Source organism: Watersipora subatra, chromosome 8 (assembly GCF_963576615.1).
Source record: "Watersipora subatra chromosome 8, tzWatSuba1.1, whole genome shotgun sequence".
Lineage (NCBI taxonomy): Eukaryota > Metazoa > Bryozoa > Gymnolaemata > Cheilostomatida > Watersiporidae > Watersipora > Watersipora subatra.
The window spans coordinates 56,156,096-56,228,184 of NC_088715.1; the positions used below are offsets into that span (position 1 = coordinate 56,156,096).

Here is a 72,089-nt window from a genome sequence, read left to right on the forward strand (position 1 = left end):
TGCCTGGATCGTATTGGCTGAGTAGGTAAATACCTACTCAGCCAATACGATCATATATATATCATATATATCATATATCTTGGAGTGTCTGCATGTATTGTTTATTTCGTTTCTTTTGTTTAAAATGGCTGTTTCTGGCCTGCAAATGATGTAATACTTTTCACTAAGGCACAGATGGCATTTCTTTGTTTGGTTTGAATAAGGTCTAGCTTTCTGCATAATTTTCCATTTAATCCTGTAGCTTGCATTGTCATTCTTAAGTTTCCAGATGTGTTTACTAAGTTCTGTGCTGTTTTGCTTGTCACTGTGTGTGAAAGAGGCTGTGTGGTTTCTAAATCTGGATTTGAAGTCGGTTGTGCATAGTCCTATGTAGGTGCTCTCGGTGCCCGTATCTTCTTTAGTCACTATGGCCTGGTATATTATGTTTGTGGTTAAGCAGTTTCCATCTAGTGGGCAGTTGTTCCTTACTCTACGATTGCAGGCCCTGTTTGTAGTTGTGCTCTGCTGGCTGCTCAACAGGCGTCTGTTGTGTGAATCTATGTGCTGTTTCATGTTCGGCATGCAAGAGTAGCTGAGTTTTAGTGTGTGTCTGTTAAATACTTTGTGCAGTGAATGAGTAGGCGGGAAGCATGTATCTATAATGTTTATAAATTTTCTGCCTATATTAGTCTGTACGTCGGCGTTAAAAGGGGGGTTGTACCATGTTACGGGTCGCTTACGCTGTCTCTTGTTAGTCGCTGGCTGGGTCGGGATGTGTTTATATTCAAGTGTGTGGTTATAACCACTGTCATTGAGTGCTTTTTGGTAAGGAGGTGCTGCTTTGCTATATTCATGCTCATTACCGGACAGTGTAGTTAGTCGCAAATTAATGTTGTGTGGTAGATTTTTTATTACAGCAGGTGGGTGGTTACTGTTTTTGTAGACATAGAGTGTTGTATTGCTAGGTTTGGCCTAGGGTGAGTATGTGTTTGCATTAAAGTTAAAGGTTACGTCAAGGAAATTTACAGAATTTACAGAAACAGCCACCTTAAACAAAAGAAACGAAATAAACAATACATGCAGACACTCCAAGAAATACCTACTCAGCCAATACGATCCAAGCAGAGGCGGAGCTACAGACACCACCAACAACATCAGGAGAGGCAATTCCACCCGCCATTCAACACAAGTCACCTGAAGAGTGCACCAGCACGAAACAGACCTGTCGTGACCCCAGAATAAAACATCAATCTGGAATAAAGATAAGTAAAATTAACCTATTCCACACTCTAGTTAGTTATATATATATATATATATACATATATACAACATATATATACAACATATATATATACAACATATATATATACAACATATATATATATATACAACATATATATATATATATACAACATATATAGATATATATATATATATATATATATATATATATATATATACTCAAAATATATAGGATGGGAGGCCCCCTAATAAGAGGCCTTTGTATATATAAAAATTATCTAAAATGTGTATAGCAAATTGATAATAGGAGGCAGAACATTTTTGCCTCCTATCGTGGATATATTTTTAAATTCGTTAGAGGTAGTTTTGAGCTTGGAGTTGTCTTCTCAATGATATGTGTCCAAAATCAATGAATTCATAGGTAAAATTTGTACACACTTTAAAAGTTAAGTCTCCTTACACCAAATTTTGCAATAAAATGCACAACTTATGGCTGCCAGCTGAGCTTTTATAGGCAGGTTTTTATCAGGCATGAAATCAAAGTGTTATGTGATGTGAATGAAAAAGAAACCAATTTTGAATTGAATTAGCAGGAAGTTCTTTTTTGTATATAAACCTTCAAAACTGATGGTTTGAATTCGATGATTGTAGTCTATCTTTTGAACTTATGTGTAAATTGGCTACTTTTCCTCAAATTACAAAAATTCATAGCATTTTGTTTAATGTACAACAAATATTGTTTGCAAATGTGGATGCTGGCTGACTGGTTATGGTGATGGCAAGAAGGGACTGAATGGTAGGTACTAGAACAGCTGGTTTACCTAACATTTTTATCCAAAAAGTTGTAAATGCATTAAACTAATTAAAATAGTTTGTCTTTTATTACCTCCCAACAGTGCCAAAAATAAATAGCAAACATTAACAAATTTATGCGAACTTAGTATGATCATGCAGAACTACGCTAAAAAATTCATCTTTTGATATTAATGTTAAAAAATCAACAACATATTGATACATAATTACAAAAATGATACAATACCAAATAAATTTAAAAGATAATTTCTACAAAGTAGAGATATCATTATTCAAACACATACAAAATGTTCACAATGTGTTTTTATTATTTTCTATGATTCATCAGTGTCAGTTTATAAAACATAATTATAATGTTTTTATTTCGTATTGTAAAACAAAGCCATTAAACTATACGGTTATATACCCATGTACATATACATGTACATATATAATACATGTATATAGTTTACAAGTGCGTGTAACAATCGTAGGATATGGAATGTTCAATAATTGATAGAAGATAAATTTTGACTTCTCCCCTGATATTCTAAATTACTGCAAAATAATTTTTATAAAAAGTAGCAAATCTGATGCTGCTATGGAAGAAATCGTATTTACAGGGGAGATAAATCCTAAAATGTCATTTTTGTCAGATCTCTTATAGAAGTGAAAATGGCAGCTACGGCAATTCTTCAGTTTTGAATTATCCTTACAATAATTAGTCTAAATCACTGCAGAAATTTCCACTGAAAAACAGTGCCAATGGAAACGCAAGATAAACTGCCTTGGCCCACAGCCGATACGGCATCAAAGTGTTAATTGACTTCATAACAAGTGTTTGGAAAACCATTAACAAGCCATTAGGCGTGCCACTAATTAAAAAAGCTTACACTGTTCCGGCTAAATTATAGCAAACATACTGTGAGAATCGCATGCAGCTAGATTTGCGATGAAGGCAGCAAAACTTGAGTTATTTTATCTTAGTTCGTTGGCTATTACTACAACAATGCATCAATAGTTACAAAGAAAATATTTTCTTGCTTCTACTAGCATTTTATATTTATATAATTGTATTGAATAAAACATTGCTTTTTGCCAATAAAATGCTACCTCACCAAGTGGAGGGTGTTTAAGCGAATTACTTCATCTAATGAAGAACAAGTTCAGGCATTCATTTTTTACCTGTTTTAATAGGCGAACATTAAGCAGAGAAAACAGTAGTCATTAATTTCTATAGTAAGCAACATTTTTGTCTGTGCCTCTGAAGATAGAGTAAGAGGTTAAAAAAACTATTTTTATTGGTTTCCAACTGGTGGTATACAGCTTAACAGTCGACTACCTTAACACATGTAATAATGAGCTGTCTTCTTTAAGGGTAGAATAATTGTGGATATAATTATTCTCTGCACTTTACCGACACACATGACCATCCCTCAAGGTACAGCGGACTGCCATGGGTACTAGTAATAATAATAACAATGATAACTGTAAAGTAAGAAAGCCGCAGTCTGAAGAAATACACAATGACCAGAGTGAAGAAATAATACATATTTTAAATGAACTGATAACTAACAATGAATAAGACATGTCAAGATAGAATTACGAAAAAAAAGGTGCTATGCTAGATAATGAACACCAAGACTGATGAATGACCTATAACAAATGAAAACAAGTAACCAGACAGTACAGGGACACAAAAGTGGATGACAAGAAGAAGCCTTAAGAAAGAGGCAGAGTGTCTAATAACAGCAGCGCAAGACTAAGCACTGCAAACCAATTCCAGGAATGGTAACTAAATGTTGTTTGTGTAAGATGAAGGATAAAACAGCCATATTGTAAACAAGTGCTCAAAGATTGCACAAACTTAATACAACCTTTGACTTGATCAAGTGGCCTCAGCAGTTTACTGGAGTATCTGTAAGAAGCATAACATACCACACACAGCATTATGGTATAACCATAGGGTAGAGCCAGTGTCTGAGAATGACAAAGTGAAAGGTTTAGTACTGATCAAAAAAGAAACAACAGATTGTCAGATCAGTTGTATAATCATCCTATATGATGCCAGAGTGAAAAGAAGAAGGAAATATATAAAGGAGATGAACAAAGTGCAAGATTTGAGCATCGAAGGCTGTAGAATTTTTAACCGAAAGTAATATATGTAGTGATTGGAGTGATTGAGACAATATTCAGCCAGTTTGTGTCATATCTCACTAAGGTCAGTGCTCAACAGCCCTTCAACCAACTCAGAAAACAGTGCTGCCAGGAGCTGGTCAGATTTTAAGGAAAACTCTTCAGTAGAATGACTCGTTAAAGTCAAAATCATCAGGCTAAGGCCTTGGCTCACCTCCTACCAGCCACCCGGTTGGGTTGCGAAGACAGTTTTTAGAATGACACTAGTAATATAAATAATAGCAGTGTCTGTCCATCTGTCTAAAGCTAAATATAGAGGTTAGGAAAAACATTGCATGGGAAATTGAACTCAAATCTTTGGCTGAGCAGCTGTACACACTTACAACTAACACTAAAAACGGCTCAGCTTAACCACCTTGCAGCTATGTTGGGCAGTAGGCCAAGGCAGTTTATTCTTGCATCTCCGTTGGCACCCCCTTTCAGTGGCAATTTTTGCAGTGATTCAGACTAATTTTGGTATGGAGAATTCAAAACTGAACAGTTGCCACAGCTGTCATTCCCAATTCTAAAAGAAATTTGATAAAAATGTTATTTTAGGATTTATCACCCCTGTAAATAAGATTATTTCCATAGAAGCATCAGGTTGGCAACTTTTTATAATATTTGTTTTGCTGCGATTTAGGATGTCATTGGTGAAGTCAAAATTTATCTTTTATCTACTTTCGAACTTTCTATATCTTACGATTGTTACAACCACATTTAAACTATATACATGTATATACGTATATGTAAATGTAAATGTGTGTATAGTTGTATGGTTTAGAAGCTTTATTTTACAAAAAAAATTCAAAACCCCTTTAATTATGTTTTATAACCTGACACTGATGAATCATAGAATATAATAATTGGTGATTATTATTAGCATTATTATTAGTGGTATTATTAACAGCTAATATCAGCAGTATCACAAAACGAGCTGGGATATTTCAAAATATCGCATATAATAACTATTTGTTCAATATGTTTAGTTCTTAACCATTTTCCTCACTATCGGCATCTTCTGCTACTCCTGCTACAGTTTTGTTTTAGTGCATGCATGTGTAAAGCTCTGTGTAAGGCAGCTCTGCCTTGATACTGGCACATCAGTTCCCTCGGCACCTGGATTTTTGACACTCCCATAGAACTGCTTGTAGAATTTCAGGTGAGGCGATAATTCTGGTGTGACACTTTACTGCATACTCATCATTTTCCTTACCCAGTATCCACCGATGTAAAGCAGGAAATTGTGCTTTGGCAAGTTGTGTTGTTGATCCTTTCCATATACTTGTATGTATAACTGCTACATAATTGACACAATGCACATGTTTTTTTAGCGATTGAAGGGAGGGACTGACTGGTCTAGACCTAGACACAAACAGCCGGTCCGTTAGTCAGTTGAAGTCTGTACCATTTTCCTGGGTGCTATCTCATTGGCCATAGAGTCTGCATGTGTAAGTCTCACAAAGAGAATAAAGTCGCTTTAAAACTTAAATGATTCCCAGAGTCCTTTCATTACCTGCTGAAGGTCGGCTTCTGAAATACTCACTCACCTCACTGTGTTTTCTCACAACAAGCTCAATTTTGCTGTTATTTGTCTCTGATGGCATATGTTCTGTGAATCTAGTAGCGATTGCAGACAACTTGAAGGCATACACTATTTGAAACAGACCATTCAGGCTCTTTAAAAGTGTTTTCCAGCTTTCTAGACAGTGACTAGTCAATGTTTATTAAATTAATTTTTTGAGAGTCATGTATGTGAGCTACACAAGTCATGTCAAAGCTCAAACAATGAATGCACTTATCTTGTATCTTATTATTTTCTATTATTCATCTGTGTCAGGTTATAAAACATAACTCATCTGTGTCAGGTTATAAAACATAATTATAGTGTTTTGAATAGTTTTGTAAAATAAAGCTATTAAACCATACAATTATTTACATACATGTATGTACATATTCATATATACATGTATATAGTTTACATGTGGGTGTAACAATAGTACGATATGGAATGTTCGAAAATAGATGGAAGATAAATTTCGACTTCACCAATGACATCCTAAATTACAGCAAAATAATTATGATAAAAAGTTGCAACTCTGACGCTTCTATGGAAATAATCTAATTTACAGGGGAGATAAATCCTAATATATTATTTTTATCAAATTTTTCATAGAAGTGGGAATGGCAGCTGCGGCAACTCTTCAGTTTTTAATTCTCCATACAAAAATTAGTCTTAATCACTGCAGAAAATGCTACTGAAATGGGGTGCCAAAGGAACATCATTTCTAGAACTATTTTGCCTGCTCGGCCCATAGCCTATGTGTAATAATTTTACAAATTCAGCGTGCCAGACTGATAGGGTACCAGTTTTTCTGTAATAAGAACTCCGGGCCTCCTTCTGCTCTAAGCCATGGTTGGAGGTTTGGAAAAAACGTTGCGTAATAGGTAAGGTTTCATACTGGGTAAAGATTGAAAAGTTGCAACGAAAAAATTATTTTTCACAAATAAATTGCTGCTTTGATAATTTCCCGAGGTAAAGTTTTTAGAATTCAGCCCGTTCATGAAACATCACTGCCAGAGACAGCTAGAGGAAAAGCACAAGGATAGTGACAGCTGAGAAAATTAGGTTTTCACACTGATCAAGAACAGTCCCAGCAATCTTGTACTATGGGTAGAAAATCAGCAAGGAGATCCAAACAAACATTTGTAAAAAATATTTAAAAGAACTGATCAGTTTACACTCTCATACATTTACAAGTAGAACTACTTGGAGTTTGTATTTGATGGAGAAAAGGCTAATGAAAAGGCTGTACTAATGAACTACCAATACAATCATCCAGGCACCTTGCTTGTAGCTGTGCATATATGCAGGATAAGACAACTTGTGCTTAGAAGCCACTGATGATGGATAGTCAAAGCTGCCATGATTTTTCACAAGCTTTTTAAAAACGTGTGGTTCTCCTTGCTGTCTGTTACACTTTAATATAACGCTTGCTGTGCTTCGGGAAATGTCAGCAATTATTATACGGTTTAAACAGTAATTAAGATGATTGTGACATTTTAGTCTCAATGTTAATACATAGTTCATTTGCTTTGATGTCTTAACGGCCTCTTTTCCTGTCAAATTCAAAAAGAGTTGGTCAAAAAGTATTGAAGTTTTTCCATCATTTGAAATTTTGTTGGTTGTTTTTGGTGTTCTGACAGACAGGATGTTTTAAGATTAAAATTAGCAAAACTCAATTCCAGTTACAATGCTCACACAAAAAAAAGTGCTCAGACCTCTCCAAAAATTACATCCATAGTCATGCTAGTTGTTTATAAAAATAGACATACTGTCACGTTATCAATGGATACTCACGTGTTCATACAGTATTTAAAGGAAAACAGTGGGACTAATTCTAATCAAACTATCTTTATAATATTTGAAACTGGCTATAGCGGTGTATCTAAGGATAGGCTTACATTCTAATTTGCATCTAAACACTCATAAGCAAACACAAATAATATGTACATCAATAAATATGCATAACACCGCAACTTGGCTGCAATAGCCGATGACATCACTGGAGGAAGAACAGGAAGTGCAACGATTGACATCTTTTTGGAGTAAACATTTTCTTCTGAACTTATCAATGCAATCAAAAATTCTCAATTTTAATCTTGAAACATCCCTGCAGCCAAATCACATAAAACAACATGCAGAAAGTCAAAAGAAGGAAAATATAACGATTATATAATGATTTTTAAAACTTTACGCAATGGACAATTTCAAAATATTGGTTTTAAAAGGTTTATAGGAAGTATTTGCCAAATAATGACATCAATATTAGTTGTACGTCCTACTCAATAAATAGTAAGTAAGAGTTGCAACATTTTCGATGATATCAACATTTTAATCTTTTTATGAAAACGCTTTGATAAATATAATTAGCTCGTGTAATACATTAAACTTTGAAACAGAGAGCTACATTGTAAATCTCACAAAAAGTGATGGTTTTAGACGTCTGTGAATTTTTTGGTTAACTATATCATAACTGTTGTGTCACACATGCAAGAGTACACCACATTTCATCCAACATATATTATAAGAATTTTAATCTAATTTTTAATTTAAGAGCTTTTAATCAAAAGCTTTAAAGGTTGACTTGCACAAAAAAAATTCACATTACAGGTGTATAGTATCAAAAGATTGACCATGTCTTACTCTGCTGTGTTGTTGGTGCAAAATATGTGTAAATGTAATTGCAATCTTTTAAAAGCTCTAAATCGAACAGTTAATCGCCGCCGGTTGGAATCAATTTATTTTACTGACGTAGGCTAGTCAAGCAATTTTGGTTATTGTTTTGACAACTGATGTTCTCACGTGAAATTGAAGGTCAATACAAGGCTCAATATAAAAGTTCTCAAGCATTAGTTTATGACAAACACTTCAGGTTTTATCGAGAAACCCATATCAAATATAGATGCTCGCTACTTTACAGTTTTGTTTCGGCTTGGTCTAATCATCTAGTCGTTATCTGATCATGAAACTTGAGGAACTTGAACCATTTTTTGCCCGAGTTTGAGGGCATAGCATATTTAGCTGACTTTAGACTCTTATAAATTCAAGAGTATACCAGTGAGAGGTATAGATTATTTTGTGTTTACACACAATTTGTAAATTTACACAAGCAAACGAATGAAAATTTTCAGAAGAATAATGTGGGAGATAACTCCGACCGAAAATGACCAAAAATGCTTTTTTAGCGACTATTCAAAAACAATTATTGCTCTTAACATATAAGTTGCCTTTTTTTCTGTTATTATTTCTGAATTTCCCCAAGCCTCAGCTATCCAACACTAGTCTCGTCTTCTCTGTAGATGCATCGGGTCAGCGTATAGAAGCCATAAGCCTGCAAGATTAACGTCTTAGTCGAAATACTGCAAAAGTAGAGGTCCAGGTCAACTTGTGGTTTCAACAAAGTCACACATTTTTCTCATGTTTACACCAATTCACATATGCAGATTTTATTAAAACCTTCTAAAGTTTGTGTTTCATACTGTAAACCGCTTAAAATTGAGTTTCAAATGGCCTCCAAACACCTTTTTAAATCGCCTTAATTAAATGAGATGATCCCGCTTGTCAAGCTTTAACTTGGCTGATTATTATCCTTTCATTATCAAATTTTCTGTGTTCTTTTGGTTTGTGATTGTGATAGTAATGAAGCTTGAATTATTTTATTAACATATATTCCTAAATGTTATCAATTGTTGTAGCTTCAAATGCATATGTTTTGCCTAAGTTGGTCATAGGTGGTGGCACCACTGCTAATAAAAAACCGCTCTTGTGGTACCCAGCAGATGTCTTCTCGCTTTGATCATGTGAAATTGTTTGTTGAGCCTTTGCGCATGAATCTCACATTAACATCATTGTTCTCTTGATCATAGCCAATTGCCATTCCCATATACTACCGACCATCATATATACAGGCCAGATATTGTCCAGGTTGAGGTGTTAAGGTATTGCTGGTAACATGTGAGTCATCAGCCTTCTCAACTTTGTATCTTTGTAGCATACATTTTTTTCAACAAGTGGTGAAAGTTTTCAAACTTCAATGTCTTTCCTACTGAGTGGCTTGAACCAGTGCTGGTCCCGACAACCAATGACTCGTTGTGTTGCTTTGAACCTTGGTTCCAAAATCGCTGCTTGATCTGCGGCTTCCTCAGTGGGTACATAAAACACCTCCACCCCAGCAATGTCTTCCCTAGCATACTTGTACAGTTGCTCAGTACTGAGCAGTCTTTCTTTTCCTGACTTAAAGGTTGACCTGCAACAAAATTCACATTACAGTTATTTGGTATCAAAAGATTCACCATGTCTTATTCTGTTGTGGTGTAAGTGCCAAATGTGTAGAACTGTGATTACAAGCTCTTAAAAGCTCAAAAACGAAAAGCTGCCGTAGATTGGATTCTCTTTATTTCTTGGTCGTAGACATGATATTTGGTTATTGTCTTGTCACATGATGTTTTCATGTGAATTGAAAGGTCAATAAAAAGCTCAATATAAAACTTATTGTAGAACCGGTTTATGACAAACACTTCGGGTTTTACCGAAGACACCGTATCAAATATAGATGCTTGCTACTTTACAGTTTTCTTTTGGTTTGGTCTAATCGGCAAGTCGTAACTTGATTATGTGACCCAATACTTCGCAAACAATTTCTGCAGCACTTTTCGGTTACAATCCAAAGTGTACAATCCAGATAACGCATTTTAGATTGTATACATACATTCCAGAGACCGCTAATCAGATTCATTAAAAAAACCTACCTCAAGTGGCTCGTGTGAATCATTTCAGTGATGGATCTGGCGCCCAATACAAGAATTACAAGAACTTTGCCAACTTATGTTACCATGAGCTTGATTTCAATCTTACAGCATCTTGGAGCTTCTTTGCCATCTCACATGAAAAAGGTCCGTGAGATGAGATTCGCGGGGTGGTCAAGAGACTGGCCACCCGTCACTCTAAGCAGTTAGTTAAGCCAGGAAAAGAAAGACTACTCAGTGCTAAACTACTGTGCAAGTATGCTAGAGAAAACATTGCTGGGGTGGAGGTGTTTTATGTACTCACTGAAGAAGTCGCAGAACTAGCAGCGAATTAAAAACCAAGGTTCAAGGCAGCACAACGAGTCATTGGTTTTCAGAACCAGCACTGTTTCAAGCCGCTCAGTAGAACAGCCATTGAAGTTTGCAAACTTTTACCACTGGTTGATGAAAAATGTATGCTACAAGAATACAAAGTTGGGAAGACTGATGACTCACATGTTACTAGCAATACCTTAACACCTCAACCTGGACAATATCTGGCCTGTATATATGATGGTCGGTGGTATATGGGGATGGCAATTGGCTATGATCAAGAGAACGTTTGTGTTAATGTGAGATTCATGTGCAAAGGCTCAACAAACAGTTTCACATGGCCACAGCAAGATGACATCTGCTGGGTACCACAAGAGCATGTTCTATTAGCTGTGGCGCCGCCATCTACCACCAACTCAGGCAAAGCATATGCATTTGAAGCTACAACAATTGATAACATAGAAGAATGTAAGTTAAGAAAATATTTTTGGCTCATTACTATCGCAATCACAAACCACAATTACACGGCATATTTGAACTTGATAGGATAATATTCTAATAATCAGCCAAGTTAAAGCTTGACAAGGGAGATAACCTCATTTGATTGAGGCAAGTTTTAAAGGAGTTTGGAGGGCATTTGAAACTCAATTTTCAGCATTTTACAGGCCGAAACACAAACTTTTGATGGTTTTAATAAAATCTGCATCTGTTAATTGGTGTAAAACATGAGAAAAATGTGCGACTGTTGAAACCGCAGGTTGACCTTGACCTCTCCTTTTGCAGTAATTCGACAAAGACGTTATTCTTGTATGGCTTCTAGACGCTGACCTGATACATCTACAGAGAAGATGGCACTAGTTTTGAATAGCTGAGGCATGGAGAAATTCAGAAATAATAACAGAAACAAAGGCAAATTATATGATAGGAGAGATAATTGTTTTTGAATAGTCACTAAAATAGCATTTTCGTTCATTTTTGGTTGAAGTTATCTCCCCCATTATTTATCCAAAAAATTTCAAACCTATTTGTTTGTGTAAATATAGAAACTTTGTGTAGACACAAAAATCTAGATATTTAACATGTATATTCTTCAGATCATATGAGTCTAAAGTCAGCTACATGTAGATGTGCTATGCCCTCAAACTCGGGCTACAAATGGTCAATGTTCAAATTTTCTTAGCACCTGAACCAATGAGCCTAGAATATCAAAATTTGGGATATAAGCGCTTTTCAACATGGGCAACAACATATTAAAAAAAATCATCAAAATCTGAGACTATGAGGTTTTTTTCAGTTAAACTTGGTAAATTATATGCCAAATATATTTTTGCAAAACTCCAATTTTTAAAATAAAGCCAAAACATGTGTGCTTAACTGAAATGGTTGATTTTTACAGTCTCATTTTTATTTAATGAGTTTCCAACATACTTTTAATTTGTCCATGAATGACAGTTGAACGAAGATAGCAACAGGAATTCACACAAACATCTATTAACAAGGGGACAAAAAGATTCTCACTTTTACCATATATCTGAAAAATATTAGGAAAACTTGGAAATGTTTATAATACAATAAATTCTTTATACTTCAAAGTTTAGTATGTCTTAATTCAAATTATTTTAGAGTGTTTTTTATCATGACCATGTCTAATAGTTGTTGAGATGAATTGTTGAAAAAACGCAACTAGATGCGAAAATTCAATTATTATCACAATTTTCTTATTACACATGCTGTCTGTTGGCATGCAGCAGCCACAAGTAAAAAGGCTTGACCTCAATATTAATTAACATCTATGGAGCCAGGTGCCCTTTTTGAGAACCCGCAAGGTTGGCCTTGGTGTCATGAAAGCAACCAGCATGAAGTTTTGACCTTCAGTTACCACAGTTCTTTGATGGGTTATTTAAGAGACAGGAGTGGTTGTGAAGTATTTGACGGTGCGATTTATAAGATTTTGAAGCAATGTTGAGGCCTTCACCGTTGGTTTGCACCTTCTTTAAAAACTCCATGTATCAGGAGGGGAGGAGTCTACAAATGCTATAATATAGTTATTTTGATTATACTTCAACATTAGTCATATTGGATGATGTAGCAATAAAAATATGAGTGAAGCCAAGATTAATTAGTATCATCAGCTTGCATTCAGCTCTGTATTTGGCCAGATCATCAAGCCAGACCGTAAAACAATGTTACCTAATCAACCTCAGAGCTAACCTTTAGAGCTAATCGTGGTGTACCAATTCATTGCCTATAGTTGCTGGGACAGGCACGAATTTCTGTCTGTTACTCCCTTTATTCTTAGCCCTGCCTAATTTAGGTGCAGGTGACCAATGGACTGAGAAATATGGGTCGGAGTGGTCAAGTTTCAGCTGATTGCCGGGTTTATCCTGTGGGCCTATAAATACAGCTATTTATGAAGCAAGACTAACATTAATCACAGTATTGTCACAGTATTGTTAGATGTGACAGAGATGTTATTTACGGCTGCTGCAGTCAAACCAAGGCCAATGTTATTACAGTTGCTTATCTAGTATTTTGCCATATTATCACATACTCGTTATATACGCATTATGTGGCTCTCAGACTGAAGGGCCAGGCTTGTAAGGCAGAGCTAGCTAAAGAGTGGTAGAACACACATGTGAATAATAAAGCCTGCTCTGAAACACTTACTACAACCAACATGTACATTCAAACATAAAACATTAAAAATACCTATTTTTGTTACGGTATATGCTTGCATGCTATATGCTGACCTTAGAGCAAATCAGATGATGCAGTTTACAGAAAGCTGTTTGGAAAATAGAACTGTCTGGGCCCTAGCTTGTATATTTTTTATGTTAGCCGTTTGACCTTGCTGCTAGAATTTTTAAGATAACACAATAGCAGTTTGAACAAGCTAGAATAAATAAATGCAGGGTTAAATCCAGATATATATATACACGAATCTCAATGTTTGTCTGTCTGTCATTCATTCACCAAATTATAGCGATAAAGCTTTAGCAATGAGAAAATCGCCTTGCAGTATATTGGACTCACGACATTCAGACCGCAAGTCTACTAACAAGAGTGACTAACCACAAGGCTAAACCATTCTTATCACTCCCATCACTCTTACCATATACAGTAAACGCTCCTATAAGGTAGGCCTATACCTCTCAGAACTAAAGTTTAGACGACATACATTTCTGTAAAGTTTTTGCTTCCGACTACCAAAAAAATTCCATATAACATGCTAAGTCGAGTAAGTTCTCAACTTTGATTTAAACGTTAGTTTATATTGATTGCTTCATATGCAAGAGAGAAGACTATGTGCATATAGCATTATACATATTATGTATATAATTTTTGTAGCAATCTAGTTGGTTGTGACAGATTGCCAGATGTACCGACAAAACAGAGAATAGGGTAATTGTGCAATGTTCATAAATATAAAGGCGATTGATTGGCGCAGGTGTTACAGCGTTAGTCCACCAATGTGAATGTAACGAGTGGGAGTATCATCACTAGTTCTATTTTTTCGTAACCTTGACCTTTGAATACAGATAGGTGATGAACAGGCAGAACAGCTTTTGTAAAATATTTTGTTGTTTTGTTTCCTTGTAGACATAAAATATTTGTTATTAGTTTTCCTTTGCAGATTATACATTGCTGTTTAGAAAAATTAGTAAATCGTTGTAAATGAACGTCAAAGATGTGCGCTCTCCAAGATATTGTAGAAGTACTGAAAAATGGTAAAAAACAAATGATATTGATCAAAAACAGAGAAAAGTTGTCAATGCACCCTAATATTACTGCAGTTACAGTACACCCCACATATTTAAAAAAAAAATTACGTCAAGTTTTTCCTCTTTGTATGCCCGAAAGGTCAGTTTGGAAAGGTCTTTGAATGGGTTGTGCAATTCACATGTATTTTACTGTTCTTATATTGTACAATCAATATATTGTAAACTTGACTGGAAAAAATTATTTATGCTGCAGGAGCTCGTAATGTAGGCCTACTGCATATTCTTTCAACGATTGGAAAAGCCAAAGTTGCACTTCCTATAGGTAGCTAATTGATATTACCTTTGGTGTTTTTTTTAAATCTAATTTTTACTATGATACATTTTTAGTTGGTAGTTTTCAATGGATTTCAATTTTCAACTTCAATTTCAAAAGTCCTGGTACACTCACGTTTCTGGTTTTCCTAAGATTCGATCACTAAATATACATATGACTAACAATATACAGTGTCGTATACGCTTTCACTGCCTTATGCTCATTTATGTGAAATATATGGTCGACTGCGCATTTTCGCGAACTTCCCAGTAATTGCGTAGTAGCCTAAGTTTATTATCCGTTGACAACATAACCAATGATATTTAGGACTTTTATGGTATTGACAATGTTGTCCAAAATTTGTTGTATAAAATTAGCATTGAATCACAAGGTAATTTTAAATTTTTGTTTGGAAATTTCCAACCGAAAAAACCAACATTATTGTGTAAGTTTTATGTAAGAACCTTCCGAGATACATGTGAATTGGATTACCTATCATAAGCAGAGTAGGATTAAGTCTGTCATTAAATATGTCATTAATATTAGTTTTAGCGCTGGCTCACATTCAATCATCTGTTAAAGTATTCATGATGTTTTTCGTCATTAGTTAGTCTTGCCTAAGGTACGTTATGGTATGCTATTATAAAGCAATTATGCTGTGGTTTTTGTATCTGTTTTTGTCGTTGATGAGTTATGCTAGTAGCATTGTTTTGCTGGAGTCAGTGAGCTACGAATGCTTGAACAGTAAAGGAGAGTATCACAACAGAGCTGAAGATGAGAGGCATTTAGTGAATTTTAGTAGGCCAAGATACATAACTTACATTAGACAACAGATAATTACTTATGTTGAAGACATTATAGCTAATTCAGATTTAGATTTTTTTTCATTAAATCGACAAAAAATAGCAGCACTGACTCTGATGGTAGTGAAAGTAATATTTTTGTTAGAGTAAGAAATATTGAGGAGGATTGTTTTAGCTTTGAAGTGATTGTACTTTACATCGCTTTATCAATGCACAAAAAAGTTATAAAAACAAACTGAAATATTGTTTCCAAGTCTATTTATAAAAGCCTTTTATGAAATTTTTTTCATATCAAATTTTCCAGATTTATAGGTTCATACAATTATTGTTATGAAAATGAAATACAGATCAACAACAAACTATAGGGCTCAGAAAACGTTCAGAGTATGACATAGCAGAACTGTAGAACCTCAGCACATTTGCTATTACGCAATCTAGACAGAAACCGGTAGCCACTCCCAAATTGATTCATTATACCAACTACCTAACTGTATATGTAGAAGTGCAAGCATTAGCTCTTGCTACTATGCTTTTGAAATGCACAAAATGCCATTTATTTGCGTTGCAATTAAGTAGCTTGGCTATCGATCACAAACAACTCAAGAAAACATGTTTTTCAACTCTTAATGAAATTGTTGCCATAAAATTTGGCCAATATCTTATAATTAAGTTATATAACATCTATTATAGATGTTATATAACCCAATAATAAGATATTGGCCAAATTTTCTGGTACAATAAAAATAATACATTAGTTACTTATTTGGCTTCAGCTGTTAGCCAAACCTAAAAAAACAGCAACCTATATGGGCCAGGGGCGCTTATCGGATCCAATCATTAGTATTTACAAGTTTGGATTAAACCAAACAATGTTCTTCTGTTTTTTAGGTGGGAGCTGTCATCACAAACTTGGAGAATGATTAAGCTAGGCTCCTTTTTAACTTCCCAACCTTTCATAAGTTTCATTATCTTTTTAGACAGCCGTTGCCTGTTCAATTAGAACTCCTGGCATTCAAACTGTGGTTCATTGTTCAATTCTCAAATAGGCTCCTATGGATGGCCAGATCTACATCAACCCCTAAAATGTTCTCTTAGCCAATGTTCTCCGCTAATAACTGTTACTTGTTATTGCTATAATAGTTCAAACAGATTGTGTTGGCAGAAGATTGTTCCATCATACAATAGTTTTCGATTATTATCATGTATGTTTTATTAGGAGTTGCATAATTTCCAATTAGGGATTTTAAATGTTTTTCAATTTTATGAATCCAAACATCTATGTTTAGAATGATTGTGATTAGAAATAATCACTGCCAGAGCAACGAGCTATGGGGATCAGTGAATGTCCAATTTGGCGCAGCAGACCCTCAATGCGAGAGCAATTACGTAATACCTATGGAGTGTCTCCAGCTCGACAAAGGATGAGAGAAATTAACAGCAAATGACACAGCGAAAGTGTAGCAGTGCCCGGCTTTGATAGAGACACACTAATTAAGGCAATGCCATTTCACTGTCACTCTGACCTTTGACACTCTTAAGCCGTGGTCACACGGGCACCGAACCGAACTAAATGACGCAAAACGACGTCGTTTTCAGCTCTAAAAAGTTCTGCTGAGGACATTTCTGGCCGAAACGAACTATTTCGGTACTGCTCGAAATTTCGTGCCGAACCCTTGCTCTTATTGGCTGGTTAAAATTCTAGAATTCTAGCGAGCACGCGTCACATTTCTTCTTACATGCGTGTGAGTAAAGTTAAAAAAGAAATGGAACGATACTTTTGTTTCGTTAAATAAACAACATGAAGCAATTTACGACAAGGTTCACCCGGACTTGTGATTGGGTTGCATAAATGTAAGATGTTGCACTTAAGTTTTGCATAAATGTAGGGGAATGGTTGTGATTTTCTTTCGTGTAGAATATAAGTAATGTGTCATATTCATCCTGATGAACTATCGTTGACTGATTTATTTATGTAAAACCACAGTACTATGATAAAGACTGTTTTTGTTTGTTATGTACTCAGCATAGAAAAACATTCATATGTTAATAAAAAAATATAATTATGTTGATGGGAAGGGTTAGCAAAATATTTGTATCGAGTGATTTACTTTGAGCAGCCGAACGATCTTCTGATAAATCTGCTGTGTAATTATAATTTATAATTGTTCCTCAAAGTTTTTTTGTTTACAATAGAAATATTTAACTCAAATACATAACAACTACTAATGAAACCGTGTCCTGTCTCTATACCTATGGTATCTAGGAAGCGAATTTACTTCGGTGGCCGTGTGACATGTGCCACGAACCGAACCAGCCTCCGAACCGAACCAATCCTACGTCGGTTCGGTGCTCGTGTGACCACGCCATTACTTACTCCAATGCTTTTAGTAAAAGGCTTTCAATAAATTTTAAAGATGTTGTATTTACTCAGATATCATATATATTAAACTGCAAAAGAAAAGATTTAACAAAAGTTTTTACTGCCACTTAATGTAGCAGTGTTTTTAAACTACTGTCATTGACAATCAGTTAGCCATGATGGATTAAGCATGCCGATAGCTTGTGAACTGTATACTGTTTTAAAGCATTGCAGAAACCCCTGCAGTCTTAAAATAAATTTCATAGACATACCAGATAGGTGGGCCTTCCAGAAAGCATTTAAAAAGCATTAAAAGGCACCTATATGCTTCAAATATATTTTTTTCTAAAGCATTTTATGCACTATGCAAATATTGTTTTTAAATTTGTGCTCAAATTCATCCCCACTTTCATCATTGTCTTTTGAACTAATGATTTGGCAAGTCTCTTGCAGTTATTGTTTTAAAAATATAATGATATATTGTATATATATATATATATATATATATATTATTGTGCATGTGGTAGCGTATAAATTAAAACCATCAAAAACTTACAAATCCTGTAGTGAAGTTTATTTTATCTTGAAATTATCAAAGTGTGGCACTCCTTTGTCTGCGCATGCTAAGGTGAGGCCGGGTTCAGACCTGGGGACAGCTGCGTAATCTCGACTCATTATGTACCCAACAGCTGGAAAGCAAACAAATTGTGTAGCTGCGTATGGGCATCAAATTAATTTAATTGCGCAAATGACGACATTTCTTTCTGTAGGAGATAATAGTCGCGCACTCTGAGCTTGTAGTCCATGAGCGATCGCTTGCATAACAGGTACTCTGTCTCACGTGTCTTAGATGCCATATTGGTTCGAACCAGGCCTAAGTAAGGCTGTAAATCTATCTCATTCCATCTCGTTTCAGTCAGGCTTTTAGCTTTTAGTTTCTGATTTAGACTAACAAGGATAGGCTAAAACTCTATTTAAGAAATAGGACAGATAGTGAAGGTAGCAGGTATGTGCGCTTATGCTTTAGCTCTGGCTTACCGTGTACTTTGGAGACTACATTGAACTAAAGAATTTATGGTTGTCACTCATCCAAAGTAACAAAAAATTAGGACTTTTATTAGAAGCCTGAATGATTGTAGCCTAACATTTATTTCATATTCATGTTTTTAACGCAGTCACTCTGACTTTATATATGTGTTAGTCGTATAACAACTGAAAAGCAGAAAATCAAAGAAGAGAAAGGCTGTTATGAATGCTTAGATATAAAGTTATAGGGAGCAAAAAATATGCAGGTACAAAAACCCACCTGACCGCGCAGGCCAAGACGACATATGTAGTTTTAAAAGCTGAAGATAACTGTAGAAATGTCAAGTGATTTGCAGGAATTGAGAGTCGCTATCCTTGGTAATGTTTCCGTAGATATGGATTACAGAAAAATGTTGTCTTGCTAACTGGATGCTAGATGCATGCTTTACATTAAAGCTTCAAGGTCGCGAATGATAAGTTTTTCAACTTTTTAAAGATTTCAAGGGATTCAAAAATGTACAGCAACTGTTTCAAAATATGGTTTACAGAAGGATATTTAAGAATTGAATAGTGAAATGGTATATAATTTATATTGTAATATTCATACAAAAATTATTTTCGTACCATATGCTTATCAAAGCTTCCATTGCAAGGCAAAAGTTAGCAGTAGTTCATTTTTCAGTATAGAAATTTAGGACAAAAAATGGATGTAAAATGAGCAACATTGTATAATGCTAGAACTACATGTAGCATCAGCTTTGCTAGCAAGGCTTTGTGAAGGATATTAGATACGCATGAAATGAGAAAAATCTTTTACCATGAATGTTTATATTATTGAATGATATTATTAATATTCCCAGTCGCAGATATTACTTAAGAGAAAATGACTATTTTGCCATAAGCTTAGCTTTTGAACATTTTTTTGATTGGCTAATCAACCATGATACAGATACATGCAAAATAATTAAGCTCTCTGTATACACATTAATATGCTAGTTAGCAACAAATTTGTGTGTAGCATTAGGAAAATCAATGACTAAATTTGGTTGATAGTTCTCCAATGTGCTGCGGGACACCTTTTGTATCTTGCGAGCTTTAGCTTTTAGAGCCAGACATTACCCAGTTCAAGAACTGAAGGCCATAATTTAGTAGCTAGCATTATTTAAACATTCCTTTGTATATAGCTGAGGGTATGGCATTATGTAATAGCATGGCTGGTGGTTGTTTAGTTCAGGCTAATCCCATCGGCCACTGTCAACACCTCGCTGGCACTTGGCCACTGACAACACCTCGCTGGCACTTGTTACATGCATTACTCGTGCGTCTTTGTCTATTGGTGCGTTTACACTGGCTGATTTTGTCACCCATTTTGTCGAGCACAGACCAATTTGATGAGTCGGTGTCGGCATCGGTAGGTGTGAGCAGAGAGATCGGTGTTGGTACTGATTTGAAAGTCAGTGTCGGTGAATCCCAGCAGCTCATCAGCCAATCAGAAGCTAAGAGCCTCTGATTAAATGAGCCTAAGCTTTAAAGATGTAGTTGCGTCAAAAATGAAATTAGGACCCATAAAAGGCTAAAACATCAGCTACAATTTGATGCCATTTTTGTCTTTGTAGACCAACCCTGTCCAGAGATATATGCGTTTGAATGAGGCCCTCTGTTAAAAAGCTCACGTTCCAGCGGGTGCCAATTTCGTGACGTAACAAGCTTGTTATCTGAAACGAAACCACGAGCGATAAAAATGAGGTCGATTCGTTAGCCAATCATGCGTGCGAAATTTTTATATAGGCCGTAATAAAGGTTATCACTCGTAAAACGCGTTGTCTGTGGTCTCGAAGATTCTCATCGTTGTTTCTGATTCAACGCGTTTCAACAATTACTAAGTTATACATAGTTTTAAAATGGCTTCAAGTTCGAGCGACCGCTACTCAGAGTTTTCTGAGCAACTTCAAGTAAAATATTAGAGTAGATAGCCTATGGCCAAAGCTGACAGGCGTCAGCAGCGTTTTGCTGCAGAAGAAGACAGAATGGAGGTAAATTAACTTAGAGTCTTCTATACTTTAGTAAATGTAATATTTTTTATAGTCATAAATACATGTACTAATTAATAAAATGATAATTCTTTGCTATCTCCAATCATCGTTTCATAGCTTATCTGCCGTTTTACCTAGCTATAATATTTTTTTTCGAATTTTCTTTGGTAAATTAGAGTCATGATTACAAATTATTTTCACTCGTAGGAAGTGGGTAAAATCGATTGATCATTGCAAATCTTTAATTTCCAGAACCAAAGCTTCGAATCGTTGGCTTGGCGTACTTGCGCCTTTATTAAATGTTTATTAGTTTTTAAAATTACACTCGCAATCTATTCAACTCCCAATTTGGAAGCTGTCAATAGATACGCTTTAGAATGACATATCTATGAATGACATATTTATTGCATCTACTTTGTTTACATTTACTTGTTTTACTGATTACAGAATGTTTATGTCGTCCCACCAGCCGAAGAAGCTTTGTCAGTGTGGAAACTGCCATAAAGGAGAAAGCGAGAATTGAATGCGTGCTGGATGATGTTTTGTTGAGTTTGTTGCAGTAGATGAATTTGTCTTATTGTATCAGCTAATACTATGTGAGTGGCCACGACTTGATGAATATCTTTAATAAAAGCTTTATGCCGAGATGAAAATATTTTTGCTTGTAAAAATTATATAATAAAATAATATTGTTAAAGATAATGCAAAACATGATTTGCAGAATATTGTAGTGAATCGGATATGGTATATGGGTGTCCGCAGAACTGAAGAATGTGAGTTCAAATCCAGTTTGCAGCAGACTTCTCATCCTTAAAACTCTATCCCTGTCTATATTCTTTTCAAAGAGGTGGCTTGCTTATTTCATTAATTTAGTATTCGGTAAGAATACTACTAGCAATGATATACAGCAATGTATATCATTGCTACTAGCAAGAAACTAGTACGTAGGCAATATGTAATAGGCGACATAATGTGGGCGGGGCTTATGGGAGGCTGTATAGGGTAGCTGCAAAACTGCTGATACAAAGACCGCGTCCTACATAAAGTGACTTGACAGAATTACCGTAGACCGGTAGAATTGGTAGTCGGTACCCAAATGTTTAAACAACATTTGGAGAAAGTGAGTAGAACAAATTTTCAATTTTCGTTATTTGAGGCCTTTGAAACATTCATAATAATGCATCTGTAGCAGGATTTAAAATTTTATTCTAGCTAACATGAGCAAATACAAAATAAGATATATACCAATAGAGCCGCGTAAGACTAGACTTTTATCGCAAATAGCCGATGTGAATACGAGGGATAGAGACAGGTTGCCAAACGCGTGACATCATTTTTGGCGAGGCTGGGCACGTTTTTGTGGCCTGAGCGTTTTTACGGCGATCAGATTTTTTCGGTTTTAATCTTCAAATATCTTGGCAATGCGATCGCGTAACACAACAAACAACATATCAACTGATAGAGAAAAAAAAATGCTTTCTTTTAAGATCAACTTAAATTTTGACGCAACTACATCTTTAATGAGAGTTCTAAGTTTATGAAACGAAAGGGCTAGGTTTAATGAGAGGCTAGGAGACTGTCATTAAACTTTCCCTAGTGCTCTTTCTGATAGTGAGCTTTTATTTAAATTAATTAAAAGTGAATAGCCAGTTGTATGACTACTACTAGTACTACTACTAGTTCTACTACATGTACTACTTTAAAAGAATTTGCCGGCCCTTACTTGGCACGATCTAAATTATTTCATACAGAAATAAATTGAGTTTGATTTTATTCAAGGTTTTATTAGCGAAGGAAATTTACTAGCCGAGGAGCGTACGGCCATTTGCTCTGTCTACTAAGTGAGCGTTGCTCCCTTATATACAATAAAATTGCCCGTTCCGGCTAACGGGACCGAGTAGGAACACCAGGTAACAATGTTTAAATGGCCAATAATTAGGCCCGCTAGTGCGTTGATATGACAACATAAACGACGACAATTGATAGCCTAACGAGTAACAAGGCTATAATAAAAAGGAAAACACATATAATAAAATATTTATAGACATAAAATATATACAAACACATAATTACATATAATACAGACTGTCAGAGCTCCCGCAGCCGATCCTGCCATCAACAAAATCTAATCGTCATCGGAAAATTCCATTCGGCATTCAGTAGTTGCTTCTAGCGGTAGTAGTAGGAGCAGTAGTAATAGTGTAGTACTAGTATATAATTTTCCACATCAAGCGTGTTGATTTTTATGTGTACTCGTCTTTGCGTGGTTGGGTGAATTTCAGAACGGCGAAGCGCTGTGATTGGCTGTTGGTACCGAAAAAAATAGTTCGATCGTTGCAATGTAAAGGGGAGTCGATGTCGGCACCCATGCGTGAAATGTCTGAGGTACCGGTCTGAGTCAGGGTATTGGCACCTAATCGGAGTCGGTCCTGGCCAGTGTAAACGCACCATAACTTGTGATGTACTGTCTAACTGGTCTTGGTCAACATGAATGCATGCTCACCATCAATTGTCTTTTTTTCCTGTAGATTCTGCAATCGTGTTTTGTAATGATGCTATGATGCCTGACTTGCTTTTGGTTGCAGGTATGTACTGACAAGATAAAACAGTGTGACTCTTTTTTCAATTTTATTTTCAGGGTTTAATTATATGGTCTATAATTTTGATAACAACTGTGACTTAGTCTTTAGCTGAACGCCCTCTTTTCTTGTTATTTCGTTACTGTTACTCATGCCAACAAGAAATTTAAAAATCATATTGTTTTAACTAATTATAATAGGAAGGGGTGGAGTACTATTTAAGATAGCTTTTTCTGTAGACCCACATAACAAAAATCATAATTAGCAATCAATATAGCTCTGGTTATGACATTAAAATTAACATTTTTGTGGTTTAGTGTCATGCTTAGCCTCTGAGCATTGATTTCAATGTTTTCCGATGTTTCTAACTTGAAAGTTTTGAACTCTTGAGATTACACCATACTGACCCTCTTATAAAGTTAAACCCTGTATATAACAATTATGATTTCATCTAGTTTTCAATAGCCTAGCCGACTAACCTTACCCACACTGTGTAGTACTGTCCTGATTGTATTGTGGTTGATTTTTGTTAGTACAAAGTAGGGTTTGGCACTAGCGGTGAAACTCACTGAAAATTCATGCATCTTCTCTCAAATCTTGGAATTAGAAAGTTTGAGTATTTTTATCTTGTTGGCTAGAATTTAGACTGCTGCATGTGAAATTTGGCGCATGAATTATTTGAACAGAATGGATTAATGCTGGGTTTACTGGGACTGAAAGATGTGTGATATTGAACAACCAGGCTTGCTATGAACTAATGCAAATATGGAAATAATTATAATTGCATTTCAATATCATGATGACTAAGCTGGTGTCTTGTAATAATTTAGGTTGTGCACATAAAACACCATAGATATAGCATGTTTCAGTCAGTTCTACTAGTACAATTAAATATGACATGGAGTCGTGTAGTGTTTTTTATAATTTTAGTCTCCATTCTTCTTATTTGAGATTCTGACGCTTGTCGCCAATGTTTTTGTAGTTCTACCTGCAAAATGATAAAAAGTTATTTTCACCTGTAAAATTACAATTTAAGTATATATATTGAACAATACTTAAATTGTTCTGTATACTCGAAGGAGAGATAGAGATAAGGTTTGAGTGATCAAAAAAGATATGTGTATGCAGGGACAAGAACACTCCAGATAACCTAATCGCAAACCAAGAAAACCTCTGTAGTCATAAAAGCCGAAGAAACTGTAGAAATGTCAAGCAATTAGCAGTAGTCGAGAGTTGCTATAATTCATAAAGCTTTGGTAGATATGAATTACTAAATAATTTTTCAGCAGGCTTAGCTTTTGAACCATGATACAGATACATGCAAAATAATTAAGCTTTTTGTATACACACTAATATGCTAGTTAGCAACAAATTTGTGTGTAGCATTAGGAAAATCAATGACTAAATTTGCTTGATAGTTCTCCAATGTGCTGTGGGACACCTTTTGTATCTTGCGAGCTTTAGCTTTCAGAGCCAGACATTACCCAGTTCAAGAACTGAAGGTCATAATCTAGTAGCTAGCATTATTTAAACATCCATTTGTGTATAGCTGAGTGTATGGCATTATGTAATAGCGTGGCTGGTGATTGTTTAGTTCAGATAAATGGTTAATCCCATCAGCCACTGTCAACACCTCGCTGGCACTTGTTACACGCGTTACTCATGGGTCTTTGTCTAACTTGTGATGTACTGTCTAACTTGTCTTGGTCAACAAGAATGCATGCTAATCATCAATTGTCTTTTTTTCCTGTAGATTCTGCAATTGTGTTTCGTAATGGTGCTATGATGCCCGACTTGCTTTTGTTGCAGGTATGTACTGACAAGATAAAACAATCTGCCTCTTTTTTCAATTTTGTTTTTCAGGGTTCAATTATATGGTCTATAATTTTGACAACAACTGCGACTTAGTCTTTAGCTGAACGCCTTTTTTTTCTTGTTATTTTTCTACTGTTATTCATGCCAACAAGAAATTTAAAAATCATGTTGTTTTAAATAATTATAATAGGAGCCTATGGAATACTATTTAAAATAGCTTTTCTCTGTAGGCCCACATAACAAAGATCCTAATTAGCAATTGATTAAGCTCTGGACATGACATTAAAATGAACCTTTTTGTGGTTTAGTGTCATGCTTAGCCTCTGAAAATTGATTTCAATGTTTTCCAATGTTTCTAACTTGAAAGTTTTGAACGCTTGAGATTACACCATACTGACCCTTTTATAAAGCTAAACCCTGTATATAACAATTATGATTTCATCTAGTTTTTAATAGCCTAGCCGACTAACCTTAACCACACTGTGTAGTACTGTTCTCTTGGTATTGTGGTTGACTTTTGTTAGTACAAAGTAGTATGATACTCACTGGAAATTCGGGAATTATCTTCTCTCAAATCTTAATATTTAAAAGTTTGAGTATTTTTATCTTGTTGGCTAGAGTTTTGACTGCTGAGTTTGAGATTTGGCACAAGAACTCTTTGAGCAGAATGTATAAGTGCTGGGTTTACTCCACTTGAAAGATGTGCAATATTCAGCGACTATGCTTGCTATGGACTAATGCAACTCGGGAAATAATTATAGTTGCATTTAAATATCACGCTGACTATGCTGGTGTCATGTATTAAGTTAGGTTTTACAAAAAAAACACCGGAGATGTAGCATGTTTCAGTCAGTTTAACTTGTTCAATTAAAATGACATAGAATGGTGTAGTGTTTTTATAATTTTAGTTTCCAATCTTCTGATTTGAGATTATCACGCTTGTTGTCAATGTTTTTGTAGTTGTACCTGCAAAACAAAAGAAAATTATTTTTCATTTGTTTTTACAATTTAGGTATAAGGAACAATACTAACCAAAACAGTAAATAATGCAGTATCTCATAAATGTTAGCCCTCTGAACCCTCACAGCTGGTATTTTGGAATCGCGTAGGCTGTGGCAGAAACTTTAACGGCGGAATACAGGCTTCCACATGGTTCTGTTTACAAAATATGTTTTTAAGCAACAGCAAAAACTAATAAAATTAATTCTTTCGCAGGATGTTAGATTCTAAATTTCACTTCCATTTGTAACATTTTTCACTTATCTCTATCTACTTTCTTCATTATAATAACACATTTTATTAGAATGATATCGCGAAACAATCAATACGACTCATTCGTTGGTAGGTCATAAATGACTGTGATACAAATGTAGAATTTTATGATAATAAATATAAATTTCCAGTATATTTTGAGTCATGAAAGGATGATGAGTGTGCTATGGATGAATATTATCTGTAAATGTTTAATGAGTTTTTAAAATCGTGCGAACTTTTATAGTTTTAGCCCGATTAATGGTGACATACTGTTTTTTTCTGTTTGATGACATCTGCTGTAGGTTGTCTGACTTTTTGTACTGCTGTTTCACCAAATATCATTGCATTGTTAGCACATTTAGATATATTTGGTAAAAAATTAATAACTTCGGATTGCTGGACATATTGTCTAGGTTTACTGACACGCATTGATTAGATCGAGCAAGGATCAACGGGGTAAAACTCGGTTTTGTATCATGGATTTTTACAAGTTTGTATTTATATTTAACAACTATGATATTATCTTACATGTATTTACATAGCATTGTCTAATTTATTTGAAAATTATAGAGCTTTAACTAGCAAATGTGGTTGCTGTCTAATGACACAGGCTTGGGTAATATTTCATACCAAGGGTTAGTACAAAGCCATTTGCATAGCTATTCATCCATAACATCTCGTGTATTGCTTTTCATTTGACCAGCACTTTATGTATTTCTATATCAAATTCATTGACATACAAACCGGTGGTGACTCACGGTTCCTTCATCTATATAGGCCTGGGCGGTCATCAAGGTCCTCTTCCTTGCATTGTCTTCCGGAAGATTTTGGCGATGAGTAGATCATAAATGTCAGTTGAACGCTTCTTCCCTGTCATTAGACACGTACCCAACCTAATTTTAAACAGCTGGTAAGTCATCATTGACTACTTGACTTGATGGGCTTTGTACTTAATGACCTCCCATATACTTTCAACACATTAGTCATAACTTATAATAAACTTTCATGGGTAGCAAAATCGTAAATGATACAGAATTTGAAGCGAACACGATTCAATACACAAACCGGAGTCAATACACAAACCGGCTATAGGAAATCAATTGATTCTTCAGAAGATTGTGTCAGTCTACCCCAAACCTTTAAAATAAATATATATAAATAAATATAACTATATATAAATATAACAATAGCCAATGAATAGATTTAAGAATTCAAGCAATTTATGTTTACACAAATTCTGTACCATTCACTATCTCGCTACCCTCTTTCGCCTTGAAATTCTAGAAAATTAGAGATGCGAGCTTGCAAGGTGGTTTTTGATGTATCACTAAATGCCCAAGGATGCGAGAGGCTAGTTACGGAAACTACATTACTTGGTTTTCCTGTCAGGTCTGCTTCAAATTTGTTTTAAAAAGGTTGGCTGAAAATGAGAGTATAAGCAAATCGAAAAGTTTGAAGCCAAGAAGAGATGATTTAAAAATTAAAATGAAGAAAAAATAGAATTAGCTCTAATATAAGATCAGAGCATTTTTTCAAGTATGTTTTATTAAGCTGAATTCAGTTATATTAAATTTATACTTTAAGTTTGTTTATGCGATTTCACAAAAGTGTAGAGTACCAAGCATGTTGCATCAAGTCTCTCTCACCCCGTCATTAGTGCTATGACTCTCTGAAAGGTAAGAAATCCATATGGTATGCTACTGTATGGACTGCTGCATACTGCCACTACTCAAAATTATGTTGTACATAATACTGCTACATTTTAATGCAGACCATAACCTTTACATAGGTATTTGTAACCTTGGGGGCATGGGTATAGAGCATGAATAGATAAAATCATGTATTTTTTTATTGTAATATCTCTTATTGGTAGTTTTTTAAAGGATGGCAACACAATAATTTATCTTTAGTTAATTTATATAAAAAACATTCTTTGAGATAGGACTTTAAGAAAATTAACTTGCGAGCTTTTGTCCCAGAATGCATTTTGCTCTCATATCAGACATGACTGTACAGTAGGCGCTCCTAAAATGAGATGATCAGTTCTAGGAACGTTTACATGATAAGGATTTTTCATTATAAGATTGTTAACATATATGTAAATTGTCTAAACCATTTCAGGACCTTTCCAAACTCGCTCATGTGAGAATCTGACTTAAATTCTTTTGAATGTATTGGCAGTGCCTTAACTGTATTATTATTGGTTTTCATCGACAACTTTTCATGATCAACCTCATTGGTTTAATAGACCATGATTGTGGTAATTTGAAAATAATTTGATGAAGAGCGCATAGTTTTGACGCGACAGCGACTTACAACAATTGACTAAGAAAAAATAGTTTCACTATAAAAAAGCGGTAGTACCTTTTCGTCATCTATTCGTCCTTAAGAGCTCAAGATTGCAACTCCAACTCGTGACATTCAGATGCACCAACCAATAGCCTTAAAGTATTTATCAACAATTGCACTGCTATATGTACCTATTCTCTGTTCCGTCTTCACTTCAGACAAATTATCACAAGAGTCAGAATGTCATGGAAATTGTATGTATTATATGTATAATGCTTTATGTACAGTGTTGGGAAAAAATCTTTGTCCGCCTGTTTAAGTAAGTGTAGCACTGCAATAAATTCATCATAATTTGGAAATATTTTGCACTGCATACATAAAACCCTGTATCAAAACAATCCTAATGAGCTGAAGAATAGAAATAACTAGATTTTAAAATTGCCAAATATCTTCTATTGTATCAACCGCTGCCTACTCATTCACACTGCATACCAGAAAATATGTCATCGCAAATTTTGTTATTATCTCTTCTTTAATTATTTTCTAAATTGAAAATAACAGTATTGTACTGTTATGGGCCCAGAAAAAAGCTATTGGGGTTGTTTTGCATTTTAATATTTTATCTGGTAGCCTTTGCCGACTATAACCATTCTGCAGCCTTAGGCATGCTGTGAACAAGCCTCACGAGCGCTTGAGTGTTCATAATCTGAAACCAGCAATCATGTTGGACAGCTGGTTTTTTCAAACGCCTTGATCGTGGTAGATCTTTGGTGGTTTGATGCTGCATTCATTTCGTTACCACTTAATTTTCTTTAGGTTGAAATACTCTAAGCTTCTTCGCTATTTTTCTATTGCTCAGATTGCCCATCGTATGCAGGTGAATGATGAGGTCGTTGACACATTTCCATGGTTGATGTTGACGCTGGTATGAATTCTGGGATCTCTAGCTGTTCCTCTTTTAACAAGCGAAACTGTAAACCTTTGCTGCACATGCTGTCCAACAGGATCTCTATTGTTGTGATAATATTCCACTTGAAAATTAATAATGTCATATTGCGTTTGAAAATGAGTTAATAAACACTGATTCACATTGATTGGCCTAAAATTGATTATTGATCCCTGATTAACCCTAATTTTATTACTGATGGTGTCAACAAGATCTAATGTTAATTTACTTTTAAATGATGCATGGTTTGTCAGGGTTCAATCCCTCTACATGACTACTACAACAAATTTACCTAAAATGGGCAGTGAGGTTTGAGGTGGACAAAGACTTTCTGACACCACTGTATGTCGCTTTCTTTTCTCGCAGGTGTGGCGAGACAGACTAACACTCAAATCGAACTTTAGAACTCGCCCGATGATACACTTTAAGTTATATGAAGTTTTTTACATGGTACGAAGCAAAAACTTTACAAAATTGCCTGACTTTTTCTAGAATTTATGCTATAGGAGGTATACGTTATAGGAGCATCTACTTTACTCTAAAAGACCATGTGAGTTTGTGAGGTACTAATATCATGTTTAAAGTGTGCAATAGCTCCCATGTAGGATACTTTTGCTCCCTCATCACTAATTGAACTCTGTTCCAAATTTTGGTCAGGTTACCACGTTTTGTCACAATGTCTCAGCATTTATGCTATATTTTTTTGTAGACAAATAAAGTTTATTGTGTATTATCTAATTTTTATCACTTTTAGCCTCGCTTGTCCTCTAGCGCAAAGCCGACCTATTGCTCCTAGATGTGACTCTGGGACGGAAGGATAAAATGACCACTTATGGGATAAAAGTGCAAGCTGAGTTATCAGTAAAGATTTTGACAGAACTGTTCATGAAGTGAGTGTGAGAGTGCTTTAATTTCAATGCTGTAGTTTATCCCATTTTCTTTCCACTTAACGTGGAATGTTTTATTAGTACGATATTTTAGGCAGTTTGAGGCAACTTGTTTTTGGGACAATGTTTAATTATGACTGCTGATGTACTGGCGGTTAAGACATTTGAAAAGCTGATAATGGTGTTTTTATAAAACCCCGACAATAAATGCAGAGTAATTTTTTGCTTTGTAGCATATTTGACTCAATAGAACAAGTGTTATCGCTGAAGCATTATCTTAAGGTGAAAACCAATTAGGCGATAATTAGAGCGATATCGCGCTGTGTGGCGCTAATCTGCGTTAGAATTCACTCAGCGTGTTCATGCAGAGCGATAAAGCTAGAATTTCTCTACACAACTTTATTGCTAACGAGATGCATTTCGATTGGTTAGTTTTTACCAGAATGTAATTTTACGGTGGGTAATTATTTCTTACCGATGTTCAACAACGTACAGCAGCACCAATTTTCTATTTTGTTACGATTGAAACATCTTCAGAACGAACACTCAATTGTTTATGAATTTAATAATAGCACTCCCAGTTCTGTCCATCATAACAAATAAAATTAAAAAAAATCCGAGTTGAAAACCAACATCTGGAGTCAATCGTTGCGCCGGTTGACCATCTTGAGAATGGTAAATATTTAATATATTAAATATGAAAAACCACTACAAAATAAAATATGTATAAAACATTGTAAAAACAATACAGTTAAAAATACAAGAATCGTTTTTCTTTTGTCTTCTTGTAGTGTAGGCAGTGTACACTCTTTGAAAGGGAGATAGGTTTAATAACAAATGTGGAGGTTGTTTATGTTGTAGCTTAGACGACGACATATTGACTGGCCTAAATTTATTAACAACTCCGAAAAAACTGATGATACGGATTTTTATTGGCAGTTTGTGAGCGTGCCCATTATATCATTTGCTAGTAAATCGCTCAAGTGTGTTTATGCACGCACCAGCGATATCTCCGCCCTCCTCATGACGCTTGCAATAAAATCGCCTAATGTGTTTGGACCTTAAAAGCTCCTTGCTATATTTTCACAAAAGGCGAATATACCTAAACCTATACTTATACTGAGAAGGTAACTTACCTCCTGAAATAGAGGTGGCGTTCATTAAAAAGATGGCGCTCGATTTTCAAAGCAATCTCCTGATGTGGTCCCAAATAGCGGTGCCAATTAAATCAAGGTGCATTTAAATATAGGTTTAACGGTAGCTCACTTTCAACATTTCTTTCAATACCAAATTGAAGGTGGTCAGAGACTCTGTGCATAAAGTCCTCATCAACTTATTTTTTTATACAATGTTAAAAACTTTGTGCTTTTGTAGAAGTTGTTTAATCTGGAGAACGAAGATGAGCTCACCACGCAGAACTATTGTTCTTTAATCATGTTCTCATAGAACTAATCATATTGGCCTACAAGTGTTTTAAAAAACTGAAGGGTAAGTTGATGAGTCCTCTACTTTTTGTAGTCCTAATCTTCTGATAATTAAATTGGGTTTTGATGATTAAAGTGAGCTCTGGAGACTGCAGTCATTACATTGGGTAGTTGGCTACACTAAAATACTATAGCACTGACAATCCGCAAAAATAGTAAAACAATAGTTATGAAGCAAAATAACCATGTATGGAGTGGCATGTACAACTGATATTTAAATTGTACAAATACAATATCAAAGTATTAAAATATTAACCATTTTTTAAAGATTGAATGTATTTCTTAATGAGTGTAGCCTGGGTTTTCCGAATGGAAAAAGTCTAAAACACAATCAGATTTTGGTCTAGTCCATTAACTGAGTGCGTACAGCAGGCTGCGCAGTGCAGCTCAGCACAATGTACGCTTATAACCAAGAGCAATGCGCTAAAAAAATATTTGTACAAAACATTTCTTATTAGTGAGTAGGCAATTAGTTAGCCGGTCATATGTGTACCTAATAGGAAAAAACCAATCGCCATCCTGCATCTAACTAATAGAAAACATGTTAACAGCCAACAGCGACCAAAGTTTTTTGAGAATCATTATTTTTGTTTTTACAGTTTATTATTGCAATAAACAGCTGTGTCAGACCTTTACAGCAAACAAGGTTTTAGAAATGGGCAATAAATAAACCTTTGGAAAATGGACTACTGATTGCTACCTATTGTATCAGCAAAAGAGGATGAGAACCTGACCAAGCTCATACTGCAACACACTTTTTAGATTTTTTGTCAGTAACATTAGGCGTAAAACCTTCTGCTGATTAATGTGTATGTTAAAAAACTCTGATAGATGGTGTGGTTCATAAATAGGGTCATCTTAATCTGAGGGCACACTTCATTGGCAAAAATTAGGTCTTTAATAAGAGCCATCACATGTAGGACAAATTAATGTACCAAAGTCTGTTCTATTCTAATAAAAAGTGTATTACGTTATTCAATAGAAAAATGCTATGGTAATGATGCTACCACTACCAGGCACAATAGCATTTTAGCTTTTACTTTGAACCAATTTTTATTTACCCTTTATAGCCAAAATGTTAGCGCTTTAATTCTGGAGTTGTCTGTTCATGTAATAATGTTCTATCTACCAATCTTTCATACAAATAAAAGTTTCCTCAAGAACCCTGGCCATCATTTTTTAGCTGTTTTTTATGAAATCTAGAGACCTTTGAGACGTTCTCTCTTCCAACAGCGTCAATAATCTTTTAACCTTGTCTTAGCATTTTACAACATATTGAAGGGTAAAGTAACAATTTGTTCAAAACTTCATGAACTTGTGGTATGGCTCTTACTCTGTTTTTTACACTAAGCCTGCTTATAAAAATGCTGATGAAATGCAGTTGCATTTAAATTCTGCATAAAATGTCTAAATTGTTTTTTATCACGGCTTCATTAACAAACTAAAGACTTGGTAAATTTTGATCTTGCAGCCATTTTTTCCTAATTGTGCACGCAGTATGATGCTCAATTACAACAAGGCATGAAGTAAATGTAATACGAAGCAGTTTTTGCACTGATTTCTTATGTCTTAATTTTATGTTGAAGCTGTTTCAGTGTGAACTCTTAAACTACCAATAGTACAGCTCGTTTGGCAATGTGTTTCTGTATGGCCAAGTGCTGCATGATGCAGCTTTAGCAAGCTTTTGTACAAATTGTTTCCGATTACTGAGTAATTAGTAAATTACCTTATTACATCTATACCTGATTGAAAAAAGCTATTATTTGCATATGTTGAGCAAATAAAAATGCGTTTACAACCTGAGCATAGTTTTGCTTTGCAAAAACTTGTTTTATGAAATCTTCTTACTGATGACCAGTAATTTCAGAAGCAATACAGCCATAAATGGTTACTAACTTCAGATCTATAGACTGAGTAACTTTATTGAGCAATAGTACTAATGAGAGTAATTATGTTCATCAGATTAATTAACATGTAAACTAATAATATTCATAAATCATCCGACTAGAGTTTTGTGCTTACCTCACAGTAATTTCAAAATGGACGAAAAGTGGTCCCTCTCACTCGGCAACTTGTTTGAAATATTTTTGGGGGCATGAACTAACATAAAAACTTATGCTGACAAACCTGCTATAAAAATATTGTTAATAAACAATTGGGGTGTAAAGTTATAACCATTTATACACTCTTTTTAGAAATTAGGTTTCACGAAACACTTATGTCGCGGTAGAGAGATCCATTTCGTAGTAAAGGAGTTAAAGTTATCAGCAGGTAGATCATATGGGTCGCGGTCACAGAAACCATGGTTAAGTCGCAAACACGAAGTTGAGTTATTCGACTTTGAAGTTGCACCAACTGAACTTATAATATTGGTAACAAATTTTGTAACCTGTAGGTCTGGACCAATCAAAGAGTGATCTTTCTGAATCTGAAGTCAGTTTAGCCAATAAAAGTATTTTACCCTCGAAAAAAAACTTAAAACCATTGCTATGCTAAACAAGAAGTACTGAAAAATGGTGTCCGATAAAAATATATGTTTCTTTTTTGCCGATTTTAAAGGTAACTTTGACATTTTGGACACTTGTAATGAGTACTTTGGTATTCTAACTGATGTCAAAAGCAGTGAAAGTAAAGGGAGTTGCGGTGATATTTTCCTAACAATTCTTACAAGATTACTACAATATTTAATAATAAGAATAATTATACAATTTTTATGAAGTTATAATCAGATTTAGTTATGAGAATAATTATTCGAGTTTGCAAGGCCGAAGTATATAGTGACCGATGGTGTGCAATATGTTACTGTTGTTAATTGTCTAAAGATTTGGTTGATGATTTGGGTGTGCCCAATATCGCGATACTATCAAGCTGTTTTTAATATCTGCAAAATTAAGTAATACATTTTCTTATAAATATACAGCTATTTCTTTGACAACCAGCTAAAATCTGTTTAGATTTTTAAATTCAGCATAATTTTTTGAATACAAGTACAGAAATCTAGATAAATATTACAATATCTTGATATTGGTTGCTATGTCGTTTTGAAATGTAAACAAAACTGTACATTGGTTTTCGTTTCTCAAACTTTAACACCAGTTTTCTTGGAACTATGTTTTTGCACTAACGGTAAACGTGCTTCAGTTTTTTGACCATAAAATCTGCTGTAATTAGGCTAGAATCAAAATTTTGTTTGCTAAATCTTGTAATCCCGACTTACCATGAATTCTGTGATCATCACACATATTAATAGTTAATGCACTGTTTGGAACTTATAGTGCTATTGTAGAACTACAATAAAAATATGTCATCACTAACAGAAATTAACTACCAGTTTTGATTTTGTATAGGTGTCTTGTTTTCTATTACAGATTTTAATGTGTTTGCAGGACAAAATGAAGCAACTGCAAGAGGTTTATCATAGAATTTATTTCAAATTATGTTATTATGATAGAACTTTCCGTAACAAACTTTCATTTGGCTGATACTTGTATCCATTTTTGACTAAAATAAGTTGAACCAATTTGTTTCACTCCTACTACCTGCCCTAAATTGGTGCAAATGGTCATCAGAAATGTGCTTTCTTTGCGCTGCTAAAATGGCCCATTAGATGTACTTTAATTTGATGAAAACTCAAATATTGGTTAATTATTGGCCTTTCCAAAATACCGTAAAATACTCATCTGATTTGCATGTACGACTTAGCTGCCCAAGTTGTCAATGCATGGTACTGGAGCTTGTTATCATTTTGCTCATTGAAGGTTGACTTGCAACAAAATTTCATTACGGTTATTTGGTATCAAAAGATTCATCATGGCTTACTCTGCTGTGTTGTAGGTGCAAAATATGGAGAACTGGCATTACAAGCTCTTAAAAGCTAAAAAAGAAACAGTTAATCTCCGCGATCCCGAAACCGCCGTAGATTGGAATCAATTTATTTTTCTGATATAGTAAAACGATTTGGTTATTGTTTTGACACGTGATCTTCTCACATGAATTGTAAGTTCCGTAAAAAGGCTCAATATAAAACTTCTTGTAGCACTAGTTTATGACATAAACTTTGGGTTTCACCAAAGAGCTCTTACCAAATATAGATGCTCGCTAGTTTACAATTTTGTTTTGCGTTTATCTAATCGTCTAGTCGCAATCTGATCATGTGACCCATGCTTCCTGCCAAACAGCGCGCATAATTTTCACAGCATTTTTTGACTATCACAGGCGACCAAAAGGCTTGTCATGCTTATCAGATGATGATATGCATTCCTTCGAGCTAAGGTTAAAAATTAAACAAATTTTTACGGTAGGTTTTGAGATATCAGTGCTTAAAGTGACATCAATACAGTGATGAGGAAACAGATGCTTGAGGACAATAGACATCGTTTTATTGAATGCGTGAAGTGTATTTGTGAAAATATTTGAATGAATGAGGTTGCATGAAAGTGTAAACAGAAGTCATCTTGTTGAGCTACGTTCCATTTGACCCATTTTTGGAACCGGATTCTAATCTTCGGCAATTTCGTGATGGCGGCGATTAACTGTTCGCTTTTGAGCTTTTAAGAGCATGTTATCACATTTCTACATATATTGCACATGCAACACAACAGAGTAAGACATGGTGAATCTTTTGATACCAAATAACTGTAGTGTGAATTTTGTTGCAAGTCAACCTTTAAGCATTAGTAATCTTTTAGAAAAATGACAAGATTTTCTTTTGGAAACATACTTTTCAAGCAACAACGGTATGCGAGTGCCACTGTACGTAATTTTGATTAATATTCTTAAACTTAATAATCATTCTTAGTATTGACTAAGTATTATTGCTTTTTAGTTTGTGTATTTCTTTATGTAATTATTATCTGTGAATGTTTAGCTGAAGCTTGTGCAGAGCTGTCATCAACAACAATTTAGTTGAATGTCATTTACTAGTTATTCCGTTTTACAAATTGGACTGTGCCCTGTGAAATAACTGCTTTATTTTAATAGTGTATACAGCTCCTATTCACCCTTGCATGTTTATAGTTGTCATGTTCTTGCATTCTGGTTGCCTGTCCACCGACGATAGCACTTGTACAGACTATATGTAAGCATAGTGTCTGGGATAGGAACTGAAACTCACAGTTAAAACCTATGGTGACCAGCTCTAAACTTTACCTTGCAATAATATCTAAAAGCCAAGTCCAGATCATGGTCAGACTACTGACTATCAATTTTACGAATGAGTAATTGCTTTTGAAATACCACTTCGATATTTGAAGTCCATTTTTTTTAATAGGATTTGAATAAGTTTTTACATTGCTCAACTCGCGTTCTTCTATTGCCTACAAATCACAATGGTGACAAATATCAAAGCTGGGATTGAGAGTCATAAGCTAAAATATCAGATGCACTTCTGCTTGCTCAGTTTTTTCCTTTTTTTGCAGCAATCAATGAGCTTGCAATTGATTAGCTATGAACAGAGTTTAATTTAAATCGGGAAATCATCTATTCAAAAAATGTGATATTTCTATTTTGTTATTACTAATTGCAGGGTGTTGCTATAACATGTTCCGCACCCACTCTGGTGCTAGACAAGTTATCTAAAGAATTGGCGATTCAAGGTTACAAAAGCTTACATATTTGGGGAGGTTTCTGGTCAGAGGAGAGCGGACAAAGGAACTTAGTGAAGGTAAATTATGGTGTCAAAACACCAAAATATTGAGTGACATAGAATGAACCTTGGTGAAAAACAATATTTTTTTAGATGTTTTTTACAAATATTGAGATGAAAAATTTTGTGCTAGTCCGAAAATTTTAATAATATGTATTTGGACAATGCATCTAATAGTCTGCAACAAGCTATAGCTTTTTTTTAACTCTGAATGACACTCGTATTGCTTAACTTGCATTTTTGTACCATTTACAATCTCTGTTTGTGAGAAATGTACCTTTTGTTCCAAATCCAGTTCGGCCTGTCATAGCTGTTTTTTGCAGTCATCATTCAATTTTCGGGATTAACGGGGACCAGGGTCTTTTGTGGACAGTGAAAACCCACAAAATAAAAAGTAATGTTTTTAAGTATATACATAAATGAGCCAAACTTTAAGGCCAAAACACTTGCATTGTTTCATAAACATAATGTATTTGTTTCCTATGTGAAAAGTAAATTAAAGTTCCTTTCATTGACTTTTAGGTCATATTCTAACTTAAATCCAAGTATTTTAACTCAAATTATGAATTTTTTGTAGTATGGGCATAGGTCAGATTTTTATCTGGTTGGAATAGCTGTACAGCAAATTTTGCTATAATGTACATGTATACGTATTATAACGCAAATTCCTCTCAATGTAAAGAATTTATGTAAAGTTTTTGTTTGACCAACATAAGTAATGCCATATAGGGTAAAGTGTCAAGTTGGTGAAAATTCCCAAATTTATTAACAAAATTTTCATAGTTGTCCTTAAAAATATTGCTTACATTCTTGCCAAACTTGAGCAATGATAAGATGCATAGGGTTCGCTATTATAGATACCAATACATTGTTAAACTAGTTTGTCATTAGAGATTGTCATTTTTGTCAAAAATATGTCAAATGATTCGCCTCGCAAGAAATCAGAAATATTTGAAGGGGATCTATCAGTGAAAGCTTTAGAGTGTTAATACAGATGGTCTCCTACTTACGAACATTCGAGTTACGAACAACGGTACATACGAACAGGTCTGCGCGTATATTCATCGATAATACCGACGGTATTACCGATGTATTAGCGGCAGAAAGAGGCGCTACGTAGAAGCATCATCCAGCATCCACCTTCCTCTGCCCAGTTCGTTGCAGTGCATAAGTGCGTGAACGTATCTCCAGTGCGCAAATAACTTTTTAATTTTTCCTGTATGTATTGTAAAGGAGTTTGCCGACCTTTACTTGGCACGATCTAGACTAATAAATAAAAAGAAGAGAGTGTGTGTGTAGTTTCATTCAGCTTTTTATTAGCGAAGGAAATTTCACTATTCGAGAAGCGTACATCTATCTGCTCTGCTCAAATAAATGAGAGCGCTCCGTTATATTCAGTAATATCAACCGTTCCGTCCTAATGGCAAACGGTGAGAACACCGGCTAACAAGGTGAATAAATAGGACAGCTAGCGAGTTGGTATGACAACAATAAAAGTGACGATAAATGATAGTGTTATGGCGTGATATCAGATATAACAATAGCATAACGAGTGAAACAACGGTATAATAAAAGGACGAAACATAAAAAAGGACAACAACGATAAGTTCTAGCATAACGATTAAAACAATGATATAATAAAAAAGGACAACACATACAATCAATAAGAAATGCAGTGTCATGGCCCGGCGTCCACCACAGTATTCTCTCCATTTTATTAAAAAGTTTTTTTCAGTACAAACCAATTTACAGGTTACTTATACAAGCCTTAAACATACTTATATAAACCTTCTATATACTTATATATATGTAGGCCTTAAGCATAAATTATAATACAAAATATAGCACTGAAGCAACTTACGAACAAATTCACTGTACAAACAATTGTTCGGAACGTAACTCGTTCGTAGGTTGGGGACCATCTGTATACCAAGCTGAATGTCATGATATCTAGTTTCATCAAAATCTATCTTGCTCCCAAGCTCTTTTCGATGATGGATAAATGATAAGTCATACAGACACTGATTTTACTTTGTTAGCTAGCCGCAACAAGTAGCAGTCTGTCTCTTGTGGCTTTTATTCACCTCACCTTCTTTTTGATCTCTAAATTCATGTTTACTACCTTCAAAACTGAATGTTTTTTAATTGCCAAATCAGTTGATATGAGCATCAGAGCTAAATTTTTAGCTGAGCTATAATTTATTTTGGTCATCTCAAATAGTCTACGAAGATGAACTGTTATAAACGAGCGCATTTGCACAGACATGCTAATGGCAAAGAGTAGCTTTATTATATAAGCAGAGACTAAATAGTGTAAACAAAAGCTGAAAATCTGTTTTAATAGAAACTTCTAAACTATTTAAAGAATTTCAATAATGTCTATATAATTAATGATTAATGTATAATCCTAAATATTTAGGATTTGTTTGGAGTGCGCGAGAGGACAACTCTGCTTTGCAGAGTAACCTGGCAGTAACCCTATGCTTAATTTGTACATGTATGCATTGCAGTGAAAGGCATATTCATACACACCAACCTTACAGTGTTAAAGGCCAACTGAATGAAAAGGGACTTTTATACAATTCATAGTTAATCTGTGCATGGAAAAAATTGACCGTGTAGACAGTTAGGAATTTTACTCAGCTCAAGATTTTGAATCAACTTGGCTTGTACTAAAAAATACCATGGCAGTGTAGAGTGCTGTAAAAGATTATCAGTTGCAATAATTATGCATTCAAATATTGCAAATTATTACAAGGTCAATTAGCATAGTTGTTGTAGTGTCAGTCTAGCAAGGTAAATGTTGCAAGTTCAAATCCAGTGGGATGCAATATTTTTTCATTATCCAACGGTGGCTTTATATGGACAGACACGGTTCTCATCACAGTACAGGCTGAATGTGTAAAATTTTGTAGATTTTGGTGCATTTTGCTTAGAAATAAGAGGAATGGTAACGCTGTAATTATTAGTTTGTAAAATAAAGCTTTTCTTAACCCAACTATTCATTACATTTGATATTTAAAAGATACCATTCTTACCTAATAGTTTGACAAAAAAGCTTTAACTTAAAAGAAAGCATTAACGATAATGTTTGTTGTTTTTTACTTTTATTGAGTTAACTTGTGTTAACAACATCGAAACAAGAATTTTTTAAGGCTTACTAGGTTAATTTTTTTTAGGCAAAACATCAACATAGTGAGAACTGCAATCTCTTTAGGGGAAAAATAATTATGCAGAGTTTCAGTAGGAAAGCATCTTCTGTGCAACCTACATTTAGTACAGCCACCGATATAGCTTGCTGCAAAAGCCTACTCTTCAAGTTTCTGGCCAATCTCCTAAGCGTTCTAAAACAACATGATGGAGCACACTTTTTAGTCAGTATTGTTTTAAAGCTGGTTTGATATCTTGGGAAAGTTTGTAAAATGAGTAGTGTTCAACATTCTCCTAATTTTTAACTATACTAACAGGTTAATAACTGGTTTCTTTGCAGGTAGAGCAGCATATTTACCAGTGGAGGCAAAGTGGTCTAGATTGCCTAACCTTCAAACAACAAGTTGATGTTCAATTTCCAAAAAGGCATCCAGTGACTGGAATGACATCCAACCTTAAAGTTCTTTCTGTAGCTGGGCGTTTCTACAGTCAGCAAAGTTCTCTTGCGAATCGCTTCAAAGATCGCTAGCTAAAATCATATTTTAAACGTGGTGCAGAGCCATTAGTTACAGCTACCACAACTTCACACATTATACTCGAGGTGCCAGGAAATGGTCACACAATTTGCAAGACAATTATGGAGCTCAGTGTTTTGAAGCTCTACAGCTTTATTTGACAGAAATAAAATAGTCCACTTTTGTTGATAAATGTTTTATGGTATTCTTGTGAATGCTTTGATTTTTAATATTTTGGTAATGTGAGAGCTGTTTGGCCTGCTTTTGATAGGTTGTTCCATTTGCACTAAAGACTTTTAGATTTATACAAACTCATTGTGTTTTAAGAATATTTTATTTGTCACCGTTGCACTCACTTAAGCAATTTGTTTGATGTACTAATATTGAGCTTTCCTTTTCTGTAAACTCAACTCCTTGACGGGGTTGCTTAAAGAGTCAATTTTTTTCCTTATGAGTAAGTTTGGGCTTTTTTTTAAAGAAATATGCTGACCAATGTTGATAAATGCGAGTTAGATATACATGCATGCAATCTGCACAGTGTGTTCAATGTTACTGCATGGTTTCATCGAAAGCTCTTATCTGAAACCTTTTATAATCCAAAGGGCCCCACATATGCTATATTTCCCAGTTTTGCCTCAGTAGCAATGAATTGACTTAATCAAATAGTATAAGTAATAAATGTGGCCACAGGTATGCAAATCTCCCATGTTTGACATTCGTTTTAAAAATTGGGTGTCTCTGACTCTACCAGGCATATTTGGCAGCATGAATATATGCACTGTTTTAATTAATATCCATTTTAAAAGTTTTCTATTTGACAACCATGATGGTTTCAATACCAATTACTTGATGTCAATACCATCCTAGTTTTTATTGCAACTTATTACAACTTTTTTAAAATGGACAAAATGCTTGTTTTTGTAATGCATGCCTACTAACAAGCTATTAAGGGAAAGCATAAGTTTTCAATTTTATGAATAATACGTATGCTAAAATTTAGATCAAAGCACACACAGATGTGCCTGCGAATCGGTTTTCTTAGGATCTGTTGGCAAAATCCCTGAAACCCAAATTAGTTTGCCTTTTTAACCAATTGATAGAAAATTAAATGATGCAATAAAGGTTCATTACCACTAAAAAGAACCAAGCTAAATATCATAATTAGCTAAATTTATATAAAAAGAAAAGAAGTAGCGCTTGGAACTAGGACTATCTAATTCAAGATGTAAAAACATAATAGGAGGCCCTGAAATTTATGAGAAGATAACTTCTCTTGCAAAACAGAAGACAACTCAGAATTTTGTATAAAAATTTTCAAATTTTACGCTAATGGGAGGTCCTCCATTTTAAACTACAGAGCCTCCTAACCTGCAAAAAATTCCAAAATGTTGAGCTCTCCGGCAAAATTTATGCAAAATGCAAAATAGATACGTATGCAATCAGCATGACCAGTAGAGTTGTTTAAGCATGTTTCTAGCGAAGCCTCCTATCAGAAGCCTCCTATTATCCAAAAGCCCTATATCGTGGATATATTTTCCAAAGTGGCCTCCTATTCAATCTAATTTGACTATATATATATATATATATATATATATATATATATATATATATATATGCAACATCTGTTTTGCGATGGCCCTTCGAAAGCAACAAAAAGTAAGGTAACCTTCGGATAAACTTAAAGTAGCATTGGCAAAATTGACCTTGTTAAAACGCTCAAGAGATAAAGATGTATTTTTTCTGAGCCTTTTAACCCCAATCAAGTTTTGCCAATTTTAACCTGAGAACGTCTTGGCAGTCACATCAACTAAAACAACAAACAAATCTCAAGTGATGGCAGTGATAAAAAAATATCTATACTTTCTAATAGAATTTCTTTAAACTTTACAGGAAAGGCCCTTTAACTTGTAACAGGCAATCTATACTTTTGATTTATATATAGATTGTATAGGTACATGTATCTGCTAATAAATACATGCATTTGTGACAGTGCTCTGATATCTTGAACGCTCTGATAACTTGAACACTTTCGCTTGGTCCCATGAAGTTTGAGTTGTCCGAGTTTCACAGTAAATATTTCCCAACACCAGCATTCTGACCATTTGCTTAGGATTTACAAACAACACATGACATTGTGCTAAATAAAATATTGTAATTGTATCATGTAAGTAAATAGCGAAACAGAAGAGCAGAAAATCTTAACAAATAGCAAACTAAAACCTTCTCTGTTCAAATATTAGAAACTTATGTAGAATGTTAGAAGTAGTTTAAAGGTCTATCGGGATGACAATTTTCTTATCAGACAAACTGACAGACAAAGTTCATTCTCAAATAGTAGACTTGGCAACCTTAAAATTTCTGTGAGTTAATGGGTTTTTTATATCTTTGTCTGTATTTTTGTTTATGTATATATCTGTTTCTGCGTTTATGCCTCTGTTTATTGTAGAGCCTGTTTTACTAAAGAGCTCATCACTACTTAATTTTATTTTCAGGTAAAATTACTTGAAAGCATCGAAGTGGTTTTTATTAGATTCAAAGTCAATACAGAACACTGGCATATACCATGTTTTTTAGGAACTTTTTATGGTTTCCTGTTCTTGTAAAAAAACTTTAAAAAACTGTAAAAAATTTTTATGCGATTTTAAAGCTATTCTCGGGCTGTTGGATTAAAATGATGAGATCAACATTTTTATTTGGGGAATTAAAGCAGCTAAAGAGAGTCTTTGTTTACCTAAGCAACACGCATAACACTAATTGAGTAATTTCTATGACATTTTGAGACTCTCTATAAATGCTATGTCATCAGACACCGATTTGACCAAAATCTGGATGACTTTGATTATACAACAGTATATGACAGCGGTTTATAAATATGTAAATATATAATACATATAATATATAACATTTATTAAAAGATGAATAAGGTGTTTCACCGTTGCTTCTTATGATGGTTTTGGCTATATGAGTGTTGAACAGCCAAATATAGAACATCAAGTAATGTAATTCACTGTATATATCTACTACTTTATGTTAAACATTGAAAAAGAGGTGGATTTGAAATTTAACCAATTTTGCTAGGTACAACTTTTAGGTATCGGAAAATAAAGAACTAGCATAAGTCTAATGCTAGTTAAAACATGGCTGACAAGGTTACAGTAGCATGAGAGGGTCAGATCTAAAAAAGATAACGATTTGTGAGTTTCTAGCTCGCAGTTCCTTACTTGGTTTGAAAACTGTGTAGCTGTGTTGGCGATTATAAGTAATCAGTAGTACCATGGACGTGAGAAAATAGTTTTGTATAGCTTTTAAAACAAACCTTTGACATCAGTGTTAAACGTCCTGCTCTAGCGGGCAATATTTGTTTCTTTTTTGCATTTCTAAAGCAAGCGGCATCGTGGGGCCAGCAACGTGCTACATGCTTACAGTCAAAACTCTTCTTCTTGAAAATTAAGAATGATTACTGGCATTAAAGAATGGTTACTGGTGTTTTGCTGGTGCTGGAAAGGCCTAGATTTATTCTAGATACTAGAAATATAAGGTATATATATAAAAGAGTGATAAATACATAATACATTGAAAAAATATGATCCTAGACAGATGTTTTATAAGCAACTACGTTCTTGATGACAGTTTGTGTTGCAACAGTGTCTTCTAGTGCAGTCTGTTAAATTTCTAATTGTAATTTTCCTTCGAAATATTGGACTGTTTTAGATTTTTTTTTACTTATTTTAGGTGTTAGATGTTGGCATAAAACTGGCGATTTCCAAGTCGAAATCAACAATCAAGGTATGTCTTTCTGAGGTTGTGATCTAAAGTTGATGTGACGTGATGCTGTCCAAATACCTCTATTTCATTTAATCAGCAGTAAAAGTTCATCATGGGAATGATTTTATCATAATTTTTGTTACATCAACAAAATATATATTTTATAAACTTATTATGCAACGCTTAACGCAGTAAAAAAGATCTTGCCATATTGTATTATTCGTTAACTTTTTTATGTGTATCAAATGTTTATTTTCAGTTTCATGCTCTACTAATCTATGATAGTCTCACTAACGCATTAGACCAACCTGCTGACATTGCTATAGTACCAAGACATGATTCTGAGCAAAGTCACTACTCCATAATGCTTTGCATTCTTATGCTGCACTTTTATACTAAAAGACTATGTTAAGATATTAATTTTGAGAACAATTAGTGTTGCATGGCTGTGCATAGTTATCATAATTGTTTTAAAAATTTAAAACGACATCTTTTATATAGCGTGTAACAGCTGGCATAGCTGGCACAGGAATACTGGCTCTGCATGTATCTATAACATGCAACTTGCATTAGCTTGCATAGCTTTATATACAAGTTGTATATGGTACTCTGTTTGCAGCTGGTAGATAGGAAACTTGGGAAAATTCATTTAATGGACTCTCTTACAAAGGACAACAGACCATTGAAAAAAGGTGAGCATGAAATACTTCACTAGGTTTGTCAGTAAATCTTACAAAAAGCAACAGTTATTGCCTTTGCATTCTATAGCATAAATGGTTTAATCCAAAAACTCACTGTTAGCAACAATATTTGCAGGAAGCTTGTTTCTGTTGATGAGAGGTTTGCTGATTATGCTGTGACAGATAGTGAGATGGCGGCCATGCAACAGAAAGATTGTGTAAGCTGTGGACTGTATGTTATCAAGGTGAGTGACACTCTCATTCGTAGAGGTCTCAAGACTTCAACAATTATCAGTAGGAAACGTCTGGTTGGATTATTTATCTACACATTAACTATTACTAGGAAACCTAGTCCTATTCTGTCAATTTTCACTGTTAACCACAATGTTTTTTCAGCAAAATTAGTGTGATTCCTTGTAGGGGGTTATGCAATAATCTTGAACTTTCTAGATATTCAGCACATTTTTGTTGTTGTAAACTTATTAAAAAATAATTCTAAGAATCTGTATTTTTATAATGTTATTAATATTTTCAGCATGCGCAACGATAGGTTGAATCGTTCTGAGCTAAAAAATAGAAAAGATGGTGATATGTCTTTAAATCGTTCCACATACCGTAAAGAATTATTGGCAAGTATAAAGGTATGTGAAACAATAACTATTCCCAGCAGATTTAGCACATCTGTATATCTTGTATGTAAATATATGTTAAGATACTTCCTCACTTATTTGGTTTAATTTTCTCAACCTGAACTAACAACTTTTTAACATTTTTGCATTGAATTTCGTTTTAACCAGTTGTCTTTATTTATATTAGGAAGATGGTTGAGCATTGGTGGGTATCAGACTCTCTATTGAAGCAGGTAGGTTGAAGACGTAAGCCACGTACAGGCCAACAAGTTTTATATTTGTATCATGTTAATACATAAAAATTATTTTACTGTGTTCACCAATCTAGAGCATGAGAATACTATTCTGATATCTTTAAATAGTATAGTGTTGGTATCTACTGTAGATACCAACACTATACTATTTGTACAGGTAATGTCTGTAACAGACATTACCTGCTTTATATATATCTAATGCATGTTCTTAACCCTTTGGCTACGGCGCGCTTACGGCCGGGGAAAATACTAGCGTACAGAGGCAATTATTAGGGCGATTTGAGCCTTCGACATGACTGCATAAAAACTGCATAATATGAAAGCTGAGAAATTTCTCTACAAGCTGATATTTTTTCTATGCAGATAGTTTGCAAATGCTTTCCAGCAAAAGTCTCAATTTGTTGAAGCTATTAATTTCTTTTTATACACCATTTTCAATTGTATTTTCCTATTGATAAAGGTAATTGACAATGTTGTATAAATAATACGTCTGAATATTTCTATCAAAATTGTGATGTGTCAAAGTTGCCACCTTTCTATCATAAAACATTGATAACAAATACATTTTTGGAAGCACTAACTCTGTGAACATGGTTTATGATAAGCATCTGCACGGTGTCATATGTTTGCAAGAGTTTGCAAAGAAACTGGTTGTCTAAGTCGTTCTTTCCAAGCCAGCAAGCTTTCAGCTATAGATATGAATTTATTAGGCAGCAAAACAGAATATAACCGGTCGCATATCATGGCAAAAACATCTTCTAACTTGAAGAATTTATTGCTAGCAGGCTGTTCAAAATTGTCAGCAAAATGCACAGTAGAAAGTAAAATTGCTTCTATGTTTCTTTCTATTTTTAATTTTATTAAAATTCAGCGTAGATAATAAAGGATTGTGGACCAGTAAGACAACAGAGTAGGCTTTTTGAAAATACTTATATGCAAAACTAAATAAATAACTCGCCAAATATCTTTACCATCAACAGGCTCCGAAGCATCGCAATGTTTTTGGAGGCCATATTTATTCGTTTCGTTAAATATAACATTTATAATGGCCGATGTTATAGAAAGCTTTAAATATTAAAAATACTTACCTGTTTAAAAATTTGAACTTACTCCTGCCAAGCTGTCAGCAAAATGTAATTTTTGGGGTTTTAAGTCAGCTCCTCTTTAAAATCCGTAAATACTCCCGGTTTCATCACCGGCCGTTTCACTCTCACTTTCGCAATCCAATTCACCCTGTTGATCTTATTTTTCACTTTCATCGCCTTCCCCACATTCTTCCGACCTGATATCCTCTTCTTCACTTCCAAACCAGTCGATGTCTTCCTCTAAACAAACTTTTTTTAGCAGAGCTTGAAAAACCGCGTGCGTTCATGATGAATAGATTTCCATAAAAGATCACATCTTTGCAGAGTGTATTGCTTGCACATGCGTATTAGGGATTACTTATAGCCTCACAACAGTATTACAAAGCCAACGGAAATTGATCAAATTACTAATTTTAAATTTTAATGCTGCTTTTTTAATAAATAATATATTTTAAAAAGGTCTATCGAAAGCTTAATATTTCGGGATTTTCGGGATCCGTACGCTGAGACAATGCTCGTATTCCAGGCTTTTACAGATTTCGTAAGCAAAGGGTTAACTAGATCAAAACTTTGTGAAGTAGTCCGTAACGTTCTCTATTTATTTGTGTAATAGCCAAGGAAGAATCCACCAGAGAAAGAGCAGTGAATTGTTTCATGACAACAGAAGATGATGAAGCTACTAACTGGAATGGCAAGGAGCTTACAGAATACCCTGTGGAATTTCCTGCTGTCTCACTAGATGCTCAGCTTATGTATTATAAAATCAAGTACCTGAAGCGCTATAAAACACACCATACTAGTTATGGTGTATTTAATGTAGTTCCAGCCAAAGATTACGAAAATTGTCGACAGGAGCATATATCTGGAATGTATGATGGTATTCAGATGGTAAATGAGACCATTTTATATTATCTTAAAGAGACTAGCTCTGATTATCAGGTCATTAGTCGGCAACTCATTAGACTGAGTCCAGCTCTACTAGAAGCTTACGAGTCATGGTGTAAGAAGTTGACTCCAGAAGATGACAATAGTAGGCCATCTCCAGCATATTATGGTACGGACAAATCCATTATGCATAGCTAAACATGTTTTTCTGTTATGCTTTCCAATGTACACATGTATGCGGATAACTGGCATATCTTCAATATGTTTTAAAACAAAATTTTATTGTTTGTTCACACCGGACTATTATAGTGTATTCCCTGGTATTTGATGCCCTGATCCAATAGTAACTACTGTTTTATTAGCTTTTATGTTGCATACATTTACATGTATATAGTTTAGCCATCCTGTATTTCTAGTCAGTTTGTTTGCATTAGTGGAATCTGCATCAAGGCAGTGTGTACTCAGCTGTACTCAGTGTGTACCTTTTCGTTATACAATTTTGCAACTTAGTGTATTCAACTTTTTCAACGGTTTTTCTATTTGGTACATATTGTATTTCGTTGAGAGATGCTATGTAAATCTAAACAATATATAACTTTTACATACAACATACAATGATAATACCTTCTCATAACTCTAAGCTTTAGTTTGTATGAAGTCATAACTCTTATTTAGCCAGGCTAATACTTGCTGTTCAAGTCCATGAAGTTGAAATAAGATAACTGTTTTGTAGCAAGGCTAATAATTGCTGAAAAGTTAGGTTCTAACGTATTTAATAAAAATATAACTGTTTTGTAGCTAGGCTAATATTTGCTGAAAAGTCAGGTTCCAATATGTATTTAATAGAAATATAACTTTTGTAGCTAGGCTAATATTTGCTGAAAAGTCAGGTTCCAATATATATTTAATAGAAATATAACTGTTTTGTAGCTAGGCTAATAATTGCTGAAAAGTCAGGCTCTAACATGTATTTAATAGAAATATAACTGCTTTGTAGCTAGGCTAATAATTGCTGAAAAGTCAGGTTCCAATATGCATTTAATAAAAATATAACTGTTTTGTAGCTGGGCTAATAATTGCTGAAAAGTCAGGTTCTAACATGTATTAAATAGAAATATAACTGTTTTGTAGCTGGGCTAATATTTGCTGTAAAGTCAGGTTCCAATATGTATTTAATAGAAATATAACTTTTGTAGCCGGGCTAATAATTGCTAAGTCAGGCTCTAACATGTATTTAATAGAAATATAACTGTTTTGTAGCTAGGCTAATAATTGCTGAAAAGTCAGGTTCTAACATGTATTAAATAGAAATATAACTGTTTTGTAGCTGGGCTAATATTTGCTGTAAAGTCAGGTTCCAATATGTATTTAATAGAAACATAACTGTTTTGTAGCTAGGCTAATAATTGCTGAAAAGTCAGGTTCTAATTTGTATTGTAATTAGAAGAAAAAGTATAACTGTTTTGTGGGCAAGCCAAAACTTGCTGTAGTCATATAAAATAACTGCTTTGCAATGTAGTACATACGTAATAGTTTGTAATAATATTATCAATGTACAAGCTCTATTCAAGAGTATACTAAAAACCATTTGCAACAACAGCCTACTACAACTAGGCAGTACAACTAGCATTAGCAGTTTTGTAGTTCCGTAGAAACGACCTTGTCAACGTGCAGGTATATTGTTAGCGCCAAAAATTATTTTTGTGTACATTCCGCAACCGAGTTAGGATTTGCGGCTAGAAACTCACAAATCGTTATCTTTTTTAGATCTGACCGCATGAGAGAGTGTCACGAATATGATGCACTAGCCAATTCTTACGTAATCTTTTTGCTAAATATTTTTAACTGGCAGGTATTGACAAGTTCTGGCAGCTATTTTCATCATTCCTGTTATCAGAAAATTGTCTATTCTGCTCAGCTGTAACATAACTCTGGGTGATTGATGCTTTTGCAAAGACCACAAGCTTGGCCTATTTGTAACGAAACAGAGTAATGCTGACGCCACTCATGGTATCTGTTATAGGCAGCATCATCTGTCATCAGGTGCTGGAGATACTTTCCTAGAGCGTTTAATGATAATAAATTGTAGACACAAATAAAATAATCTGGAGGAGCAATATTAGTATATTCTTGCTCTGATAAACCTCCAAAGGCGACGAGAACAAAATTCCCTTCTCTTTTTAAATTTTTCTGGATTTTCTCAGTTATATACTCTGTACATAAAGAACTTTTAAATGCGAAGTATATCTGTGATGGTAGTGTGCCTCAGCCTCACATGTTATGTCAACTTTTTTGAACAAAATATTTTTTTAGTACATCCACAAAATAAGTCTATATATTTATCGTAAAACCTCTAATTGAACGCCATGCCGGTCTAAGTTTCACCCCTTCTTCTTCTTCTTCTTCTTCTTCTTTTTCTGTGGTGGTGGTGGTCAATTGGAGGCGGCATTTAAATAAAAGCTGATTTTCATTATTGTTTTGGTGTACTTGTCAAATGGCTCATCAGAATTTTGGGAAATTTATAATAGGAAGGAATATATAAGGAAATAAATTTAGCTTTTTTCATTGGGTGAAGCGAATATCACTTTTATTTTGCCCTCTTTTTCTGTTGGAGCGATGTTAAACCATTATGAATGCAATAAAGCTGCTTACTTACCTTTAACTTGTCAAAGAAATCTAAATAAAACTTGCATGGGAAAACCAAGCGACATTTTGGCCAGTTGCTATCTATTTTTTGCAATTACTCTACAATGATATTATAGGCTTTTACTTGCTTTGCAATTTGTTAGAGCATTTAAATTTTTATTGCATTCTAAACTTGAAAGCATATTTAATTTTATTTCTATACTTAATAATGTTGAGTAAAATATCATTGCACTCATTGATATTTTTTGCTACAGTTCGCAGCAAAAACTAGCTTTTTCTGTGCAATAAAGAGGAACTATGAGGGTTGATCCTTTGTAAGCTGCATTAAGATAACCAAAAAGATGCTATTGAATATAGTATGCTATAAATCTGTAAATTTATAAGTTATATAATTTAGTCAATCAAATGTTACAAATACATATATTCATGAACAAGTGACATAAACGAACCATAGTTATACTACATGCTGGAACAAAAATTGATGTTTTCAAAACAAAACTACTTCTGATCATTGCTTTCGATGGAACGAACATTTTCTGGTTGTTCAGTACTTTCTACGATATCTTCTGACCTAAAACCTTTTTTCGGCACTGCTGAGCTAATCAGTATTAGCGTCCAAACAATGTTTTGGCAGAGCAAAACCTTTATGCGTTGTATTTAGCACAACTACAACTTATCAAAATTTTGCTCGCTAAACGTAACCTTTGTACCATCGTAAAGTTAAACCGTTTTTATATACATGCACTTGAAGTTATAAAGACAGCGTTAAACAAAAAACTACTAATAGTCTGAAGCAGTTTTAATTATTTCTATGGTGTCGGTTTCAAAGTTTTAACAAAATTAAAACGATAAGTTTTAGAATTGGACACGAGGATAATTAATTGTTATTAATGTAAGCGGTTTATTCATAATACGATTTTTGGGAACTTTTCTACTGAATAATTGATATTATGGACTCGTAAAGATAAAATAATGTCAACCTGGTGGTCAAGATGGGGTGACATTCAATTAGAGATTGGCGCTCTATTTTTCAAACCTTTTCTCAGGGTGGTGGTCAATTGGAGGTGGCATATAAATAGAACTGGTGTTCAATTAGAGTTTTTAGGTATGTACTTCTTTATCTGCATCATAAAAAATATAATCTGTCATACTGCTTTGTATCGCAATGAGAGACGTATGCATATGCCCCCTTAGTTTTATTCTTCAAACAATTGGCAGTTGATTGTTGATAACAAAGTGTACTCTTTTTTTGTGGATTCGTAAAATAACCATGCAGTAACTCATGCTTCCATTAAAATTGCTGACAACTTTGTTGAATCTATGCGAAAGGTAGCCTGGTGACTCTATGCTTGCTATGAACCACAGTTGTCGTTGACGGATAGCTCTTGGAAACCGCAACAAACTCTACGTAGTGTTTGGAACGAATATAAGAGCATCTGCTTGCTGAGCATAACTGATGTTATCTGGACTGTAGATATAATCGCAATTTGAATACTCACATCCATCAATGTGAATCCTTGGAAGCAGCCATGGTCCTCCACTGTTTATACTTAATATTAATTTTCTTTTACCAAGTTCAGTCATTTTTGATGTTTGAAAATTCACTTAATTCTGTTTTTTGAAAAGAAAACATATCATGCTACATATTGGCATTAAAATATTGTAGCTATGCACAAGTAAAAAAACTTTTCAGGAGTAAATTGCAAAATTTGCTTCAAATCACCAAATGATTAATAAAGTGCTAGCTACTAAAAGCATAAAAAATCACCTCGAGTTGGAAAGCTATAAGTTTAGGTTGTATGAAGACTTGTTTACAGGTAAGTACTAGACTTTGAATGAAAAGTGAACAAAATATAATCATTAAAGTTTGTACTATCTGACTCTTTTCTACTATCTAAAAGTTTCTACTATCTGAAAGTAGAAACTTTCGTAATTATGTTATATTTTGTTCACTCTTCATTCAAAGTCTAGTATTTACCTGTAAACATTTATACTTACCATTCGTTATTATTACTTTCTCTTTAATGCTCATGTTAACAAATATTCATACAACCTAAAATTATAGCTTTCCAAGTCGGGTTGATTTTGCATGCTTTTAGTAGCTAGTACGTTTTTTAATCATTTAGTTATTTCAAGCAAATTTTGAAATTTGCTCAGGAAAAGTTTGTTATTTGTACATAGCTACAATATTTGAATGACAAAATGTAGCATGATATGTCCTCTTTCCAAAAACAGAATTGAGATAATATTAATAAAAAGGAGGTACAGACTGTTTAGCAACACTGAGTCTATTATTTGTTAGAAACCAACTGATTAGATGCCTGGGTGCACACAATAGAGTTATTTATTTGGGCCTGTATATGTTAAAAAGGAATATTTAGTTTAAAGTAATGAAACCCACGTTAAAGTTATCAATGATAAGAATCTGAATCAATGCATCAGGTGATTCCTACATATTAAGTGTATAAACACAACAACAATAGAGTTGTTAATGTTGGCCTTCAGGAGGCTCTTTTTATATTCATTTAAAGCTATATTTCATAAAAACTGAACCTTTTGTAAGAAACTCAAACACAGTTTGCTTAAGCGCGTTGGTAAATGCAGTGCAATCAAATACATGAATTTGCTAATTTAGTAAACTAGCCTCAACTGCTGAACGATGAACAACTCATCAAAGGCGTTCAGTATTATTTCTCTCTCTTTTATAGTTTATATCATAGCTATCATGTAAGGAGACAGAAAAGACCAAAAACAAATCTTTCAGGCATAATATCAGCCTGCCAACATATGGTTTATATCTAAGAATTTGGATAATCCTCTTGATGGTGAGCAAGCATCATCATCATCATCGATAAGTGACTAGGTCAGCAATCTCTTAAATTGCAACAGCAACACAGAACATCAGCAATCATCATCTTCAATAAGCAACTAGGCTAGCAATGTTTTATATTTCTACTTGTCAGGAACCGGAGGAAGTGGTTTGTTTTTTCAAAATGCAGTAGCAAGTGTGAAGGTTCAATCCCTACAAACAGAGGGTCAGGGATCTGACAACCTCCCTTAACTTGCTAACCAAAATCTTCTTTAGATTTAATGGCTAAATTTGACAGATTTGTTAGAGTTATTGATTTATGGCAAAACAAATATCCATTTTCCAATGCAATAATAGTAATTGTTATTGCTGTCATACCAACTACATTTTTTACCTGGTGTTGATCAAAAGCTTTACTTATGCTTTCACAGCTAAAATTGGTAAAATTGTGTTATTGTTGCACTTTTAGTACAGTAAAATGAAAACGAGTCTAAGCATGTTGAGTTGGCAATTATTACTACAAAATTAAAAATTAAAAGTAAAGCAACTGTGAAATAAACTGAATGAAATGAAAGTTCCTATGCTCTCTGTTTAATTATTGATATTCCAATGACAGCAACTACAACAATATGATAATAATAATGATACAGAAATATATTAGGATGAAAGATAAACATCTATAAGAAAAAATGTGATGATGTATATATACAGTAGCTACCTGACAGAGATATGAGGAACCCAGAATTAGCCCTCTCAGGCTGAATCTCCAATTCTTCGGTCAGAAGTTATTAACCTCTCAGCCGATTCATGAAATATCAAAAGGTGAGTCTTTAAATGACTTGTTCAAAATTGGTTTACTATATTGTAATTCTATTAAAGTATTCCAAAAGTGCACAGTATAAGCTTTTTAATGGTTACCAGAACGTTATACAGCTGAAGCTAGCGAAACAGACCAATGAGGCCTCTTTTTCTTGGTGTAGGAACAATCTACTGTATAAGTACTATTCAATAATTGTTTTACAGCAGTAAAATTATAACTCCACTATCATATTCCAGCTGTACAGTTTTATTATTTTGCCACTAGCTTTAGATAAGTTTCAAGAGCAGATGTGATTATAAGATTTGTTTACAGGTAAGTACTAGACTTTGAATAAAGAGTGAACAAAAATAACATAATTATGAAAGTTTCTTTCAGATAGTAGAAACGTTCAGATAGTAAAAAAGAGTCAGATAGTAGAAACTTTCATATTTATGTTATATTTTGTTCACTCTTCATTCAAATTCTAGTACTTACCTGTAACGCCTTTGATAAGCTGCTCATTATTCAGCGGTTGAGGCTGGTTTTCTAGATTAGCAGTTTTCTGTCTTTGATTGCACTGCTTCTACAAAAGCGCTCAACCATGTTCGATTGTGGCAAAGTTACATACAAAAGGTAATATGATAGGGTTCTGATTCTTACAATAAAGCCTTGAAAGATTCAGGTGAGAAATGTAAAGGTTATTTTCAATGAGTGTGTTGTTGTTGTTGTGTATATGTACTGATGCGTCTGGATAATTTTTATTTTTTTATGATGATTATTTCCAGTAATAACTTTATTGCAGCTTTCAGCACTCTAAAACAATAATAAACAGTCTCATAGTACTGAGTCACTCATCACCTCTCTAGCGTCGTAATCTTGGGTCTCTTATCATGTCCCCATCAGGTAACTATATACATAATATCTCCCTTTCTTACTCTTTTCAAGTTTATGCCTGATGTAATTTTGTATGCTTAGTGTATATGCAATTTTATATAAGATGGTAAATGTCAGAATTATGGAAGAGTACTGTTTCTGCTCATTAAATACAAGTTATCAGTTTAAATCTTCTGATAAGGATGTATTCAAATTGAGATAATTCTGTATTCACTTTATAAAGGGTTTTGGCATAATTACCAAAAAGCTTTATTTGTATTTTACACTAAAGAAGAAAGAATACATTATGGCACAATACATAAACAAACAAATGATTTTGAACAAGTTAAAAAGACACTTTATCATGGCTTTTTACTCAAGTTCTGGATATAAAAGTCTCAACACCAAATAATAGAGGAACAAGCTAAGTAACCAGTGATCTGCTACTGCATGTTAAAACTTAAACCGAAGATACAGATATAAAAATTCATCACTGCGACAAATTTCACTTGGTACAACCTTTATGTGTTAGAAAAGATAAAACTGTTATAGGGGTAGTAATAATAGTAAACAAGGGTAGATTAGCACGAGATTAAAATCATAAATATCATGTGTCTGCTAATTCCTATGTATGTGGATTGTCAAATATTGGATTTAATTGACAGGTATTGACAAGTTCTTGCAGTTATTTTCATGATTCCTTTCATCCGCAAACTGCCTATTCTGCTCAGCGAGGAGAGACTCTGGATGGTTGATGCTTTTGCAAAGGCCACAAGGTTGTCCTATTGCTAATGAGACTGAGTAATGCTGACGCCACTCATGGTACCTGTTATAGGCAGCATCATCTGTCATCAGGTGCTGGAGATATTTTCCTAGCGCCTCTACTGATGTGAAATTGTAGACATGAATAAAAGAATCTGGAGGAGCAATGTCAGTATATTCTTGCACTGATAAACCTCCGAGAGCAACGGGAACATAATTTCCTTCACTCTTCAAAGTTTTCCAGAATTTTTCAGTAATATACTCTGTACATAGCGAGTTCTCAAATGCTAAGTAGAACCTGTAAGGGTTGTGCGCCTCAGCCTCGCATTTTATGTCAACTCTCTTTGGACAAGGTTGTTGTTTGGTGCATTTACCAAATATGTCTACATTGATGTACTCTTTTAGCTGCCTCATAAAGGGCAGTCTGTCATACTGTCTTGTTTTGCAGTGAGAGACATATGCATATGCTCCTTTAGTTTTATTTTTCGAATAGTTAATAGTCGGTTGTTGCTGAATAGGTTTACGCTCTTTCCTTGTGTGTCCATAACCTAACTGTGCAGGCGTGGAGCTGCGTAAGTAGGTCATGCTTCCATTAAAATTGTTGACAACTTTGTTGAATCTATGCCAAGGGTAAGCTGGAGGCTCCATGCTTGCTACAAACCACAGTTGTCGTTGACGGATAGCTCTTGGAAATTGTAACAAACTCTGCGTAGTGTTTGGAACGAATATGAGAGCATCGGCTTGCTGAGCATAACTGATGTTATCTGGACTGTAGATAAAATCACAATTCGAATACTCACATTTGTCAAAGCGAATCCTCGGAAGCAGCCATGTTCCTCCACTGTCTATATTTACTATTAATTTTCTTTTACTATGTTTGGTCATGTCTGTCGTTTGGTTCGGAAAAAAATGAACGCTTGAATGTCTTGAATGGTCACCATCAGGAAGCTTTTCTAGATTCTTAGATACAAACCATCTGTCGACCGGATGATACTCTGCCTGAAAGAACGCTTTCTTGTTTCCTCTGTTTCCGTACATGATAGCTATGATATAAACGATAAAAGAGAGAGAAATTATACTGAATGCCTTCGATGAGTTGTTCATCGTTCAGCAGTTGAGGCTAGTTTACTAGACTAGCAATTTTACAAATTTGATTGCACTGCCTTTACAAGAGCGATCAAGTGAAACTGCACCTAAGTTGCTTACAAAATGTTCAGTGTTTATGAAATAAGTCTTTGAATGAATATAAGAAAAGCCTCCTAAGAGCCACCATTAACAAGCCTATTGTTGTTGTGTTTATCCACTGATGCGTAGGGATCACTTCATGCATTGATCAAGATTATTTTCATTGACAATTTTAGTTTGGGTTTCTAAAGTCTAAACTAAATATTGCCTCTTAACCCAGACAGGCCCAATTAAATAACTCTATTGTGTGCATCCAAGCTCAATTAATCAGTTAGTTTCTAACAAATGATAGCCTCAGCGTTACTAAATTTTTACTTTAAGTTTAATCCTTTTCAATTAATATTTTTTTATTTTGTTTTTTTGGAAAGAGGACATCTCATGCTACATTTGGCCATTAAATTATTGTAGCTGTGTTCAACTAAAATCTTTTCATGAGCAAATTAAAATTACAAAAAGTCACTAATTGAATAAAAAAGTACTAGTTACTAAAAGCATGAAAAACCAATCCAACCTGGAAAGCTATTAGTTTAGGTAATCTTTGGTAAATATAACTAAAAAATTTAAAAATTAAAAGTAGAGCATAAGTGAAATAAACTGAATTAAATGAAAGCTCCTTTGCTCAGTGTTCATTTAGTAAAATCCCCATGACAGGAACTAAAACAACCTAACAGCAATAATTATACAGAAAGGGGAAGGGAATTACAGAAGGAAGAGATGATATATATAGTTACCTGACAGAGATATGATGAGGGACCAGGATTAGTACTCTAAGGTCAAATCCTGAGTTATCCGGTCAGCAGTTGTTAGCTTCTCAGCTGATTTCCGAAATATCCTGGAGTGAATTTTAAACAATTTGTTCAAAATTGGTTTGCAGTATTGTGATTCTATTGAGATAAACCAAAATCACAGTCTGAGCTTTTTAATAATTATTAAAGTTTTATATGGGTAAAACTAGCAAAGCAGACCAATAAAGCTTTTTCTTTAAAATTGGTATAAAAAATCCCCTGTTTAAGCATGATTCAGGAAGTGCTTTTACAGCAGTATAATTATAATTTCTCTAATATCTTTTAACCGTGCAGTTTTATTATTTTGCTCCTTGCTCTAGATAAGTTTCAAGAGCAGATGTGATTATAAGATTTATTTACAGATAAATACTAGACTTTAGATAAAAGGTGAGCAAATTATAACATGATGAAATTTTTTACTATCTGACTGAGTCTGACTGCTGTGTTAGTTTTTTGCAAGTTGGGTAAACCTGAATGTAGTACGATTTCATTTTCAAGCAGTCCCGACTAATCGCTGCTAAAACTGGTCATATTGACAATAATAATTATTCAATAACAGCTGAATACAATCAAATATTGACCAGCCATGTTTTACATAATCCCAATTATCTTGGCCTGTAGTGCATGTGTCTTTAAAATCTGATTCACTGCTGATCGTAAATAATGTTCATAATAAACGGATAACTCGAGATTCGACCTGACAAGGCTATAATCCTGGGTCCCTCATCATATCTCTCTCAGGTAACTTTATACATCATCTCATTTCTTTTTACATTCTTTTATCTTTCATTCTAATATTCTTTCGTCTCATTATTGCTATTAGCTTGATGTAGTTGCTGTCATTGGAATATCACTAGTTATACAAGAGCTTAATTAATAATATAATTATTATATATAATATAATATCATAATTATAGAAGCTTTCATTTAATTCAGTTTATTTCACTGTTGCTTTCCTTTTAATTTTTGTTTTTTAGTAATATTTGCTAAAGAATAGTAGCACGGCATGTGTAGACTTGCTTGAATCTTAGTGTAATACAAAACACCAAAACAACACAATTTTGTCAACTTTAGCTGTAAAAAACATAAATAAAACTTTAGATCAGCAGTAGGTAAAAAGGCAGTTGGTAATTTACAACAATCAAGTTTACTATTCAGCCCACTATTACATTGAAAGACTAAAACTCATTTCACCAAAAAATCAAGTACTACAACGAATCTATCAAATTTAGGAATCAAATCTGAAATGGATTTTGGTTAGCAGGCTAACGGAGGTTGTCCGATCCCTGACATTCTGTTTGCAGGGAATGCAGCTCTAAACTTGCAACTTCTTTTTGAAAAAAAAAACTACTTCCTTTGAGTCTGGACAAGTAGAAATGGCCATAGAGTGCCGGTGCTTTATGACACTAGTGCAATTTAGGAAATTGCCAGCCTATTTGCTTATTGGAGATAACACTTGCTGATGCATTGTGTTGCTGGTGAAATTTGAGATGCTGATGTAATATGAGAGATTGCCAACCTAGTCACTCTGTTCTATGCTGTTTGACAGAACTTGCACGTACTTATTGTCCCATGGACAACGCCGGACATGCCTGGTCAGTACCATCTGAGTCATAATCGTTTGAACCTGTCATAATCATTGCTTTCGATGGAACAAACGTTTTGTGGTTGTTCAGTACCTTCCACAATATCTTCTGACCTAAAACCTTTTTTTGCACTGCTGAGCTAGTCAGTATTAGCGTCCAAACAATGTTTTGGCAGAGCAAACCTTTTGCATGTTGTATTTAGCACAACTGCAACCTATAAAAGTTTGGCTTGCTAAACGCAACCTTTGTCCCATCGTAAGTTCAAACCTTTTTTATACATGCACTTGGAATTATCAAAACAGCGTTAAACAAGAAACTACTAATTGTCTTAGGCAGTTATTAATTATTTCTTTGGTGTTATTTCTTTGTGTAATCCATGGGTAATTGCTGTAGGATGTTATTCTTTATCATATAAAAAGTGATGCTCTAGTTAAAGTTCTATGCTGTTTTTTATTCATAAACTTTTTATTATAAAGATCAGACAACTCTGAATTCTACTGATGTTACATATAGTCACATCAGTTGCAATGGCTGGACAACTCCCATGCCTGATATGTCCAGTAGTCTTGCAATTATTCTAGATTTTTATGTTTACTTATTAATGTATAGAAGCGTTTGCTGGGCTGTTTTGTAGCAGCTTTTGTATTTTATGGTCCTACCATTTGCTGTTTCTGTCATTATATTTCGTTTCCTGACATTTCTTCAAACAGACCTCGGCTTCCTTCAAGTCATGAGTTTCAAAATGATTGAATAATTATCAATACTTAATCTTATAGAGTTTCTTATCAAACTTGAATATTCTTGTAGCTGTGTACAGACTTGAAACAAATTATTTCATTCATCAAACAAAGACGAGTATGAATTATAAAATGGCCTCAATGAATCATAGTTTTTAGAACTCAACATGGGTAGACTCATTTGCATTTTACTGTACTAAAATTGCAACAACAACACAATTTTACCAATTTTACCTGTGAAAACGTAAGTAAAGCTTTAGATCAGCACCAGGTAAAAATGTAGTTAGTAATTGACAACAATCACAATTACTATTATTACATTGAAAAATTGATATTTATTTTGCCATTAAATCAAGAACTCTAACAAACCTGCCAAATTTAGGCATTAAATCTGAAGTGGATTTTGGTTAGCAAGTTAAGGGAGGTTGTCAGATCCCTGACCCTCTGTTTGCAGGGATTGCAACTTTACACTTGCTACTGCATTGTGAAAAAAATACCACTTCCTCCAGTTCCTAATAAGTAGAAATATAAAAAGTTGCAAGCCTAGTTGCTTATTGCAGATGATGGTTGCTGGTGTTCTGTGTTGCTGTTGCAATTTAAGAGATTGCTAACCTAGTCACTTATCAATGATGATGATGCTTGCTCACCATCAAGAGGATTATCCAAATTCTTAAATATAAACCATATGTTGGCAGGCTGATAATTTGCATGACAAATCTTTTTTTGGTCTCCTCTGTCTCCGTACATGATAGCTATGATATAAACTATAAAAGGGAGAGTAATAATACTGAACGCCTTTGATGAGCTGTTCATTTTTCAGCAGTTGAGGCTAGTTTACAAGACTAGCAATCTTATGTATTTGAAAGTACTGCCTTTACAAAAGCGCTTAAGCAAAACCACTTCTAAGTTACTTACAAAAGGTTCAGCGTTAATAAAATAGGTCTTTGAATGAATAAAAAAAGAGCCTTCTGAATGCCAACATTAACAAATCTATTGTTGTTGTGTTTATACACTTAATGTGTAGGGATCACTTGGTATATTGATTAAGATTCTTTTCATTGACAACTTTAGTGTGGGTTTCATTACTCTAAACCACAGGTGTCAAACTCACCGCCCGCCTTGAAATTTTATCTGGCCGGCAAGATAATTTTACACTATTGCTATTCATGGCCCATTGATATGAAACGCTGATTACATACTACTGCACAGAACTGCAGATCCCGTCGTAATGCAACGCTTCACCTGACTTACCGGGTAGTTCTCGCATTGCAAGATATTACAATAGCCGTTAGTCTGATGAGCATCTGCTGTTCATCTTGAGAATCTCCACAACATAGGACATTACACTAAATGTAAATGAATTTGTTGCTTCGGTCAGATCATATAATCAGATCAAGGTCATAAGGGCAAACAAAATTGAATGATTTATATTTTTATTGCTGAACAGAACACATTTTATGTATATTTCCAGGTTTTCTAGCATGTTCATATTTCTAACTTGTATAATTTTGATAGAAGATATTTTTAAGGAGAGCCAAATCTTTATGGGATATATAAGTTTATGTTTTATATACATCAACATAGGAGCAAATAAATTTAAACTTTGTTTTTAACCAGATATTTTTATGAGGAGCAAAAAATAAGTAGAAGTAATTTATAGGTTGACTTGCAACAATATTTACATTACAGTTATTTGGTATCAAAAGGCTAATCATGTCTTAGTCTGTTGTGTTGTAGATCTGAAAACAATAGAAATTTGATTACAAGCTCTTAAAAGTTTTAAAATGAACAGTTAAAAAAGTGGTCATAGGTTGGAATCCCATATTTGGATGACGTATTCAACTCGATGTGGTTATTGTTTTGACACATAATGTTATCTCGTGAAATCAAATGCCAATAAAAGGCTCAATATAAAAACTTTTCGAAGCACTAGTTTATGACAAACACTTTGGGTTCTACCGGAAAGCCCCTGTCAAATATAGATGCTCGCTACTTAACAGTTTTGTTTCAGCTTGGTCTAATCATCTAGTCATAATCTGATCACGTGACCCATATTTCCTGCTATATGGTGCGAACAACTTCTGCAGCATTTGTTGACCATCATAGGTGACCAACATGCTCCTCATGTTTATATGAGAATGATATGTACCCCCTCGAGCTAAGTTTAAAAAATTAAACTGATTTTTAGGCTAGATTTTGAGATATCGGTGCTCAAAGTGACAGCATCACAATGATAATGAAATAGACGCTTAAGGACAATAGACATGGTTTTATTGAATGCGTGAAGTAAATTTTTAAGTTTTTAAGGGCTTGTAACCACATTTTCACATATTTGAACCTACAACACAGCAGAGTAAGACATGGTAAATCTTTTGATACCAAATAACTGTAATGTGAATTTTGTTGCAAGTCCAGTTTTATGGCTTAAGTTTGTTTCAGAATAATATTCCTGTGTGTTTTTATTCGTATTCATGTTCCAGCAACATTTAGTTTTAGTGTGTTCAATAAATGTTTATCCTGTTCGGCCCGTGACCTAAAGAGTGTATTGAACTTTGGCCCCTTGTACAATTGAGTTTGACATCCCTGCAGTCTAAACTAAATATTCCTTTTTAACCTATACAGGCCTAAATAAATAACTCTATAGTGTGAATCCAGGCATCTAATCAGTTGTTTTCTAAGATTAAAAGATTTAAAGATTCAGGTGAGAAATGTAAAGGTTAATTTCAATGAGTGTGTTGTTGTTGTGTATATGTACTAATGTGACTGGATAATTTTTATTTTGTATGAAGATTATTTTCAGTGATAACTTTATTGCAGCTTTCAGTACTCTAAAGCAATAATAAATAGCGTCATAGTATGGAGTCGCTCATCACCTCTCTAGCGTCGTAATCTTGAGTCTCTTATCATGTCCCCATCAGGTAACTATATGTATATACATCATATATCACTTTCTTACACTTTTTACAACTTTATTCCTGATATACCTTTGTATGATTAGTGTACATGCAATTTTTTATAATATGGTAAATGACAGAAATCTGGAAGATTAATGTTTCTGTTCATTAAATAAAAGTTATCAGTTCAAATCTTCTGATAAGGATCTATTCAAATTGAGACAATTCTGTATTCACTTTCTAAACAGGTTTTGGCATAATTACCAATAAGCTTTACATGTATTTTACGGTAAAGAAGAAAGAATACATTATGGCTTATGGCTTATACTCATTATGGCTTTATACTCATTAATCATACTCGTTATGGCTTTATACTCAAGTTCTGGATATAAAAGTTTCAACACAAAATAATAGAGGAACAAGCGTAGTAACCAGTGATCTACTACTGCATGTTAAAAATTAAACAGAAGAGACAGATATGAAAATTCATCACTGCGACAAAGTTCACTTGATACAACCTTTATGTGCTAGAAAAGCAAAGACTGTTATAAGCGTAGTATTAATGGTAAACAAGGGTACATTAGCACGAGATTAAAATCATGATTATCATGTGTCTGCTAATTCCCATGTACATATGTGGATTGTCAAATATTGGATTTAACTAGGAGATATTGACAAGTTCTTGCAGTTATTTTCATCATTCCTTTCATCAGCAAATTGCCTATTCTGTTCCGCGCGGAGAGACTCCGGGTGATTGATGCTTTTACAAAGGCCACAAGCTAGGCCTACTTGTACTTGTTGCCCCATTACTAATGAAACTGAGTAACGCTGACGCCACTCATGGTACCTGTTATAGGCAGCATCATCTGTCATCAGGTGCTGGAGATATTTTCCTAGAGCTTCTACTGATGAGAAATTGTACACGTGAATAAAAGAATCTGGAGGAGCAATGTCCGTATATTCTTGTACTGATAAACCTCCAAGAGCAATGGGAACAATATTTCCTTTACTACTCAATGTTTTCCAGAATTTCTCAGTTATATACTCTGTACATAAAGAATTCTCAAATGCTAAGTAGAACCGGTAGGGATAGTGTTTGTTAGCCTCGCATTTGATGTCAAATCGTGTCAGACAAGGTTGTTGTTTGGTACATCTACCAAATATGTCTACATTTATGTACTTCTTTAGCTGCCTCATAAAGGGCAGTCTGTCATACTGTCTTGTTTTGCAGTGAGAGACATATGCATATGCCCCTTTACTTTTATTTTTCGAATAGTTGATAGCGGGTTGTTGCTGAATAGGTGCACGCACTTGTTTTGTTTGTCCGTAAATGAACTGTGCAGGCGTGGAGTTGCGTAAGTAGGTCATGCTTCCATTAAAGTTGTTGACAACTTTGTTGAATCTATGCCAAGGGTAAGCTGGAGGCTCCATGCTTGCTAAAAACCACAGTTGTCGTTGACGGATAGCTTTTGGAAACTGTAACAAACTCTGCGTTGTGTTTGGAACGAATATAAGCGCATCAGCTCGCTGAGCATAACTGATGTTATCTGGACTGTAGATAAAATCACAATTTGAATACTCACATCGATCAAAGTTAATCCTTGGAAGCAGCCAGGGTCCTCCTTTATCTATACTTACTATTAATTTTCTTTTATCATGTTCGGTCATTTCTGATATTTGGTTTGGAAAAAAATGTCTTGAGCTCTCACCATCAAGAGGGTTTTCTGGATTCTTAGATGAAAACCATTTGTCGATCGGATGGTACTCTGCCTGAAAGAACTTGTTCTTGTCTCTTCTGTTTCCGTACATGATAGTGATGGTATACACTATAAAAGAGAGAGAAATAATACTGATTGCCTTTGATGAGTTGTTCATCGTTCAGCAGTTGAGGTTAGTTTACTAGATTAGCAATTTTACGTATTTGGTTGCACTGCCTTTACAAAAGCGCTCAAGAAAAACTGCTTCTTTGTTATTTACAAAAGGTTCAGTGTTTATGAAATAAGTCTTTGAATGAATATAAAAGAAGCCTCCTAAGAGCCACCATTAACAATCCTGTTGTTGGTGTGTATATATACACTGATGCATAGGGATCACTTGATGCATTGATCAATATTCCTTCCATTGACAACTTTAGGGTTTCATTACTCTAAAGTCTAAACTGAATATCGCCTTTTAACATAGACAGGTCCAAATAAATAACTCTATTGTGTGCATCCAAGCTCAATTAATCAGTTGTTTTCTAACATATGATAGACTCAGTGTTACTAAGTTTTTACTTTAAATTTAATCCTTTTCTATTAACATTTTTTTAATTTTGCTTTTTGGAAAGAGGACACCTCATGCTACATCTGGACATTAATATATTGTAGCTATGTACAAATAAAAGACTTTTCATAAGCAAATTAAAATGTTTTTTTAACAATCACTAATTGAATAAAATAGTAATAGCTACTAAAAGCATGAAAAACCAATCCAACTAGGAAAGCTATAAGTTTAGGTAATCTTTGGTAAACACAATTAAACAAATTAGAAATTAAAAGTAAAGCATAAGGAAATAAACTGAATTAAATGAAAGCTCCTTTGCTCAGTGTTAATATAGTAAAATCCCAATAACAGAAACTAAACAACCTAACAGCAATAAATATACAGAAAGGGTTAAGAAATTACAGAAGGGAGAAATTATATATATATATAGTTACCTGACAGAGATATGATGAGGGACCAAGACTACTACTCTCAAGCCAAATTCTGAGTCGTCTGGACAAAATTTGTTAGTTTCTCAGGCGATTTCCGAAATACCCGAGAGTGAATTTTAAATGATTTGTTCACAATTGGTTTGAAATATTGTGATTCTGTTGAGATAAACCAAAATCAGTCTGAGCTTTTTAATAATTAGTAGAATTTTATATGGGTAAAACTAGCAAAGCAGACCAATAAAGCTTTTTCTTTAAAATTGGTATAAAAAATCCCCTGTTTAAGCATGATTCAGGAAGTGCTATCACAGCAGTATAATTATAATTTCACTAATATCTTTTAACCGTGCAGTTTTATTATTTTGCTCCTCGCTCTAGATAAGTTTCAAGAGCAGATGTGATTATAAGATTTATTTACAGATAAATACTAGACTTTAGATAAATGTGAGCAAATTATAACATAATGATGAAATTTCTTACTATCTGACTGAGTCTGACTGTTGTGTTAGTTTTTGCAAGTTGGGTAAACCTGAATGTAGTATGATTTCATTTTCAAGCAGTCCCGACTAATCGCTGCTAAAACTGGTCATATTGACAATAATAATTATTCAATAACAGCTGAATACAATCAAATATTGACCAACCATGTTTTACATAATCACAATTATCTTGGCCTGTAGTGCATGTGTCTTTAAAATATGATTCACTGCTGATCGTAAATAATGTTCATAATAAACGGATAACTCGAGATTCGACCTGACAAGGCTAATCCTGGGTCCCTTATCATATCTCTCTCAGGTAACTTTATACATCAACTCTTTTCTTCTTATTATCTTTTATCTTTCATTCTAATATATTTTTGTCTCATTATTGCTATTAGGTTGATGGGCTATTAGGTTAGGTAGTTGCTGTCATTGGAATATCACTAATCATACAGGAGCTCAATTAATAATATAATTATTATATATAATATAATGTCATAATTATAGGAGCTTTCATTTAATTCAGTTTATTTCACGGTTGCTTTCCTTTTAATTTTTTGTTTTTTTACTAATATTTGCTAAAGGATAGTAACACAGCATTTGTAGACTTGCTTGAATCTTAGTGTAATACAAAACACCAAAACAACACAATTTTGTCAACTTTAGTTGTAAAAAGATAAATAAAATTTAGATCAGTAGCAGATAAAAAGGCAGTTGGTAATTTACAACAATCAAGTTTACTATTACATTGAAAGACTAAAACTCACTTTGCCAAAAAATCAAGTACTACAATGAATCTACCAAATTTAGGAATCAAATCTGAAATAGATTTTGGTTAGCGGGCTAAAGGAGGTCGTCCGATCCCTGACATTCTGTTTGTAGGGAATGCAGCTCTAAACTTGCAACTTCTTTTTGAAAAAAGAATACTACTTCCTCTGAGTGTGGACAAGTAGAAATGGCCAGAGAGATACAACTATCCTGCCGGTGCCTTATGATGCTACTGCAATTTAGAAAATTGCCAGCCTATTTGCTTATTGGAGCTGATACTTGCTGATGCGTTGTGTTGCTGGTGAAATTTTGGATGCTGATGTAATCTGAGAGATTGCGAACTTAGTCACGCTGTTCTTTGCTGTTTGACAGAACTTGCATGTACTTATTGTCCCACTAACAACCCCGGACATGCCTGGTCAGTACCATCCGAGTCATAATTGTTTGTACCTTTGGTTTATTCCAGCATGATGTTGACTGTGTGCTTTTTGCACGAAGAGTGGCCTCATGCCTGTGAGGCAAACAATTACTCAATCTGCTCCTTTTTTATTAATTATTCTGATTTGTAAGATTCAGTCTTCCATCTAACAAAAGTGCGGTTGTTCTGTTAATTTTTCAAGCTTTTGGTATTCTCAGTTGAGTGTCTCTTCGTCAATCCCCTGACCTGACTCTAAAACCGCAATGATATGAGCCATTCTGCTGCCAGCTTGTTGTGGTAAGGCAGGTATTTCTTGCCCTGATAGGTTCATTAGTCTAATATGACTGGTAACAGCTTCTAACTGAGCTTAATGGCTTCCGGGCTTGCAACCTCTTGAGTGAATTGTGTTTGCTGTGTATCTCTTTCTAGACGAGTCAATCTTTTTCACACTGTTTGTTGCCAGCTCCCTTGGCTAGCCTAGACTTTTATTAGCCTTTCCCTGGTTTGGCGTCTTTTTTCCTCAATCTTGCTGGTTTTGCTCCTTTTTTATATTTGTCCTTGAGTCAATGTTGAGTATCATTGGCTGCTAGTGGTTTACTTGCTGTTCTTGCTTAATCTATTGTACAATTTCTATCTCAATATTATTGTGGTGAGCTAAAATTCCTCTTTGATGTTAGAATCAATAGCCAACAACACCTAAAAATTATACCAAGTTCAGCAACAATTTGTGCGAAATTTTCTATTACTCAAAAATTCTCAGCAGTGAAATTGTGAACTTAATTTTTAGGGACTTTCATTCTGAAATGCTATCAATTAGCTAACTTAAATGCTTAAATTTATGCCATTTTTTTCACAGCCATTTCGTCAATAATTCCTAACCAAATACAACATTTGAATTAATAAATAACTATGTCATATTTTTCTGTTGCTATACAACTTAACATTGTCTATAATGAAATTATATTATGAACTATATCTACAATATGCTAAATAAAGTGTTGTAAATATTTGTATCGCTGATGATTGGTTGTTGATTCAGAGTTTGCTGACCGATAAAATGTTTTGGCAAGCTGCAAATCTGACTGGCTCCTGCAATTTTGATGACATATCTCTGCGCGTGCCTGTCACTCTGTCATCTACGGGCAATGGATGTAGGATTTTATTACCTTTCCTAAGAAATGGTGATGCTCAATGATAATCATGATCTAGTTAGAGTTTTATGCTGCTTATCGTTCATAAGTTTTTCATTGTGAAGGTCAGACAACTCCGAGTCTTACTGATGTCCTATATATTCACATCAGCCGCAATGGTTGGACAACTCCCATGCTTGATATTTCTAGCAGCACTGCAATTGCCCTAGATTTTCATGTTTGTTTGTTGATGTCCCGGAGTGTTTACTGAGCTGTTTTATAGTGGTTGTTGTATTTTATGATCCCACAATTTGCTGTCTCTTTCAACTAGACTGTCATCATACACTGTATTTCACATTTTGGCACTACTTTAAACAGACTTCAGCTTATGTCTTATGTCAACTCATGTCAACTTATGTCAATTTATGTCAACTTATGTCAACTTATGTCAACTTATGTCAACTTATGTCAAATTATGTCAACTTATGTCAACTTATGTCAACTTATGTCAACTTATGTCAACTTATGTCAACTTATGTCTCTAAATCATGGGTTTCAATATGATTGAATCATAATCACTACTTAATACCATAAAGTTTTCTAGCTAACTTGAAGTTTCTCGTAGGTGTGTTCAGTCTTGAAACAAATTATTTCATAGTTCAAACAGAGACAGACAATGAATAATAAGTTTTAGAATCAATTTAAAATGTTAAAGTGTTGGTTTTAAAACGTTAACGTTTAATCACACCCATGCTTCACACATTTTTTTATTATTTCATTAAATTTCTATACTAAAAACCCCATGAACAGTTGACAAAGTCCTTTTTGAAATTTAAAAGAATATCATTTTGTGTTGTCATAGGTGAAATTGAATGAAGTGACGGTTGGGAATTATTAATACAATCATGATACATTAATTGCTTTCTCGTGAACTACCTGCATTACAATAAGCATGTTGATATACTATTGCATAACGGCATGTGATTTTAGGGCAAACTTGCTTATCAAAACCATAGGTTTGGCAAACGGCTTTAAAAGCCACTATGACAATCATTTTAAACTTCAGAATCATACTTTTGTTATGGAAGATTATTGGTTGGATTGGTATGATGAAAGATAGGAACTGTGACTTGGAGACAAAAAACATTGTGGTTTCTACATTTTTACCAAATCTATTCTCTTGGACTAGTATTATGGTTTTTTCGCAAAGTTTTCATTAGTTTGCAAGTAGAGGTTGATGCTCAGCATTGAAGAAGGTGTCTCCAAAAAGGTACCTCCCATAGACAGCCACTAATAGGTTCAATGGCAATTTTACCATCGGCTAGAAAATTTATTGTATAGGACAGTACTTTCCCATGCCCAGTTTTCAATTGTTTCAGCAAAACCTTCAAAACCATTAACTGATGTGCATTCAAAGGCCAGCAAACAGTATTCATTTGGTAACTCGTAATACACCACATTTTTAAAGCTACTGTGTCCTGCTGTTTTTAACCTCAAATTGTGTTGTGAAAAGCTGAAGTCATAGTGCTGAGCTGCTTTTGATTTGTTTAGTTGAACCTTTTGACACTCTTGACAATTACACCTTATGTGAGACAACTTCACAAACATTTTATTGTCATATACAGCCTTGTACAACCTTGCTGTTTCTATAGCTTGTGCTCGCACCATTATCTTTTTCTGGTGCAGTAAACTGAGGTGTGCACGAGATCTCAACAGTTGCTGCACATCAATTATTACTAATGGTACCTACTCTTTTACTGCAGTCATTCCAAATCTTTACATAAAATCTTTCAGATTTAAATTAGCTTTCACTATTAAAAATAGTTTGTGGCGACGTGTTAATTATCAAAAAGTGGCTTTTTGTGGCTCTTTGGTGATTATATCAATTTTTTTAAGATCAGTGAAAACTCTTGATTTATTTGACCGTTCTTTCAGCAATGAGGATTGCACCATACCAACAGTATTTTGTACATCTAACTTTTGTTGTGACCCAGTTATTGGCAGAAGCCATAGACCAAATCACTATACATAATTATAGTTAATAAGTATAAGTATAGTAATAATAGGTAATTAATAATAATATAATATATATATTATATATAAGAGTACTTTTATTATATATACTAGTACTCTCTCAGTCTAGTGTAATGTGAGAGATTTTCAGGCGTGCATAAAAAACATAAAAAATGAGTAGCTCAACCGCTGGTTTTTCAGAAACAACTAAAGGTAGTCGATTGGGGCGGGTGTTACAGTGTCCCTCTACCAAGCTGAATTTCATGAGGTGAAATCTCATTGAAAGCAATCTTTTATTCCAACTTTAATCCTTGTTTTGGACAAGCGAACATACAAAAAACCTCTTTTTGTCATAGTAAAAATACATTTTTGTTTCGATTTATTTTAAACATACACTTTAGACCTACTCAATTTTTTATCTGTTGCATCATAGACCTTGCTGCTTAGGAGAAGATTAAAAAATAGATTAAGTTGAAATTAAAAATGTGTGCTTCTCTTCAACCTAGCCTAAAATTACTGTAATCATGGACCCTAAGCCAAGACAAAGCAAAAAGACAAAAGTTTTCAATACACAACAATAATA

At 34.3% G+C, this 72,089-nt stretch overlaps 3 protein-coding genes across 7 annotated transcripts; 1 reads left to right on the top strand and 2 right to left on the bottom strand.

Moving 5' to 3' along the window:
• Positions 1-18,875: 18,875 nt before the first annotated feature.
• LOC137401517 (uncharacterized) lies at positions 18,876-42,321 on the top strand. 5 transcript variants are annotated; one of them, XR_010979344.1, is made up of 8 exons: positions 18,876-19,012; positions 23,594-23,650; positions 25,398-25,453; positions 27,491-27,623; positions 30,703-30,838; positions 32,210-32,323; positions 37,844-37,981; positions 41,454-42,321. XR_010979344.1 is itself a non-coding variant. In XM_068087907.1 (5 exons), the coding sequence occupies exons 2-5, from the start codon at positions 23,623-23,625 to the stop codon at positions 41,640-41,642; spliced, it is 411 nt and encodes a 136-aa protein (XP_067944008.1). In that variant the 5' UTR covers positions 18,876-19,012; positions 23,594-23,622; the 3' UTR covers positions 41,643-42,321. The 5 variants fall into 5 exon arrangements, 1 of the variants encoding a protein (XP_067944008.1); XR_010979343.1 differs by having other exon boundaries at positions 30,720-30,838; XR_010979346.1 differs by lacking the exon at positions 30,703-30,838.
• Positions 42,322-56,707: 14,386 nt separating this feature from the next.
• Positions 56,708-57,853, bottom strand: LOC137402759 (glycoprotein 3-alpha-L-fucosyltransferase A-like). The gene has a single exon (XM_068089265.1). It carries the CDS (start codon positions 57,851-57,853, stop codon positions 56,708-56,710), a length of 1,146 nt encoding a protein of 381 aa, XP_067945366.1.
• Positions 57,854-64,659: 6,806 nt separating this feature from the next.
• LOC137402760 (glycoprotein 3-alpha-L-fucosyltransferase A-like) lies at positions 64,660-65,811 on the bottom strand. Its single transcript, XM_068089266.1, has one exon. The coding sequence runs from the start codon at positions 65,809-65,811 to the stop codon at positions 64,660-64,662; it is 1,152 nt and encodes a 383-aa protein (XP_067945367.1).
• Positions 65,812-72,089: the final 6,278 nt, after the last annotated feature.

What these genes read in the sequence shown, in the direction of transcription:
- LOC137402760 (XM_068089266.1), bottom strand. Translation starts at nt 65,811, where the DNA reads ATGTACGGAAACAGAAGAGACAAGAACAAGTTCTTTCAGGCAGAGTAC.
- LOC137402759 (XM_068089265.1), bottom strand. Translation starts at nt 57,853, where the DNA reads ATGTACGGAAACAGAGGAAACAAGAAAGCGTTCTTTCAGGCAGAGTAT.
- LOC137401517 (XM_068087907.1), top strand. Translation starts at nt 23,623, where the DNA reads ATGATGCCTGACTTGCTTTTGGTTGCAG. An exon ending in TGACTTGCTTTTGGTTGCAG is followed by an intron (nt 23,651 to 25,397) that starts GTATGTACTGAC and finishes TTTTTCCTGTAG; the next exon opens with ATTCTGCAATTGTGTTTCGT. An exon ending in GACAAAGGAACTTAGTGAAG is followed by an intron (nt 37,982 to 41,453) that starts GTAAATTATGGT and finishes GTTTCTTTGCAG; the next exon opens with GTAGAGCAGCATATTTACCA.